Source organism: Syngnathus floridae, chromosome 5, assembly GCF_059516105.1.
Source record: "Syngnathus floridae isolate MCC-2025c chromosome 5, RoL_Sflo_1.0, whole genome shotgun sequence".
Taxonomy (NCBI): Eukaryota; Metazoa; Chordata; class Actinopteri; order Syngnathiformes; family Syngnathidae; genus Syngnathus; species Syngnathus floridae.
This window is the reverse complement of record NC_142417.1, coordinates 21,038,314-21,110,402: the sequence shown is the minus strand read 5'-3', so window position 1 is coordinate 21,110,402 and position 72,089 is coordinate 21,038,314. Positions and strand designations below refer to the sequence as shown.

At 46.8% G+C, this 72,089-nt stretch overlaps 2 protein-coding genes and 1 pseudogene across 9 annotated transcripts; all 3 read left to right on the top strand.

The window, feature by feature from the left end:
• The first annotated feature begins 7,538 nt into the window (after positions 1–7,538).
• On the top strand, positions 7,539–13,065 carry LOC148398526 (janus kinase and microtubule-interacting protein 3-like). 3 transcript variants are annotated; one of them, XM_088376407.1, is made up of 14 exons: positions 7,539–7,740; positions 7,999–8,192; positions 8,317–8,430; positions 8,662–9,778; positions 9,863–9,933; positions 10,070–10,174; positions 10,319–10,432; positions 10,588–10,630; positions 10,853–10,915; positions 11,002–11,100; positions 11,190–11,423; positions 11,834–11,893; positions 11,950–12,183; positions 12,263–13,065. In XM_088376407.1, exons 10-14 carry the CDS (start codon positions 11,011–11,013, stop codon positions 12,377–12,379), a joined length of 735 nt encoding a protein of 244 aa, XP_088232533.1. In that variant the 5' UTR covers positions 7,539–7,740; positions 7,999–8,192; positions 8,317–8,430; positions 8,662–9,778; positions 9,863–9,933; positions 10,070–10,174; positions 10,319–10,432; positions 10,588–10,630; positions 10,853–10,915; positions 11,002–11,010; the 3' UTR covers positions 12,380–13,065. The 3 variants fall into 3 exon arrangements, with proteins under 3 accessions (XP_088232533.1, XP_088232530.1, XP_088232532.1); XM_088376404.1 differs by having other exon boundaries at positions 10,319–10,630; XM_088376406.1 differs by having other exon boundaries at positions 8,317–9,778; positions 10,319–10,630.
• A 17,219-nt stretch (positions 13,066–30,284) lies between these two features.
• LOC148398525 (janus kinase and microtubule-interacting protein 3-like) lies at positions 30,285–35,809 on the top strand. Of its 6 annotated transcripts, none has more exons than XM_088377306.1 (16): positions 30,285–30,486; positions 30,745–30,938; positions 31,063–31,176; positions 31,408–31,563; positions 31,624–32,524; positions 32,609–32,679; positions 32,816–32,920; positions 33,065–33,376; positions 33,602–33,664; positions 33,751–33,849; positions 33,939–34,172; positions 34,293–34,358; positions 34,420–34,488; positions 34,565–34,642; positions 34,699–34,932; positions 35,012–35,809. In XM_088377306.1, the coding sequence occupies exons 8-16, from the start codon at positions 33,308–33,310 to the stop codon at positions 35,126–35,128; spliced, it is 1,029 nt and encodes a 342-aa protein (XP_088233432.1). In that variant the 5' UTR covers positions 30,285–30,486; positions 30,745–30,938; positions 31,063–31,176; positions 31,408–31,563; positions 31,624–32,524; positions 32,609–32,679; positions 32,816–32,920; positions 33,065–33,307; the 3' UTR covers positions 35,129–35,809. The 6 variants fall into 6 exon arrangements, with proteins under 6 accessions (XP_088233432.1, XP_088233434.1, XP_088233435.1 ...); XM_088377308.1 differs by having other exon boundaries at positions 31,408–31,760; positions 32,489–32,524; XM_088377309.1 differs by having other exon boundaries at positions 31,408–32,524; positions 33,065–33,178; positions 33,334–33,376.
• Positions 35,810–53,944: 18,135 nt separating this feature from the next.
• Positions 53,945–59,462, top strand: LOC148398524 (janus kinase and microtubule-interacting protein 3-like; annotated as a pseudogene).
• Positions 59,463–72,089: the final 12,627 nt, after the last annotated feature.

Below are 72,089 nucleotides of genomic sequence, written 5' to 3'. Positions count from 1 at the left end.
CTGTCTTGTAACCAGTCCTCTTCAAACAAGTAAAGTCTGCCCATTTTGTGCCGTAGATTTTGTGTCTATGCCTAGTATTTAAACAAAATCATAATTTAAACGACTTCTTTCCTTCATTCACTTTGGAAATTTGGAATTGCAGCAAATCGAATTTTGCCAGGGAACAAAAATAGATCAATTAAACTAAATAAGTCTTCTTCCCATTAAATAAATTAAAAAAGTCTGTCTTGTAACCAGTCCTTTTCAAACAAGTAAAGTCTGCCCATTTTGTGCCGTCGATTTTGTGTTAATGCCTAGTATTTATACAAAATCATAATTTAAAGGACTTCATTCCTTCATTCACTTTGGAAATTTGGAATTGCAGCACATCAAATTTTGCCTGGGAAGAAAAGTAGATTAAATAAATTTAATAAGTCTTACTACTTCCCATTAAATAAATTAAATACGTCTTACTTGTTCCCACTCCTTTACAAAAAAGTAGTTTAAAACGAGGTCCCTTCACTCAACCTTTAACCCTATTTATTCACCTTCTAGGCTAAGTGTTAAAGGCTAAGTGTTAAAGGCTAAGTGTTAAAGGCTAAGTGTTAGAGGCTAAGTGCCAGAGGCTAGGCGCCAGAGGCGAGTTTTTGTGGGCTGAAGTTTTAGTGGGGTTAGTGTGAATACAATCCAAAAGAATACAACAGAATACAATACAATAGAATATAATACATAGATTAAATTCAATAGCTCTTACTACTTCCCATTAAATAAATTAAATACGTCTTACTTGTTCCCAATCCTTTTCAAAAAAGTAGTTTAAAACGAGGGCCCTTCACTCAACCTTTAACCTCAACCCCGCACGTCACATTGTGTTGTATCTGTGAATGTTGGTTGTGGCCAAATGATAGTTTTCTTTCATTCGTTTAGGTTCCACGGTGTTTGTTGGCTATGTTTTCCACTGTCAGAAGGATGAAAATACAAAGTACAACGCTTGGACGTGGGCGAAGACGTCACCGGTGAGTCCTTCCTTCCTATTTATTTACCTTCTAGATGCTAGAGGCTAAGTGTTAGAGGCTAAGTGTTAGAGGCTAAGTGTTAAACACAATACGAACAACACAACGATACTGCACTGAACAACACGATACCGCACTGAGAAACACGATACCGCACTGAACAACACGATACCGCACTGAACAACACCATGCCGCACTGAACACCATGCCACACTGAACAACACCATCCCGCACTGAACAACACCATGCCGCACTAAACAACACCATGCCGCACTGAAATACACCATGCCTCACTGAACGACACCATGCCGCACTGAAAGACACCATGCCGCACTGAACGACACCATGCCGCACTGAAAGACACCATCCCGCACTGAACACCATGCCGCACTGAACAACACCATCCTGCACTGAACAACACCATCCCGCACTGAACAACACCATGCCGCACTGAACAACATTATGCCGCACTGAACATTATGCCGCACTGAACAACACCATGCCGCACTGAACAACACCATCCCGCACTGAACAACACCATGCCGCATTGAACAACACCATGCCGCACTGAACAACACCATGCCGCACTGAACAACACCATGCCGCACTGAACAACATTATGCCGCACTGAACAACACCATGCCGCACTGAACAACACCATCCCGCACTGAACAACACCATGCCGCATTGAACAACACCATGCCGCACTGAACAACACCATCCTGCACTGAACAACACCATCCCGCACTAAACAACACCATGCCGCACTGAACAACATTATGGCGCACTGGACAACATTATGCCGCACTGAACAACACCATGCCGCACTGAACAACACCATGCCGCACTGAACAACACCATGCCGCACTGAACAACACCATGCCGCACTGAACAACATTATGCCGCACTGAACAACACCATGCCGCACTGAACAACACCATGCCGCACTGAACAACACGATCCCGCATTGAACAACACCATCCTGCACTGAACAACACCATGCCGCACTGAACAACACCATGCCGCACTGAACAACACCATTCCGCACTGAACAACACCATGCCGCACTGAACGACACCATCCTGCACTGAACAACACCATCCCGCACTGAACAACACCATGCCGCATTAAACAACACCATGCCGCACTGAACAACACCATCCTGCACTGAACAACACCATGCCGCACTGAACAACACCATGCCGCACTGAACAACACCATGCCGCACTGAACAACATTATGCCGCACTGAACAACATTATGCCGCACTAAACAACATTATGTCGCACTGAACAACACCATGCCGCACTGAACAACACCATGCTGCACTGAACAACATTATGCCGCACTGAACAACACGATCCCGCATTGAACAACACCATCCCGCAGTGAACAACACCATGCCGCATTGAACAACACCATGCCGCACTGAACAACACCATGCTGCACTGAACAACATTATGCTGCACTGAACAACACGATCCTGCATTGAACAACACCATGCCGCACTGAACAACACCATCCTGCACTGAACAACACCTTTCCACACTGAACAACACCATGCCGCACTGAACAACATTATGCCGCACTGAACAACACCATGCCGCACTGAACAACACCATGCCGCACTGAACAACACCATGCCGCACTGAACAACACCATGCCGCAATGAACAACACCATCCCGCACTGAACAACACCATGCCGCATTGAACAACACCATGCCGCACTGAACAACACCATCCCGCACTGAACAACACCACCCCGCACTGAACAACACGATCCCGCATTGAACAACACCATCCCGGACTGAACAACACCATGCCGCACTGAACAACACCATTCCGCACTGAACAACACCATGCCGCACTGAACAACACCATGCCGCACTGAACAACACCATGCCGCACTGAACAACACCATGCCGCACTGAACAACATTATGCCGCACTGAACAACACCATGCCGCACTGAACAACACCATCCCGCACTGAACAACACCATGCCGCATTGAACAACACCATGCCGCACTGAACAACACCATCCTGCACTGAACAACACCATCCCGCACTGAACAACACCATGCCGCACTGAACAACATTATGGCGCACTGAACAACATTATGCCGCACTGAACAACACCATGCCGCACTGAACAACACCATGCCGCACTGAACAACACCATGCCGCACTGAACAACATTATGCCGCACTGAACAACATTATGCCGCACTGAACAACACCATGCCGCACTGAACAACACCATGCCGCACTGAACAACACCATGCCGCACTGAACAACACGACGTCGCACTGAACAACACGACGCCGCACAGAACAACACGACGCCGCACAGAATAACACAATACCGCACAGAACAACACAATACCGCACAAACAGTTTTAGATAATATTACGTCGCAGTCATGTGACGCGGACATGACGTCAATAGGCGGAACTCACGGCAAAATTATAATCCGTGGGCGTGGCTTGCAACAGGAAGTAGGAAAGCGGCAGTTCTGGCAAACAAGACACAGCTGTTAGTAACACGATGACTAACAAGGCAAATATTTTTGTTTTCAACTTGCAACTTGACCGTCTAGAGCGTACAAGGTAATTACAACTGTTTTTTTTTAGCCCTGAAAAGCGAGGGAGTGTGGCGTTTGGGAGGAATGTCGAACTCGGCGTCTGCTTCCAGCCACAGACGCCAAATTTCGACGATTATTTCGACTGGTCAACGGTTGTAAATTATTGCGTTGACTAAAAACTTTATTTAACTCTACTCTTAACTTTGCCGTTTCAGATATGCGGGTATTACACCGCGGAAATGACGTCAATAGGCTGAACTCTCGCCAAAATTCAAATCTGTGGGCGCAATGGCCTTGAGCGAGACACCGGATACAAACACGACGATTATCAACAGAAATATCTTTATTTTCCGCTTGCAAGTGGACCGTCTAGAGCGTACACGGTAAGTACAACTCATTGTGTTTAAAAAGATTTACGTTTGTGTAGTTTGCGTTGCGTTGTATCTGTGAATGTTGGTTGAGGCTAAATGTTAATGTTTAATTTCATTCCTTTAGGTTCCACGGTGTTTGTTGGCTGTATGTTTTCCACTGCAAGAAGAGGCTCGTATCATTGACCAGCAGGAGCTACAATGGTGAGTACCCCTTTCGTCTTCCATTTATGTTAAACACTTCCTATTTCATGTCTAACAGTACTCGATTTAACAAATAACCATAAATAAATACAGTGTGGGCAGTCACGTTAACATATGTGATTATCCTGCCTAATATGTTTATCACAAATATGTCACTAATCACTAATATGTTTATTTGTTTATCACAACACCTTTGGACCTTCAGCAATCGATTATTTACCTTCATCTACATAGAGACAGAACGATGGTGTCTTAAACATCTCATTCATTTCACCAAATAACTTCACGCAGGTGGATAACGGCCGTCTCGGTCACGCTATGTTGCGTGATGCAGTTTTGAAGAACCAAATGCATTTATTCAATGAATAAGTCAAGCTAGTTCTATGTTTATGATGTTGTAAGTTACGGTACCGATTGAAGTTGAGTTCGAAGCCAGTGGAAAACAGCGCTGCGTTTGTGCTCTCCAGGTACAAATGTTGTGATCTCTGACTGACGACCGGGCGAGACTCGAGGAAGAGATGTCCAAACGAGCTCCGGCAGGGCGGGCCAAGGCGGAGCGAACGGACGCCCTTCAGGCCGCCAATGACGAGCTGAGAACCAAACTGATGGACGTCCAGTTAGAACTTCAGCAGGAGAAGAACAAGGTGAAAACCTCAACAGACAGACACTGCCTGCCTCCCTGCCTGCCTCCCTGCCTGCCTCCCTGCCTGCCTCCCTCCCTCCCAGTTTTCCCGATGTAGATTAGACATGCGTGTGCCATGACTGTGTCAGCCTACATCAACAAATGCACCGAGGACGTCAGCACCACTAAGAATATCATCACCCGGGGCAACCAACGACCCTGGATGACTGAGGAGGTACGTCAAACGCTACGAGCGTGGAACTCTGCCTTCAAGTCTGGCGACAAGGAGACACTGAGGACAGCGAGAGCCAACTTGAACCGTGCCATCAGGATAGCGAAGCGAGACCGCAGTCGAAAATTTCAGGATCGTTTCCACGACGTCAAAAACATCAGGAGTATGTGGCAAGGCATACGGGCGATTACAGACTACAACTCACCCTCCCCCCCCCCGGTGGGTGTAGTTGATGCTGACTTTCTAAATGGTCTAAATAACTTCTTTGGGAGGTTCGAGGCACTAAACGGCACTCCAGCAGTTAAAACTGTCCCCCATCAGGAAGAGGAGGTACTCTGCCTTGACTCCGCCGATGTGTTGAAGACCCTGAGGAGAGTCAACCCCTGTAAGGCCCCTGGCCCCGACAACATTCCTGGGCGTGTGTTCAGGGAATGTGCAAGTCATCTGGCTGGGGTCATCACAGACATTTTTAACACCTCGCTGGGCCAAGCCACAGTGCCGGCGTGCTTTAAGACTGCCTCCATCATTCCGGTGCCGAAGAAACCTCAAATCACCTCATTTAATGATTACCGGCCTGTTGCACTGACTCCGGTTATGATGAAGTGCTTCGAAAGGCTGCTTAAAGGTCACATCGTTTCCAGACTCCCCCTATTATTTGACCCGTTCCAGTTTGCCGACCGGCAAAACCGCTCCACTCAGGACGCCATCTCCTCCGTTCTTCACCTGAGCCTGGCTCACCTGGAGGAGAAGAACACCCATGTGCGGAGGCTGTTCCTGGACTTCAGCTCAGCGTTTAACACCATCATCCCACAGCATCTGGTAGGAAAATTGGAACACCTGGGCTTCAACACCCCCCTTCGCAACTGGCTGCTAGACTTCCTCACCAACAGACCTCAGTCAGTCCGGGTCGGACAGAACACCTCTGATGTCATCACCCTCAGCACAGGCTCCCTTCAGGGCTGCGTCCTGAGCCCCCTGCTGTGCACCCTGATGACACACGACTGCGTCCTCAGGTTCACCACCAATCACATCGTGAAGTCAGCAGACGACACAACGGTGGTGGGGCTCATCAGAGACAACAACGACCTGGACTACAGAGAGGAGGTGGAGCAGCTGGTGGGCTGGTGCAGAGAAAACAGCCTGATCCTGAATGAGGAGAAGATGAAGGAGATCATCGTCGACTTCAGGAAAAAACAGCCTCACCACGCTCCACTGATCATCAACAGCTCAGCTGTGGAGGTGGTCAGCACCACCAAATTCCTGGGGGTCCACATCACAGAAGACCTCACCTGGACTATGAACACTACGGCACTGGTCAAGAGGGCACAGAAGCGCTTGTACTTCCTGCGGAGGATGAGGAGAGCCCACCTGCCCCCACCCATCATGAGGACGTTCTACAGGAGCACCATAGAGAGCATTCTGACAAGCTGTCTCTCTGTGTGGTGTGGAGGCTGCACCGCCTCCGATTGGAAGAACGTGAGGAGAGTGGTGAGGACAGCAGAGAGGATCATAGGGGCTCCTCTTCCCTCCATTCAGGACATTTCATCTCAGCGCTGCATGTCCCGTGCCCGTAACATCATCAATGACCCATCACACCCCCACCATGGACTGTTCTCCCTGCTGCCCTCTGGGAAGAGGTTTGCAGCATCCGCTGCAGGTCCACCAGGTTCTGCAACAGCTTTTTCCCTGCTGTCATCAGACTGTTGAACACTAGAACTGTTGAGCTCTAAACTGAACTCTGCATCACACATTCACAGAACTGTACTTTATGACACTACGGACCTCTATCTTGCACTATCTCGCACTACCAACTTTACTGAACTTGTATAAACCCTTTAAATAGAAGTTTAATACATGGTTTAGCATTCCTCTGCACACTCTTGAATACTGTTTTGCCTACTTGCACTATTGCATAATTATCACTGCTGCACTTTATACTTATTTTTAATATATATATATATATATATATATATATAGTATATATGTATATATATATATTTTCATAGGATATGTTACTTCTATTCAACTGCAATATCACTACTTTGTTGTAAGACGTATGCAACGGAATTTCGTTTTGTATGCACCATGTGCAGACAAGATGACAATAAAGTTTGTCTAAGTCTAAGTCATGTCAGGTCAGCTGTCTGGAGAGAGAGAGAAGTCAGGACCTGCGGGCGGAGCACCACCGTGCCACCGCCGCCATGACGGAACTCAAAAGCAAACTCCATGAGGAGAAGCAGAAAGAGTTAGCCATTACCAGGGAGACATTACTGCGGCAGCATGAAATGGAGCTGATGAGAGTGATCAAAATCAAAGATGGAGAGATCCAGCGACTGAATGCCTTGGTCCTCAGCCTGAGGGACGGCTCCATGGACAAGGTGATCCGCTCTATCCGTGTCTGACTATCGGCACGCCACGTCGGGCTTCGATGCGGCCGCTACCGTATTGTGTAGCTTGTCCCCAGTAAGCGTCGCGGCGCTCCGTTGCGGTCTCAACGGCCCGGTGTGGCGCAATGTCTGCTCAGGTGAGGAGGGGGGGCGCTTTGCTGGCGGAGGTGGAGGAGACGCGGCGGTGTCGGGAGACCGAGCGGTGTCGCCTCCACCAGGAGCGCGGAAGAAGCCCTGGCAGCGGCCCAGCAGGCCTGGCAGTCCCGAGCGGCCGAGCTCCGATCGGCTCATCACCAGCATCGGGAGGAGCTGAGCCGAACCAAGAGAGACTGCGAGAGGGAGATCCGCCGACTGGTAGGACTGATCAGATGCGCGGTGCGTGGCTATGTTCCCAATTTCGTTGTATACCTGCAGTGCAATGACACCTAAGGCATTCTATTCTATTCTATTTCACAAGAAGAAAATGTCCGGTTGCTCGCTTCGCTTTTGTCACAGCAAAGGTGTTCTAGTCGATTCAAGAAAAAAATTGGCCGGTTGCTCTCTTTGTTTTTGTCACAATTCTGGCAAATGAGTTTGCCCGCCTGCCTGAGCGCTCCCCGTTTGTACATCCAGACGGATGAGATCAAGCTGAAAGACAGAGCGGTTAGTGTTTTGGATGAAGCCCTGGGGCCGGCCACGTCCACCGCCTTCAGCTGCAGACTCAGGCTGCCGAGCAGCAGATCGCTGCCCTGAGGGATTCCCAAAGGGCGGGCCTAAACTACCCTGGAAGTGGGGTCAACGCCGCTACTAGCAATCCTCTTCATTGCGTAAGCCACCTCATCACACACTTGCAGTACGCATGACTTAGTTCGTTGCTGGAGGAAGGTAGCACAAAAACAGTTTTGAACTTTGAACGAGTGCTTGTGTGTGTGTGTTGCGGGGCGTTTTCAGTCTCAGGAGGATCGGGACACGCGACGGTTTCATCTGAAAATCGCTGAGCTCAGCGCAGTCATCAGGAAACTGGAGGATCGAAACGCCCTGCTTTCTGAAGAGCGCAATGAACTGGTAATTTATTGACGGCACGCTTGAAGGTTTGCGCTACGTTTGATGCGCGCCATCCAGCGAGGCACCCATTGCGCTTGCTTATTAGTTGAGCGGCGCGGCGAGTCGGTTGCCTGGTAGATGTCTTTTATTGGGAGCCAAAGCCACGATTCCGTTCAAACCGATGCAAAAGGAATGGATACGTTCTGGCCCGCGTGTTGTGCGTCTTTCACATCCCGCACTTCATGCTTGCAGCTAAAGCGACTGAGAGAAACAGAAAGCCAGTTTCTGCCACTCCTGTACAAAAACAAACGCCTGAGCAGGAAGAATGAAGAACTCTCGCTGGTGCTGTGTCGCCTTGAAAACAAAGTGCGCTTTGTCACCCAGGAGAACGAGGAGATGGCAAGCTTGGTAAGTCGACGCGGACAACGGCGGCGTGCCAACAGAGTCCACTGCATTTGTGTTCCACAGAGAAGGCCTAGTTCGCTCAATGACCTGGACCGCGGTTGCGGCCAGCAGGACGGTGAAATGGAGTTCCTTCAAGTTGTGGAGCAGCGGCACATCATCGACGACTTGTCCAAGGTATTCAGGCAGGCGACTCGGTGCACGTACGGCAGCGCCGCGCTCGCTCGCTGTCGCCAGGAAACCTTTTCCGTCCAAAGCTTGGCCGGCGGCCGCCATCCAAAAAATTGGCCCCTTAAATTCCGACCTTTCAAGCAGGAGCATTGTGCGCACGCGTTTGAACACGCTTTAGACTTGTTTTGCCGTTTTCAGCAGCTCAAAGCTCCCGTTTTGTCAGCGCCTTTGCCACTCGCTGTGCGCTGAAAACGACGGACTTGCCCGGCTGCTCAGCCCGTCAACCATGAGCCGCGAGCGCGACGTCATTGTCCGTAGGCAGCTAGTGGCAAAATGCACCCTGTTAGAGTTGCGCTCGCTCCAACTTATTTTGCAAGAACCACACGGGAGACAAGTAAGTTCTTTTGGACACCTGCAGGTGGAGAGTCCATCCGTTGTACGAATGAAGTCTGACTCTCGGCTCCTGCACGAGCATTTTAATTAAGAGAAACAGGGTGGGTGTAAGAGTGGATTGAATAGAGGAAGCCCTTGACCTCTAGTCAAAACATAGCAAGGGGTGTTTTACGACTTTGTGTAGGAAGGGATAAGCGATAGGGATAAATAAGGGATAAATAATATTATTTATTACAGGTCGCAGTCAAAGTCAAAGCAACACAATGATACGATAAAGATAATCTGGAAAACCCTGACACACCCTGTAGTTGTCACTTTTGGAAAAGACGAGCGTCCCTCCAATCATCGCCGGTGACGTGTTTTTCAGGCTCTGGAGACAGGAGCTCATGTCAGAAATGTCATTGTGAGTCGCGTTTGTTTCTGCGCCGGAGCCGTTCGTTCCCTTTGCATCCAAAGAATCTCAAAGGCGGATTATTTGTGTCGACAGGAGAGAGATTTGCTGCTACGATACCGACGTCGAGAATCTCTGAGGAGGAACAAAGCGTGAGGTCCTGCAAGGTGAGTCTGTTTGTTTGCGGCTGCTTGGTGTTGCGCAAGATGAAATGGCCTTTTTCTCGCTATCGTTCCTCTCGTCGATTCATCGTGAGGTGTCGCTTCAGTTTGTTCAGAGAGATGTTCGCTTCCGCGCCCGCAGGTCATCGAAACATTTTACGGCTACGACGAAGACGTGTTGGTGGACTCGGACGGATCGTCCTTGTCTTTTCACACCGACAGAACCCCCGACACGGAACCCGAAGAGGTAGCCCGCCATTTCTGCCAGCGTATTGGCACCAAACATTCCTCTTCAGCCTGGAATCGGACTCGTCTTTGCGTCGCGGGTGCTTTGTCGCCGGTCTGACTGATTCTGGTACTAGTGCTGTGTTGCATTGGTGTGTGCATGAAGAGGCGGAGCTTCGCTACCGCCAGCTGACGCAAGAATATCAAGCGCTGCAACGAGCCTACGCTCTGCTAGCCCAGACCAGCGAAAGGGGACTACGACGCCGAGAAGGAGATCAAGGTGGCGCCCCTTCCCGCAACCCCCGGCCGGGTCGCAGCCTCCCCGTTCTCACCCAGCCTCGGGTGTTCTCTGGTCTGAAAGGAGGAGGAGGAGCCTCCCTCCTCCTCCTTTCAGACCAGAGAAAAGCTGATGGTAGAAATGGGTCACTATCAAAGCAGAGTAGCAGATCTGGAGTCAGCGCTGAAGCAACAAGGACAGGTAAGCTCATCAATGAGCACACCTTTTTCTCAGACAAAATAGCTACATTCTTCAGTCACTCATCCGTCTGGCATTACTGGACCAACCCCCCCCCCCCCCCCCCCCCCGAACGTGGCTGGGAAAATGCGGAGAAAAGCAAATGTCATTTTCCAGTCAACCAAAGAATTTGTGGATGAAAATGACACAACATTCCAAAGCTGTCCACGCGTTTGTCTCTTCTAGAATGTCAAGTGGGTGGAGGAGAAGCAGCTGCTGCGTCAGAGCAATCAGCAGTTGGCCGAAAAGGTGACGGAAAGAAAGGCGCTGGGCGGAGTCGCTTGGCGTCACACCTGTCGGGAAGCCCCGCAGATGAGGTCTGACTGTCTTTTCAGGTCAGGCGGATGGAGGCGGAAGAAGCGCGTCTGAAAGAGCACATCCAGGATATCCGAGACCAAAACGAACTGCTTGAGTTCCGCATCCTGGAGCTGGAGGTGGGAAGACTCGCACAAGCGTGTTGAGGCCAGAGATGTGACGGACGGACGGACGGACGGACGGACGGATGCATGCCTCTGCCTTTCAGGAGAGGGAGTGGCGCTCCCCCGTCTTGAAGTTTCTGCAAGTCCGTTTCCCAGACGGCCTCAGCCCTTTGCAGATCTACTGCGAGGCCGAGGGCGTGAGCGTACGTAAGGCGTCCCTCGCAACCCTAACCTTAACCCGAGGTCCCAGAACACCTTACATTGCTCCTTGCGCCTTTCCCCCGGACATCGTCATCAGTGATCTGATGAAGAAGCTGGACATCCTGGGCTATAACGCCGTAAGTGTATGTCGAACTCCTTATGTTCGCACTCCACGAGACTCGGCGGCTCAAATGTGACTTTTGGAAGGCTTTGCGCTGAAAGAAGCTTGTTGACGCTGTGCCTTTGGGCTCTTGCAGAATCTCACCAACGAGGAGCAGGTGGTCGTGATTCACGCCAGGACCCTTCTCACCCTAGCCGAGAAGGTAACGCGCACGTCCACGCACGCTCTCGCATTCTGCTTATGTGACAGCAGCCTTTCCTCAGTGGTTAGAATACATCAAAGAGACCAAGTCAGCACTTCAACAGAAGATGTTGGACATTGAAAGTGAGAAGGTAGACAGACACGCGACATCAGCCAAGGGGAACTCCGGCAATGTGCCCCAACAATTCTGACCTTGAGCTGTGCTAGGATATGTTCTGCAAGCAGAAGGGCTACCTGGATGAAGAGTTGGACTTCAGGAAGTGTTCCATGGACCAGGCTCATAAGGTAAGCCGCCCTCAAATCTCCCGCCGGACCACTGATGGACGAGGATTGCGGCCCAGAGGATCCTGGAGCTGGAGGCCATGTTGTACGAGGCGCTACCGCAGCGGGACTGCCCCGCCACGGACGGCGAAAAAGCCAGCCACGCTGGCGTGAATGACGTGCTGACGGCGGATCAGAGAGAAGAGCTTAGGAGCGCCGTGGACCAATGGAAGCGAGCCCTGATGTGCGAGTTGAGGGAGCGCGACGCTTGCATCCTCCAAGAGAGAATGGATCTGCTGCACAGCGCGCAACAGGTAAGGGCCCAAAGCCAGCCCGGCACTTACTTGCACGCTTACTGGCTTTTGAATGCCACTTTCCATTTGTCCGTCCTAGAGGAACAAAGAGCTGAAAGAATTCATCGAAGCTCAGAAGAGACAAATCAAACAATTGGAGGAGAAGTTTCTCTTTCTCTTTCTATTCTTCTCCTTGGCCTTCATTCTGTGGCCCTAACACCAGCTGGTGAGTGAGCTCCAGCGGCACCGCACTCGACACCTCCGATACACTGCCAGCCGGTCTCAGACGTTGGCAGACGCTCCGATGCCAACGTATACCCCCCGCCACGGTGACAGAGGCACCGCGTCACACCGGCGCTCATCCAATCAGAAGGCAGGAAAAGCAAATTCACATGCAGGGCACTTTTGAACCAGAAGAGAGCGCCACAAAAAACCGTTGTTGCCCCAAACGCGCACTAAAAAGGGTCAGAATAACAAGAGTCCCACTGGCCAGCCGGGGCCACCCGTCCAGCTGTTTCTTCAGGGGGGAAAAAAATTGGAGTCACCGGTGAGTACATTTTGCATTTAGCTCTGCTTTTCTGCTTCTGTCTTCAAGTGTGTGGCATCCTGCGATCAAAGAGTCAGCCAACCCCAAAGCGGTTGACCTCAACGTCCCACCACCATGCCTACCAGAGCAGGTGACGTGATGCTTTGGACATCCTTCCGTCTCAGATGCCCAAAAGTACTCTTTGCCACATCTGCGGCAATACGGTGTCTTTTCAAAGGTGCAAATAAATCCAGCGTGGGCGGAACACGCACGTCTTCGGTTTTTCCCGCTTTGTTTGTGTGACAGCTGTTGTGAAAATTTTATACAAATAAAGTTGTATAGTACAGGTTTGGCCAAGCCGCAACTCCCGAACCGCATGCGGCTCTTTTATGTTCATATCAACATTTGTGTGTGTGTGTGTGTGTGTGGGGGGGGGGGGGGGGGTTGTGCGTGTTGGCTTCACTTGAGTTCAATTTGGTATTTTGGTCAAAAGCGCATGTGGTGAAATTCCACAAAGTAGGATGGGCAAACACATTTCTTTAAACTATGAGTGTCAATTGGGCTCTCGAAATGGCAGGGAAAAGATGCACAGCAAAACGAAAATACGTAGATGAACACAGGACGTTTTAATCAGAGTGGGAAAGTTTCTATTTTTTGTTGAACGTGATGGCAAACCATTCTGCCTGATATGTCAGACCTCAGCGCATTTCAAAGATTCAAATCTTCAGCGCCATGCACTTCAGCTCACTCCATGCTAACATTGATCAGGCGTCGAACCCGCATCATCATGCTTAAGAGGTGGCCATGCTAACCAGTGCGCCATTATGTCAACGCATAATAACTAAGTCTACTGGTCAAAACAGCGGTTACTATATGACGTCGCTACGTCGTGGTCACGTGACGCAGACAAGACGTCAATGGACGTGGGCAGAGTTAACTTGTTTAAAAGGGAGTAGGCAGAAGAAATATTTAATTTATTTAAATCTATTTTGAGTGCACACCATTATGTCAATGCATAACAACTGTAAATCTACTAAACAAAACAGCGGTTGCTATATGACATCTGCCACGTCGTGGTCACGTGACATACGTGACGTCGATGGGCGTAACTTTCGCCGGAATTCAAATCCGCGGGGAGAGTTAACTTGTTTAAAAGAGAGTGGGCAGAAGAATTATTTAATTTATTTAAATCTATTTGGTGTGTGCGCCATTATGTCAATGCATAACAACTGTAAGTCTACTAAACAAAACAGCGGTTGCTATTTGACGTCTGCCACGTCGTGGTCACGTGACGCGGACGTGACGTCGACGCCTACTTTACATCCCACCGATCACAGGACTCCTCGGCTGCATAATCGTGCCCCCTTCCCAACCAATCGGATTTGCTATACGCGAAAACGACGCCAATGGAAAGAGCTTCCGCCCAAATTTAAATCCGTGGGCGTGGCTCGCAGCAGGAAGTAGGAAAATGGCGGCGATGTTGACAAAGACACAGCGGATGGTAACATACGACTAACAAGAGAAATATTTTTATTTTCTGCTTGCAACTGGACCGTCCAGAGCGTACACGGTAAGTACAACTCATCGTTTTTAAAAAGAAGTACTTTTGTTGCCCTGAAAAGCGAGTGAGCGTGGCGTTTGTGGGGGACGTCGAATTTCGACGATTCTTTCTGGTCAACGGTTGTAAATGATTGTGTTGATTAAAAAAGAAAACTTGATGTAACTCTACTTTTAACTGCCGTTTCAGATAGATTTGGAATTGCATCACATCCAATTTTGCCTAGAGCGTACACGGTAAGTAACACTCGTTGTGTTTAAGGAGATTTACGTTTGTAATAGCAGAAGTGTAGCCGCGTTGCGTTGTACGTGTGAATGTTGGTCCGGGCGAAATGTTAATGTTTAATTTCATTCCTTTAGGTTCCACGGTGTTTGTTGGCTGCAAGTTTTCCACTGCAAGAAGAGGCTCATATCATTGACCAGGAGCGAGCTACAATGGTGAGTAGCCATAACATTTATGTTAAACACTTCCTATTTCATGTCTAACAGTACTTGATTTAACAAATAACCATAAATAAATACAGTGTGGGCACTGAAGTTAACATATGTGATTATACTGCCTAATCTGTCACCGAGTAGATTGTTGCAAAGTAATATAAGATCCAAAGTTGTAATTCAGAATAGTTTTCAAAAGAAGGCCATTAGAATTATATACAAGTCTGATTACCCCGAACAAGCTATTAATTAAATCACAAATTCTTCAATTCAAAGATTTGGTAGATTATCAGACAAATAATGTCTAACAGTAATTGATTTAACACATCACGATAAGTAGATTGAGTGTGGGCACTCTCAAGTTAACCTATGTGATTATACTGCCTAATCTGTTACAGAGTATGTTGTTGCCAAGTAATGTAGAATAGATCCAAAGTAGTAATCCAGAATAGTTTTGAAGAGGCCATTAGAATGATAAACAAATCTGATTACCTTGAACATAATAACAAGCTAAGTGTTTAATATGTCCTATGAAGTCAAAATTGGGCACCATCATGTGGTGAAATTTGGAATTGCATCACATCCAATTTTGCCTGGGAACAAACAGATTACATAAATCTTAGTTTTGAATAAGCCACTCCTTCTCAAACAAGTAAACTCTGCCCATTTTGCGCAGTAGATGTTCTGTTAATATCTAGTATTTATACAAAGTCATAATTTAAATTGCTTTCAACCTTCATTCATCGGTTCAACCAACATTACTCGCTCTTCTTACCAACTTGTATTGATTTAACTAAGCGTTTAATACTTCCTATCAGGTCTCAAATCGAGATTTGGCAAAATACAATTTCAGCAAATCCAATTTTGCCAGGGAACAAAAATAGATTAAATAAACTAAATAAGTCCTCTTCCCATTAAATAAATCAGAAAAGTCTGTCTTGTAACCAGTCCTCTTCAAACAAGTAAAGTCTGCCCATTTTGTGCCGTAGATTTTGTGACTATGCCTAGTATTTAAACAAAATCATAATTTAAACGACTTCTTTCCTTCATTCACTTTGGAAATTTGGAATTGCAGCAAATCGAATTTTGGCAGGGAACAAAAATAGATCAATTAAACTAAATAAGTCTTCTTCCCATTAAATAAATTAAAAAAGTCTGTCTTGTAACCAGTCCTTTTCAAACAAGTAAAGTCTGCCCATTTTGTGCCGTCGATTTTGTGTTAATGCCTAGTATTTATACAAAATCATAATTTAAAGGACTTCATTCCTTCATTCACTTTGGAAATTTGGAATTGCAGCACATCAAATTTTGCCTGGGAAGAAAAGTAGATTAAATAAATTTAATAAGTCTTACTACTTCCCATTAAATAAATTAAATACGTCTTACTTGTTCCCACTCCTTTTCAAAACAGTAGTTTAAAACGAGGGCCCTTCACTCAATCTTTAACCTCAACCCCGCACGTTGTGTTGTATCTGTGAATGTTGGTTGTGGCCAAATGATAGTTTTCTTTCATTCGTTTAGGTTCCAAGAAAACTTGATGTAACTCTACTTTTAACTGCCGTTTCAGATAAGCGGGTATTACGTCGCAGTCAAATGCCGCGGATATGACGTAATTGCCCGAACCTCCGCCAAAATTCAAATCTGTTGGCGCGATGGCCGTGAGCCACTGAGCAGCGACGATTATCAACAGAAATATCTTTATTTTCTGCTTGCAACTGGACCGTCTAGAGCGTACACGGTAAGTAACACTCATTGTGTTTAAGGAGATTTACGTTTGTAATAGCAGAAGTGTAGCCGCGTTGCGTTGTACGTGTGAAAATTGGTCGAGGCGAAATGTTAATGTTTAATTTCATTCCTTTAGGTTCCACGGTGTTTGTTGGCTGCAAGTTTTCCACTGCAAGAAGAGGCTCGTATCATTGACCAGGAGCGAGCTACAATGGTGAGTAGCCATAACATTTATGTTAAACACTTCCTATTTCATGTCTAACAGTACTTGATTTAACAAATAACCATAAATAAATACAGTGTGGGCACTGAAGTTAACATATGTGATTATACTGCCTAATCTGTCACGGAGTAGATTGTTGCAAAGTAATATAAGATCCAAAGTTGTAATTCAGAATAGTTTTCAAAAGAAGGCCATTAGAATTATATACAAGTCTGATTACCCTGAGCAAGCTATTAATTAAATCACAAATTCTTCAATTCAAAGATTTGGTAGATTATCAGACAAATAATGTCTAACAGTAATTGATTTAACACATCACGATAAGTAGATTGAGTGTGGGCACTCTCAAGTTAACATATGTGATTATACTGCCTAATCTGTTACAGAGTATGTTGTTGCCAAGTAATGTAGAATAGATCCAAAGTAGTAATCCAGAATAGTTTTGAAGAGGCCATTAGAATGATAAACAAATCTGATTACCTTGAACATAATAACAAGCTAAGTGTTTAATATGTCCTATGAAGTCAAAATTGGGCACCATCATGTGGTGAAATTTGGAATTGCATCACATCCAATTTTGCCTGGGAACAAACAGATTACATAAATCTTAGTTTTGAATAAGCCACTCCTTCTCAAACAAGTAAACTCTGCCCATTTTGCGCAGTAGATGTTCTGTTAATATCTAGTATTTATACAAAGTCATAATTTAAATTGCTTTCAACCTTCATTCATCGGTTCAACCAACATTACTCGCTCTTATTACCAACTTGTATTGATTTAACTAAGCGTTTAATACTTCCTATCAGGTCTCAAATCGAGATTTGGCAAAATACAATTTCAGCAAATCCAATTTTGCCAGGGAACAAAAATAGATTAAATAAACTAAATAAGTCCTCTTCCCATTAAATAAATCAGAAAAGTCTGTCTTGTAACCAGTCCTCTTCAAACAAGTAAAGTCTGCCCATTTTGTGCCGTAGATTTTGTGTCTATGCCTAGTATTTAAACAAAATCATAATTTAAACGACTTCTTTCCTTCATTCACTTTGGAAATTTGGAATTGCAGCAAATCGAATTTTGGCAGGGAACAAAAATAGATCAATTAAACTAAATAAGTCTTCTTCCCATTAAATAAATTAAAAAAGTCTGTCTTGTAACCAGTCCTTTTCAAACAAGTAAAGTCTGCCCATTTTGTGCCGTCGATTTTGTGTTAATGCCTAGTATTTATACAAAATCATAATTTAAAGGACTTCATTCCTTCATTCACTTTGGAAATTTGGAATTGCAGCACATCAAATTTTGCCTGGGAAGAAAAGTAGATTAAATAAATGTAATAAGTCTTACTACTTCCCATTAAATAAATTAAATACGTCTTACTTGTTCCCACTCCTTTTCAAAACAGTAGTTTAAAACGAGGGCCCTTCACTCAATCTTTAACCCCAACCCCGCACGTTGTGTTGTATCTGTGAATGTTGGTTGTGGCCAAATGATAGTTTTCTTTCATTCGTTTAGGTTCCAAGAAAACTTGATGTAACTCTACTTTTAACTGCCGTTTCAGATAAGCGGGTATTACGTCGCAGTCATGTGCCGTGGATATGACGTAATTGCCCGAACCTCCGCCAAAATTCAAATCTGTTGGCGCGATGGCCGTGAGCCACTGAGCAGCGACGATTATCAACAGAAATATCTTTATTTTCTGCTTGCAACTGGACCGTCTAGAGCGTACACGGTAAGTAACACTCATTGTGTTTAAGGAGATTTACGTTTGTAATAGCAGAAGTGTAGCCGCGTTGCGTTGTACGTGTGAAAATTGGTCGAGGCGAAATGTTAATGTTTAATTTCATTCCTTTAGGTTCCACGGTGTTTGTTGGCTGCAAGTTTTCCACTGCAAGAAGAGGCTCGTATCATTGACCAGGAGCGAGCTACAATGGTGAGTAGCCATAACATTTATGTTAAACACTTCCTATTTCATGTCTAACAGTACTTGATTTAACAAATAACCATAAATAAATACAGTGTGGGCACTGAAGTTAACATATGTGATTATACTGCCTAATCTGTCACCGAGTAGATTGTTGCAAAGTAATATAAGATCCAAAGTTGTAATTCAGAATAGTTTTCAAAAGAAGGCCATTAGAATTATATACAAGTCTGATTACCCCGAACAAGCTATTAATTAAATCACAAATTCTTCAATTCAAAGATTTGGTAGATTATCAGACAAATAATGTCTAACAGTAATTGATTTAACACATCACGATAAGTAGATTGAGTGTGGGCACTCTCAAGTTAACATATGTGATTATACTGCCTAATCTGTTACAGAGTATGTTGTTGCCAAGTAATGTAGAATAGATCCAAAGTAGTAATCCAGAATAGTTTTGAAGAGGCCATTAGAATGATAAACAAATCTGATTACCTTGAACATAATAACAAGCTAAGTGTTTAATATGTCCTATGAAGTCAAAATTGGGCACCATCATGTGGTGAAATTTGGAATTGCATCACATCCAATTTTGCCTGGGAACAAACAGATTACATAAATCTTAGTTTTGAATAAGCCACTCCTTCTCAAACAAGTAAACTCTGCCCATTTTGCGCAGTAGATGTTCTGTTAATATCTAGTATTTATACAAAGTCATAATTTAAATTGCTTTCAACCTTCATTCATCGGTTCAACCAACATTACTCGCTCTTCTTACCAACTTGTATTGATTTAACTAAGCGTTTAATACTTCCTATCAGGTCTCAAATCGAGATTTGGCAAAATACAATTTCAGCAAATCCAATTTTGCCAGGGAACAAAAATAGATTAAATAAACTAAATAAGTCCTCTTCCCATTAAATAAATCAGAAAAGTCTGTCTTGTAACCAGTCCTCTTCAAACAAGTAAAGTCTGCCCATTTTGTGCCGTAGATTTTGTGTCTATGCCTAGTATTTAAACAAAATCATAATTTAAACGACTTCTTTCCTTCATTCACTTTGGAAATTTGGAATTGCAGCAAATCGAATTTTGCCAGGGAACAAAAATAGATCAATTAAACTAAATAAGTCTTCTTCCCATTAAATAAATTAAAAAAGTCTGTCTTGTAACCAGTCCTTTTCAAACAAGTAAAGTCTGCCCATTTTGTGCCGTCGATTTTGTGTTAATGCCTAGTATTTATACAAAATCATAATTTAAAGGACTTCATTCCTTCATTCACTTTGGAAATTTGGAATTGCAGCACATCAAATTTTGCCTGGGAAGAAAAGTAGATTAAATAAATTTAATAAGTCTTACTACTTCCCATTAAATAAATTAAATACGTCTTACTTGTTCCCACTCCTTTACAAAAAAGTAGTTTAAAACGAGGTCCCTTCACTCAACCTTTAACCCTATTTATTCACCTTCTAGGCTAAGTGTTAAAGGCTAAGTGTTAAAGGCTAAGTGTTAAAGGCTAAGTGTTAGAGGCTAAGTGCCAGAGGCTAGGCGCCAGAGGCGAGTTTTTGTGGGCTGAAGTTTTAGTGGGGTTAGTGTGAATACAATCCAAAAGAATACAACAGAATACAATACAATAGAATATAATACATAGATTAAATTCAATAGCTCTTACTACTTCCCATTAAATAAATTAAATACGTCTTACTTGTTCCCAATCCTTTTCAAAAAAGTAGTTTAAAACGAGGGCCCTTCACTCAACCTTTAACCTCAACCCCGCACGTCACATTGTGTTGTATCTGTGAATGTTGGTTGTGGCCAAATGATAGTTTTCTTTCATTCGTTTAGGTTCCACGGTGTTTGTTGGCTATGTTTTCCACTGTCAGAAGGATGAAAATACAAAGTACAACGCTTGGACGTGGGCGAAGACGTCACCGGTGAGTCCTTCCTTCCTATTTATTTACCTTCTAGATGCTAGAGGCTAAGTGTTAGAGGCTAAGTGTTAGAGGCTAAGTGTTAAACACAATACGAACAACACAACGATACTGCACTGAACAACACGATACCGCACTGAGAAACACGATACCGCACTGAACAACACGATACCGCACTGAACAACACCATGCCGCACTGAACACCATGCCACACTGAACAACACCATCCCGCACTGAACAACACCATGCCGCACTAAACAACACCATGCCGCACTGAAATACACCATGCCTCACTGAACGACACCATGCCGCACTGAAAGACACCATGCCGCACTGAACGACACCATGCCGCACTGAAAGACACCATCCCGCACTGAACACCATGCCGCACTGAACAACACCATCCTGCACTGAACAACACCATCCCGCACTGAACAACACCATGCCGCACTGAACAACATTATGCCGCACTGAACATTATGCCGCACTGAACAACACCATGCCGCACTGAACAACACCATGCCGCACTGAACAACATTATGCCGCACTGAACAACACCATGCCGCACTGAACAACACCATGCCGCACTGAACAACACCATGCCGCACTGAACAACATTATGCCGCACTGAACAACACCATGCCGCACTGAACAACACCATCCTGCACTGAACAACACCATTCCGCATTGAACACCATGCCGCACTGAACAACACCATCCCGCACTGAACAACACCATCCCGCACTGAACAACACCATGCCGCACTGAACAACATTATGCCGCACTGAACAACATTATGCCGCACTGAACAACAACATGCCGCACTGAACAACACCATGCCGCACTGAACAACACCATGCCGCACTGAACAACATTATAACGCACTGAACAACACCATCCCGCACTGAACAACACCATGCCGCACTAAACAACATTATGCCGCACTGAACAACATTATGCCGAAATGAACAACACCATGCCGCACTGAACAACACCATGCCGCACTGAACAACACCATCCTGCACTGAACAACACCATCCCGCACTGAACAACACCATGCCGCACTGAACAACACCATGCCGCACTGAACAACACCATGCCGCAATGAACAACACCATCCCGCACTGAACAACATTATGCCGCACTGAACAACATTATGCCGCACTGAACAACACCATGCCGCACTGAACAACACCATGCCGCACTGAACAACACCATCCCGCACTGAACAACACCATCCCGCACTGAACAACACCATGCCGCACTGAACAACATTATGGCGCACTGAACAACATTATGCCGCACTGAACAACACCATGCCGCACTGAACAACACCATGCCGCACTGAACAACACCATGCCGCAATGAACAACACCATCCCGCACTGAACAACACCATGCCGCACTGAGCAACACCATGCCGCACTGAACAACACCATCCTGCACTGAACAACACCATGCCGCACTGAACAACACCATTCCGCACTGAACAACACCATGCCGCACTGAACAACATTACGCTGCACTGAACAACACCATGCCGCACTGAACAACACCATGCCGCACTGAACAACACCATGCCGCACCGAACAACACCATGCCGCATTGAACAACACCATGCCGCACTGAACAACACCATCCTGCACTGAACAACACCATGCCGCATTGAACAACACCATGCCGCACTGAACAACACCATCCTGCACTGAACAACACCATCCCGCACTGAACAACACCATCCCGCATTGAACAACACCATCCTGCACTGAACAACACCATGCCGCACTGAACAACACCATGCCGCACTGAACAACACCATTCCGCACTGAACAACACCATGCCGCACTGCACAACACCATCCTGCACTGAACAACACCATCCCGCACTGAACAACACCATGCCGCATTGAACAACACCATCCTGCACTGAACAACACCATCCTGCACTGAACAACACCATGCCGCACTGAACAACACCATGCCGCACTGAACAACACCATGCCGCACTGAACAACACCATGCCGCACTGAACAACATTATGCCGCACTGAACAACATTATGTCGCACTGAACAACACCATGCCGCACTGAACAACACCATGCCGCACTGAACAACATTATGCCGCACTGAAAAACACCATGCCGCACTGAACAACACCATCCCGCACTGAACAACACCATGCCGCATTGAACAACACCATGCCGCACTGAACAACACCATGCCGCACTGAACAACATTATGCTGCACTGAACAACACGATCCTGCATTGAACAACACCATGCCGCACTGAACAACACCATCCTGCACTGAACAACACCATCCTGCACTGAACAACACCACCCCGCACTGAACAACACGATCCCGCATTGAACACCATCCCGCACTGAACAACACCATGCCGCACTGAACAACACCATTCCGCACTGAACAACACCATGCCGCACTGAACAACACCATGCCGCACTGAACAACACCATGCCGCACTGAACAACACCATGCCGCACTGAACAACACCATGCCGCACTGAACAACACCATGCCGCACTGAACAACACCATCCCGCACTGAACAACACCATGCCGCATTGAACAACACCATGCCGCACTGAACAACACCATCCTGCACTGAACAACACCATCCCGCACTGAACAACACCATGCCGCACTAAACAACACCATGCCGCACTGGACAACATTATGCCGCACTGAACAACACCATGCCGCACTGAACAACACCATGCCGCACTGAACAACACCATGCCGCACTGAACAACACCATGCCGCACTGAACAACACCATGCCGCACTGAACAACACCATGCCGCACTGAACAACACCATGCCGCACTGAACAACACGATCCCGCATTGAACAACACCATCCTGCACTGAACAACACCATGCCGCACTGAACAACACCATGCCGCACTGAACAACACCATTCCGCACTGAACAACACCATGCCGCACTGAACGACACCATCCTGCACTGAACGACACCATCCCGCACTGAACAACACCATGCCGCATTAAACAACACCATGCCGCACTGAACAACACCATCCTGCACTGAACAACACCATGCCGCACTGAACAACACCATGCCGCACTGAACAACACCATGCCGCACTGAACAACATTATGCCGCACTGAACAACATTATGCCGCACTGAACAACATTATGTGGCACTGAACAACACCATGCCGCACTGAACAACACCATGCTGCACTGAACAACATTATGCCGCACTGAACAACACGATCCCGCATTGAACAACACCATCCCGCAGTGAACAACACCATGCCGCATTGAACAACACCATGCCGCACTGAACAACACCATGCTGCACTGAACAACATTATGCTGCACTGAACAACACGATCCTGCATTGAACAACACCATGCCGCACTGAACAACACCATCCTGCACTGAACAACACCATGCCGCACTGAACAACACCATGCCGCACTGAACAACATTATGCCGCACTGAAAAACACCATGCCGCACTGAACAACACCATCCCGCACTGAACAACACCATGCCGCATTGAACAACACCATGCCGCACTGAACAACACCATGCTGCACTGAACAACATTATGCTGCACTGAACAACACGATCCTGCATTGAACAACACCATGCCGCACTGAACAACACCATCCTGCACTGAACAACACCATCCTGCACTGAACAACACCACCCCGCACTGAACAACACGATCCCGCATTGAACAACACCATCCCGCACTGAACAACACCATGCCGCACTGAACAACACCATTCCGCACTGAACAACACCATGCCGCACTGAACAACACCATGCTGCACTGAACAACACCATGCCGCACTGAACAACACCATGCCGCACTGAACAACATTATGCCGCACTGAACAACACCATGCCGCACTGAACAACACCATCCCGCACTGAACAACACCATGCCGCATTGAACAACACCATGCCGCACTGAACAACACCATCCTGCACTGAACAACACCATCCCGCACTAAACAACACCATGCCGCACTGAACAACATTATGGCGCACTGGACAACAATATGCCGCACTGAACAACACCATGCCGCACTGAACAACACCATGCCGCACTGAACAACACCATGCCGCACTGAACAACACCATGCCGCACTGAACAACATTATGGCGCACTGAACAACACCATGCCGCACTGAACAACACCATGCCGCACTGAACAACACGATCCCGCATTGAACAACACCATCCTGCACTGAACAACACCATGCCGCACTGAACAACACCATGCCGCACTGAACAACACCATTCCGCACTGAACAACACCATGCCGCACTGAACAACACCATCCTGCACTGAACAACACCATCCCGCACTGAACAACACCATGCCGCATTGAACAACACCATGCCGCACTGAACAACACCATCCTGCACTGAACAACACCATGCCGCACTGAACAACACCATGCCGCACTGAACAACACCATGCCGCACTGAACAACATTATGCCGCACTGAACAACATTATGCCGCACTAAACAACATTATGTCGCACTGAACAACACCATGCCGCACTGAACAACACCATGCTGCACTGAACAACATTATGCCGCACTGAACAACACGATCCCGCATTGAACAACACCATCCCGCAGTGAACAACACCATGCCGCATTGAACAACACCATGCCGCACTGAACAACACCATGCTGCACTGAACAACATTATGCTGCACTGAACAACACGATCCTGCATTGAACAACACCATGCCGCACTGAACAACACCATCCTGCACTGAACAACACCTTTCCACACTGAACAACACCATGCCGCACTGAACAACATTATGCCGCACTGAACAACACCATGCCGCACTGAACAACACCATGCCGCACTGAACAACACCATGCCGCACTGAACAACACCATGCCGCAATGAACAACACCATCCCGCACTGAACAACACCATGCCGCATTGAACAACACCATGCCGCACTGAACAACACCATCCCGCACTGAACAACACCACCCCGCACTGAACAACACGATCCCGCATTGAACAACACCATCCCGGACTGAACAACACCATGCCGCACTGAACAACACCATTCCGCACTGAACAACACCATGCCGCACTGAACAACACCATGCCGCACTGAACAACACCATGCCGCACTGAACAACACCATGCCGCACTGAACAACATTATGCCGCACTGAACAACACCATGCCGCACTGAACAACACCATCCCGCACTGAACAACACCATGCCGCATTGAACAACACCGTGCCGCACTGAACAACACCATCCCGCACTGAACAACACCATCCCGCACTGAACAACACCATGCCGCACTGAACAACATTATGGCGCACTGAACAACACTATGCCGCACTGAACAACACCATGCCGCACTGAACAACACCATGCCGCACTGAACAACACCATGCCGCACTGAACAACATTATGCCGCACTGAACAACATTATGCCGCACTGAACAACACCATGCCGCACTGAACAACACCATGCCGCACTGAACAACACCATGCCGCACTGAACAACACGACGTCGCACTGAACAACACGACGCCGCACAGAACAACACGACGCCGCACAGAATAACACAATACCGCACAGAACAACACAATACCGCACAAACAGTTTTAGATAATATTACGTCGCAGTCATGTGACGCGGACATGACGTCAATAGGCGGAACTCACGGCAAAATTATAATCCGTGGGCGTGGCTTGCAACAGGAAGTAGGAAAGCGGCAGTTCTGGCAAACAAGACACAGCTGTTAGTAACACGATGACTAACAAGGCAAATATTTTTGTTTTCAGCTTGCAACTTGACCGTCTAGAGCGTACAAGGTAATTACAACTGTTTTTTTTTTAGCCCTGAAAAGCGAGGGAGTGTGGCGTTTGGGAGGAATGTCGAACTCGGCGTCTGCTTCCAGCCACAGACGCCAAATTTCGACGATTATTTCGACTGGTCAACGGTTGTAAATTATTGCGTTGACTAAAAACTTTATTTAACTCTACTCTTAACTTTGCCGTTTCAGATATGCGGGTATTACACCGCGGAAATGACGTCAATAGGCTGAACTCTCGCCAAAATTCAAATCTGTGGGCGCAATGGCCTTGAGCGAGACACCGGATACAAACACGACGATTATCAACAGAAATATCTTTATTTTCCGCTTGCAAGTGGACCGTCTAGAGCATACACGGTAAGTACAACTCATTGTGTTTAAAAAGATTTACGTTTGTGTAGTTTGCGTTGCGTTGTATCTGTGAATGTTGGTTGAGGCTAAATGTTAATGTTTAATTTCATTCCTTTAGGTTCCACGGTGTTTGTTGGCTGTATGTTTTCCACTGCAAGAAGAGGCTCGTATCATTGACCAGCAGGAGCTACAATGGTGAGTACCCCTTTCGTCTTCCATTTATGTTAAACACTTCCTATTTCATGTCTAACAGTACTCGATTTAACAAATAACCATAAATAAATACAGTGTGGGCAGTCACGTTAACATATGTGATTATCCTGCCTAATATGTTTATCACAAATATGTCACTAATCACTAATATGTTTATTTGTTTATCACAACACCTTTGGACCTTCAGCAATCGATTATTTACCTTCATCTACATAGAGACAGAACGATGGTGTCTTAAACATCTCATTCATTTCACCAAATAACTTCACGCAGGTGGATAACGGCCGTCTCGGTCACGCTATGTTGCGTGATGCAGTTTTGAAGAACCAAATGCATTTATTCAATGAATAAGTCAAGCTAGTTCTATGTTTATGATGTTGTAAGTTACGGTACCGATTGAAGTTGAGTTCGAAGCCAGTGGAAAACAGCGCTGCGTTTGTGCTCTCCAGGTACAAATGTTGTGATCTCTGACTGACGACCGGGCGAGACTCGAGTAAGAGATGTCCAAACGAGCTCCGGCAGGGCGGGCCAAGGCGGAGCGAACGGACGCCCTTCAGGCCGCCAATGACGAGCTGAGAACCAAACTGATGGACGTCCAGTTAGAACTTCAGCAGGAGAAGAACAAGGTGAAAACCTCAACAGACAGACACTGCCTGCCTCCCTGCCTGCCTCCCTGCCTGCCTCCCTGCCTGCCTCCCTCCCTCCCAGTTTTCCCGATGTAGATTAGACATGCGTGTGCCATGACTGTGTCAGCCTACATCAACAAATGCACCGAGGACGTCAGCACCACTAAGAATATCATCACCCGGGGCAACCAACGACCCTGGATGACTGAGGAGGTACGTCAAACGCTACGAGCGCGGAATTCTGCCTTCAAGTCTGGCGACAAGGAGACACTGAGGACAGCGAGAGCCAACTTGAACCGTGCCATCAGGATAGCGAAGCGAGACCGCAGTCGAAAATTTCAGGATCGTTTCCACGACGTCAAAAACATCAGGAGTATGTGGCAAGGCATACGGGCGATTACAGACTACAACTCACCCTCCCCCCCCCCGGTGGGTGTAGTTGATGCTGACTTTCTAAATGGTCTAAATAACTTCTTTGGGAGGTTCGAGGCACTAAACGGCACTCCAGCAGTTAAAACTGTCCCCCATCAGGAAGAGGAGGTACTCTGCCTTGACTCCGCCGATGTGTTGAAGACCCTGAGGAGAGTCAACCCCTGTAAGGCCCCTGGCCCCGACAACATTCCTGGGCGTGTGTTCAGGGAATGTGCAAGTCATCTGGCTGGGGTCATCACAGACATTTTTAACACCTCGCTGGGCCAAGCCACAGTGCCGGCGTGCTTTAAGACTGCCTCCATCATTCCGGTGCCGAAGAAACCTCAAATCACCTCATTTAATGATTACCGGCCTGTTGCACTGACTCCGGTTATGATGAAGTGCTTCGAAAGGCTGCTTAAAGGTCACATCGTTTCCAGACTCCCCCTATTATTTGACCCGTTCCAGTTTGCCGACCGGCAAAACCGCTCCACTCAGGACGCCATCTCCTCCGTTCTTCACCTGAGCCTGGCTCACCTGGAGGAGAAGAACACCCATGTGCGGAGGCTGTTCCTGGACTTCAGCTCAGCGTTTAACACCATCATCCCACAGCATCTGGTAGGAAAATTGGAACACCTGGGCTTCAACACCCCCCTTCGCAACTGGCTGCTAGACTTCCTCACCAACAGACCTCAGTCAGTCCGGGTCGGACAGAACACCTCTGATGTCATCACCCTCAGCACAGGCTCCCTTCAGGGCTGCGTCCTGAGCCCCCTGCTGTGCACCCTGATGACACACGACTGCGTCCTCAGGTTCACCACCAATCACATCGTGAAGTCAGCAGACGACACAACGGTGGTGGGGCTCATCAGAGACAACAACGACCTGGACTACAGAGAGGAGGTGGAGCAGCTGGTGGGCTGGTGCAGAGAAAACAGCCTGATCCTGAATGAGGAGAAGATGAAGGAGATCATCGTCGACTTCAGGAAAAAACAGCCTCACCACGCTCCACTGATCATCAACAGCTCAGCTGTGGAGGTGGTCAGCACCACCAAATTCCTGGGGGTCCACATCACAGAAGACCTCACCTGGACTATGAACACTACGGCACTGGTCAAGAGGGCACAGAAGCGCTTGTACTTCCTGCGGAGGATGAGGAGAGCCCACCTGCCCCCACCCATCATGAGGACGTTCTACAGGAGCACCATAGAGAGCATTCTGACAAGCTGTCTCTCTGTGTGGTGTGGAGGCTGCACCGCCTCCGATTGGAAGAACGTGAGGAGAGTGGTGAGGACAGCAGAGAGGATCATAGGGGCTCCTCTTCCCTCCATTCAGGACATTTCATCTCAGCGCTGCATGTCCCGTGCCCGTAACATCATCAATGACCCATCACACCCCCACCATGGACTGTTCTCCCTGCTGCCCTCTGGGAAGAGGTTTGCAGCATCCGCTGCAGGTCCACCAGGTTCTGCAACAGCTTTTTCCCTGCTGTCATCAGACTGTTGAACACTAGAACTGTTGAGCTCTAAACTGAACTCTGCATCACACATTCACAGAACTGTACTTTATGACACTACGGACCTCTATCTTGCACTATCTCGCACTACCAACTTTACTGAACTTGTATAAACCCTTTAAATAGAAGTTTAATACATGGTTTAGCATTCCTCTGCACACTCTTGAATACTGTTTTGCCTGCTTGCACTATTGCATAATTATCACTGCTGCACTTTATACTTATTTTTAATATATATATATATATATATATATACATATATATAGTATATATGTATATATATATATTTTCATAGGATATGTTACTTCTATTCAACTGCAATATCACTACTTTGTTGTAAGACGTATGCAACGGAATTTCGTTTTGTATGCACCATGTGCAGACAAGATGACAATAAAGTTTGTCTAAGTCTAAGTCATGTCAGGTCAGCTGTCTGGAGAGAGAGAGAAGTCAGGACCTGCGGGCGGAGCACCACCGTGCCACCGCCGCCATGACGGAACTCAAAAGCAAACTCCATGAGGAGAAGCAGAAAGAGTTAGCCATTACCAGGGAGACATTACTGCGGCAGCATGAAATGGAGCTGATGAGAGTGATCAAAATCAAAGATGGAGAGATCCAGCGACTGAATGCCTTGGTCCTCAGCCTGAGGGACGGCTCCATGGACAAGGTGATCCGCTCTATCCGTGTCTGACTATCCGCACGCCACGTCGGGCTTCGATGCGGCCGCTACCGTATTGTGTAGCTTGTCCCCAGTAAGCGTCGCGGCGCTCCGTTGCGGTCTCAACGGCCCGGTGTGGCGCAATGTCTGCTCAGGTGAGGAGGGGGGGCGCTTTGCTGGCGGAGGTGGAGGAGACGCGGCGGTGTCGGGAGACCGAGCGGTGTCGCCTCCACCAGGAGCGCGGAAGAAGCCCTGGCAGCGGCCCAGCAGGCCTGGCAGTCCCGAGCGGCCGAGCTCCGATCGGCTCATCACCAGCATCGGGAGGAGCTGAGCCGAACCAAGAGAGACTGCGAGAGGGAGATCCGCCGACTGGTAGGACTGATCAGATGCGCGGTGCGTGGCTATGTTCCCAATTTCGTTGTATACCTGCAGTGCAATGACACCTAAGGCATTCTATTCTATTCTATTTCACAAGAAGAAAATGTCCGGTTGCTCGCTTCGCTTTTGTCACAGCAAAGGTGTTCTAGTCGATTCAAGAAAAAAATTGGCCGGTTGCTCTCTTTGTTTTTGTCACAATTCTGGCAAATGAGTTTGCCCGCCTGCCTGAGCGCTCCCCGTTTGTACATCCAGACGGATGAGATCAAGCTGAAAGACAGAGCGGTTAGTGTTTTGGATGAAGCCCTGGGGCCGGCCACGTCCACCGCCTTCAGCTGCAGACTCAGGCTGCCGAGCAGCAGATCGCTGCCCTGAGGGATTCCCAAAGGGCGGGCCTAAACTACCCTGGAAGTGGGGTCAACGCCGCTACTAGCAATCCTCTTCATTGCGTAAGCCACCTCATCACACACTTGCAGTACGCATGACTTAGTTCGTTGCTGGAGGAAGGTAGCACAAAAACAGTTTTGAACTTTGAACGAGTGCTTGTGTGTGTGTGTTGCGGGGCGTTTTCAGTCTCAGGAGGATCGGGACACGCGACGGTTTCATCTGAAAATCGCTGAGCTCAGCGCAGTCATCAGGAAACTGGAGGATCGAAACGCCCTGCTTTCTGAAGAGCGCAATGAACTGGTAATTTATTGACGGCACGCTTGAAGGTTTGCGCTACGTTTGATGCGCGCCATCCAGCGAGGCACCCATTGCGCTTGCTTATTAGTTGAGCGGCGCGGCGAGTCGGTTGCCTGGTAGATGTCTTTTATTGGGAGCCAAAGCCACGATTCCGTTCAAACCGATGCAAAAGGAATGGATACGTTCTGGCCCGCGTGTTGTGCGTCTTTCACATCCCGCACTTCATGCTTGCAGCTAAAGCGACTGAGAGAAACAGAAAGCCAGTTTCTGCCACTCCTGTACAAAAACAAACGCCTGAGCAGGAAGAATGAAGAACTCTCGCTGGTGCTGTGTCGCCTTGAAAACAAAGTGCGCTTTGTCACCCAGGAGAACGAGGAGATGGCAAGCTTGGTAAGTCGACGCGGACAACGGCGGCGTGCCAACAGAGTCCACTGCATTTGTGTTCCACAGAGAAGGCCTAGTTCGCTCAATGACCTGGACCGCGGTTGCGGCCAGCAGGACGGTGAAATGGAGTTCCTTCAAGTTGTGGAGCAGCGGCACATCATCGACGACTTGTCCAAGGTCTTCAGGCAGGCGACTCGGTGCACGTACGGCAGCGCCGCGCTCGCTCGCTGTCGCCAGGAAACCTTTTCCGTCCAAAGCTTGGCCGGCGGCCGCCATCCAAAAAATTGGCCCCTTAAATTCCGACCTTTCAAGCAGGAGCATTGTGCGCACGCGTTTGAACACGCTTTAGACTTGTTTTGCCGTTTTCAGCAGCTCAAAGCTCCCGTTTTGTCAGCGCCTTTGCCACTCGCTGTGCGCTGAAAACGACGGACTTGCCCGGCTGCTCAGCCCGTCAACCATGAGCCGCGAGCGCGACGTCATTGTCCGTAGGCAGCTAGTGGCAAAATGCACCCTGTTAGAGTTGCGCTCGCTCCAACTTATTTTGCAAGAACCACACGGGAGACAAGTAAGTTCTTTTGGACACCTGCAGGTGGAGAGTCCATCCGTTGTACGAATGAAGTCTGACTCTCGGCTCCTGCACGAGCATTTTAATTAAGAGAAACAGGGTGGGTGTAAGAGTGGATTGAATAGAGGAAGCCCTTGACCTCTAGTCAAAACATAGCAAGGGGTGTTTTACGACTTTGTGTAGGAAGGGATAAGCGATAGGGATAAATAAGGGATAAATAATATTATTTATTACAGGTCGCAGTCAAAGTCAAAGCAACACAATGATACGATAAAGATAATCTGGAAAACCCTGACACACCCTGTAGTTGTCACTTTTGGAAAAGACGAGCGTCCCTCCAATCATCGCCGGTGACGTGTTTTTCAGGCTCTGGAGACAGGAGCTCATGTCAGAAATGTCATTGTGAGTCGCGTTTGTTTCTGCGCCGGAGCCGTTCGTTCCCTTTGCATCCAAAGAATCTCAAAGGCGGATTATTTGTGTCGACAGGAGAGAGATTTGCTGCTACGATACCGACGTCGAGAATCTCTGAGGAGGAACAAAGCGTGAGGTCCTGCAAGGTGAGTCTGTTTGTTTGCGGCTGCTTGGTGTTGCGCAAGATGAAATGGCCTTTTTCTCGCTATCGTTCCTCTCGTCGATTCATCGTGAGGTGTCGCTTCAGTTTGTTCAGAGAGATGTTCGCTTCCGCGCCCGCAGGTCATCGAAACATTTTACGGCTACGACGAAGACGTGTTGGTGGACTCGGACGGATCGTCCTTGTCTTTTCACACCGACAGAACCCCCGACACGGAACCCGAAGAGGTAGCCCGCCATTTCTGCCAGCGTATTGGCACCAAACATTCCTCTTCAGCCTGGAATCGGACTCGTCTTTGCGTCGCGGGTGCTTTGTCGCCGGTCTGACTGATTCTGGTACTAGTGCTGTGTTGCATTGGTGTGTGCATGAAGAGGCGGAGCTTCGCTACCGCCAGCTGACGCAAGAATATCAAGCGCTGCAACGAGCCTACGCTCTGCTAGCCCAGACCAGCGAAAGGGGACTACGACGCCGAGAAGGAGATCAAGGTGGCGCCCCTTCCCGCAACCCCCGGCCGGGTCGCAGCCTCCCCGTTCTCACCCAGCCTCGGGTGTTCTCTGGTCTGAAAGGAGGAGGAGGAGCCTCCCTCCTCCTCCTTTCAGACCAGAGAAAAGCTGATGGTAGAAATGGGTCACTATCAAAGCAGAGTAGCAGATCTGGAGTCAGCGCTGAAGCAACAAGGACAGGTAAGCTCATCAATGAGCACACCTTTTTCTCAGACAAAATAGCTACATTCTTCAGTCACTCATCCGTCTGGCATTACTGGACCAACCCCCCCCGCCCCCCCCCCCCCCCCGAACGTGGCTGGGAAAATGCGGAGAAAAGCAAATGTCATTTTCCAGTCAACCAAAGAATTTGTGGATGAAAATGACACAACATTCCAAAGCTGTCCACGCGTTTGTCTCTTCTAGAATGTCAAGTGGGTGGAGGAGAAGCAGCTGCTGCGTCAGAGCAATCAGCAGTTGGCCGAAAAGGTGACGGAAAGAAAGGCGCTGGGCGGAGTCGCTTGGCGTCACACCTGTCGGGAAGCCCCGCAGATGAGGTCTGACTGTCTTTTCAGGTCAGGCGGATGGAGGCGGAAGAAGCGCGTCTGAAAGAGCACATCCAGGATATCCGAGACCAAAACGAACTGCTTGAGTTCCGCATCCTGGAGCTGGAGGTGGGAAGACTCGCACAAGCGTGTTGAGGCCAGAGATGTGACGGACGGACGGACGGACGGACGGACGGATGCATGCCTCTGCCTTTCAGGAGAGGGAGTGGCGCTCCCCCGTCTTGAAGTTTCTGCAAGTCCGTTTCCCAGACGGCCTCAGCCCTTTGCAGATCTACTGCGAGGCCGAGGGCGTGAGCGTACGTAAGGCGTCCCTCGCAACCCTAACCTTAACCCGAGGTCCCAGAACACCTTACATTGCTCCTTGCGCCTTTCCCCCGGACATCGTCATCAGTGATCTGATGAAGAAGCTGGACATCCTGGGCTATAACGCCGTAAGTGTATGTCGAACTCCTTATGTTCGCACTCCACGAGACTCGGCGGCTCAAATGTGACTTTTGGAAGGCTTTGCGCTGAAAGAAGCTTGTTGACGCTGTGCCTTTGGGCTCTTGCAGAATCTCACCAACGAGGAGCAGGTGGTCGTGATTCACGCCAGGACCCTTCTCACCCTAGCCGAGAAGGTAACGCGCACGTCCACGCACGCTCTCGCATTCTGCTTATGTGACAGCAGCCTTTCCTCAGTGGTTAGAATACATCAAAGTGACCAAGTCAGCACTTCAACAGAAGATGTTGGACATTGAAAGTGAGAAGGTAGACAGACACGCGACATCAGCCAAGGGGAACTCCGGCAATGTGCCCCAACAATTCTGACCTTGAGCTGTGCTAGGATATGTTCTGCAAGCAGAAGGGCTACCTGGATGAAGAGTTGGACTTCAGGAAGTGTTCCATGGACCAGGCTCATAAGGTAAGCCGCCCTCAAATCTCCCGCCGGACCACTGATGGACGAGGATTGCGGCCCAGAGGATCCTGGAGCTGGAGGCCATGTTGTACGAGGCGCTACCGCAGCGGGACTGCCCCGCCACGGACGGCGAAAAAGCCAGCCACGCTGGCGTGAATGACGTGCTGACGGCGGATCAGAGAGAAGAGCTTAGGAGCGCCGTGGACCAATGGAAGCGAGCCCTGATGTGCGAGTTGAGGGAGCGCGACGCTTGCATCCTCCAAGAGAGAATGGATCTGCTGCACAGCGCGCAACAGGTAAGGGCCCAAAGCCAGCCCGGCACTTACTTGCACGCTTACTGGCTTTTGAATGCCACTTTCCATTTGTCCGTCCTAGAGGAACAAAGAGCTGAAAGAATTCATCGAAGCTCAGAAGAGACAAATCAAACAATTGGAGGAGAAGTTTCTGTTTCTCTTTCTATTCTTCTCCTTGGCCTTCATTCTGTGGCCCTAACACCAGCTGGTGAGTGAGCTCCAGCGGCACCGCACTCGACACCTCCGATACACTGCCAGCCGGTCTCAGACGTTGGCAGACGCTCCGATGCCAACGTATACCCCCCGCCACGGTGACAGAGGCACCGCGTCACACCGGCGCTCATCCAATCAGAAGGCAGGAAAAGCAAATTCACATGCAGGGCACTTTTGAACCAGAAGAGAGCGCCACAAAAAACGGTTGTTGCCCCAAACGCGCACTAAAAAGGGTCAGAATAACAAGAGTCCCACTGGCCAGCCGGGGCCACCCGTCCAGCTGTTTCTTCAGGGGGGAAAAAAATTGGAGTCACCGGTGAGTACATTTTGCATTTAGCTCTGCTTTTCTGCTTCTGTCTTCAAGTGTGTGGCATCCTGCGATCAAAGAGTCAGCCAACCCCAAAGCGGTTGACCTCAACGTCCCACCACCATGCCTACCAGAGCAGGTGACGTGATGCTTTGGACATCCTTCCGTCTCAGATGCCCAAAAGTACTCTTTGCCACATCTGCGGCAATACGGTGTCTTTTCAAAGGTGCAAATAAATCCAGCGTGGGCGGAACACGCACGTCTTCGGTTTTTCCCGCTTTGTTTGTGTGACAGCTGTTGTGAAAATTTTATACAAATAAAGTTGTATAGTACAGGTTTGGCCAAGCCGCAACTCCCGAACCGCATGCGGCTCTTTTATGTTCATATCAACATTTGTGTGTGTGGGGGGGGGGGGGGGGGGGGGTTGTGCGTGTTGGCTTCACTTGAGTTCAATTTGGTATTTTGGTCAAAAGCGCATGTGGTGAAATTCCACAAAGTAGGATGGGCAAACACATTTCTTTAAACTATGAGTGTCAATTGGGCTCTCGAAATGGCAGGGAAAAGATGCACAGCAAAACGAAAATACGTAGATGAACACAGGACGTTTTAATCAGAGTGGGAAAGTTTCTATTTTTTGTTGAACGTGATGGCAAACCATTCTGCCTGATATGTCAGACCTCAGCGCATTTCAAAGATTCAAATCTTCAGCGCCATGCACTTCAGCTCACTCCATGCTAACATTGATCAGGCGTCGAACCCGCATCATCATGCTTAAGAGGTGGCCATGCTAACCAGTGCGCCATTATGTCAACGCATAATAACTAAGTCTACTGGTCAAAACAGCGGTTACTATATGACGTCGCTACGTCGTGGTCACGTGACGCAGACAAGACGTCAATGGACGTGGGCAGAGTTAACTTGTTTAAAAGGGAGTAGGCAGAAGAAATATTTAATTTATTTAAATCTATTTTGAGTGCACACCATTATGCCAATGCATAACAACTGTAAATCTACTAAACAAAACAGCGGTTGCTATATGACATCTGCCACGTCGTGGTCACGTGACATACGTGACGTCGATGGGCGTAACTTTCGCCGGAATTCAAATCCGCGGGGAGAGTTAACTTGTTTAAAAGAGAGTGGGCAGAAGAATTATTTAATTTATTTAAATCTATTTGGTGTGTGCGCCATTATGTCAATGCATAACAACTGTAAGTCTACTAAACAAAACAGCGGTTGCTATTTGACGTCTGCCACGTCGTGGTCACGTGACGCGGACGTGACGTCGACGCCTACTTTACATCCCACCGATCACAGGACTCCTCGGCTGCATAACCGTGCCCCCTTCCCAACCAATCGGATTTGCTATACGCGAAAACGACGCCAATGGAAAGAGCTTCCGCCCAAATTTAAATCCGTGGGCGTGGCTCGCAGCAGGAAGTAGGAAAATGGCGGCGATGTTGACAAAGACACAGCGGATGGTAACATACGACTAACAAGAGAAATATTTTTATTTTCTGCTTGCAACTGGACCGTCCAGAGCGTACACGGTAAGTACAACTCATCGTTTTTAAAAAGAAGTACTTTTGTTGCCCTGAAAAGCGAGTGAGCGTGGCGTTTGTGGGGGACGTCGAATTTCGACGATTCTTTCTGGTCAACGGTTGTAAATGATTGTGTTGATTAAAAAAGAAAACTTGATGTAACTCTACTTTTAACTGCCGTTTCAGATAGATTTGGAATTGCATCACATCCAATTTTGCCTAGAGCGTACACGGTAAGTAACACTCGTTGTGTTTAAGGAGATTTACGTTTGTAATAGCAGAAGTGTAGCCGCGTTGCGTTGTACGTGTGAATGTTGGTCCGGGCGAAATGTTAATGTTTAATTTCATTCCTTTAGGTTCCACGGTGTTTGTTGGCTGCAAGTTTTCCACTGCAAGAAGAGGCTCATATCATTGACCAGGAGCGAGCTACAATGGTGAGTAGCCATAACATTTATGTTAAACACTTCCTATTTCATGTCTAACAGTACTTGATTTAACAAATAACCATAAATAAATACAGTGTGGGCACTGAAGTTAACATATGTGATTATACTGCCTAATCTGTCACCGAGTAGATTGTTGCAAAGTAATATAAGATCCAAAGTTGTAATTCAGAATAGTTTTCAAAAGAAGGCCATTAGAATTATATACAAGTCTGATTACCCCGAACAAGCTATTAATTAAATCACAAATTCTTCAATTCAAAGATTTGGTAGATTATCAGACAAATAATGTCTAACAGTAATTGATTTAACACATCACGATAAGTAGATTGAGTGTGGGCACTCTCAAGTTAACAGATGTGATTATACTGCCTAATCTGTTACAGAGTATGTTGTTGCCAAGTAATGTAGAATAGATCCAAAGTAGTAATCCAGAATAGTTTTGAAGAGGCCATTAGAATGATAAACAAATCTGATTACCTTGAACATAATAACAAGCTAAGTGTTTAATATGTCCTATGAAGTCAAAATTGGGCACCATCATGTGGTGAAATTTGGAATTGCATCACATCCAATTTTGCCTGGGAACAAACAGATTACATAAATCTTAGTTTTGAATAAGCCACTCCTTCTCAAACAAGTAAACTCTGCCCATTTTGCGCAGTAGATGTTCTGTTAATATCTAGTATTTATACAAAGTCATAATTTAAATTGCTTTCAACCTTCATTCATCGGTTCAACCAACATTACTCGCTCTTCTTACCAACTTGTATTGATTTAACTAAGCGTTTAATACTTCCTATCAGGTCTCAAATCGAGATTTGGCAAAATACAATTTCAGCAAATCCAATTTTGCCAGGGAACAAAAATAGATTAAATAAACTAAATAAGTCCTCTTCCCATTAAATAAATCAGAAAAGTCTGTCTTGTAACCAGTCCTCTTCAAACAAGTAAAGTCTGCCCATTTTGTGCCGTAGATTTTGTGACTATGCCTAGTATTTAAACAAAATCATAATTTAAACGACTTCTTTCCTTCATTCACTTTGGAAATTTGGAATTGCAGCAAATCGAATTTTGGCAGGGAACAAAAATAGATCAATTAAACTAAATAAGTCTTCTTCCCATTAAATAAATTAAAAAAGTCTGTCTTGTAACCAGTCCTTTTCAAACAAGTAAAGTCTGCCCATTTTGTGCCGTCGATTTTGTGTTAATGCCTAGTATTTATACAAAATCATAATTTAAAGGACTTCATTCCTTCATTCACTTTGGAAATTTGGAATTGCAGCACATCAAATTTTGCCTGGGAAGAAAAGTAGATTAAATAAATTTAATAAGTCTTACTACTTCCCATTAAATAAATTAAATACGTCTTACTTGTTCCCACTCCTTTTCAAAACAGTAGTTTAAAACGAGGGCCCTTCACTCAATCTTTAACCTCAACCCCGCACGTTGTGTTGCATCTGTGAATGTTGGTTGTGGCCAAATGATAGTTTTCTTTCATTCGTTTAGGTTCCAAGAAAACTTGATGTAACTCTACTTTTAACTGCCGTTTCAGATAAGCGGGTATTACGTCGCAGTCAAATGCCGCGGATATGACGTAATTGCCCGAACCTCCGCCAAAATTCAAATCTGTTGGCGCGATGGCCGTGAGCCACTGAGCAGCGACGATTATCAACAGAAATATCTTTATTTTCTGCTTGCAACTGGACCGTCTAGAGCGTACACGGTAAGTAACACTCATTGTGTTTAAGGAGATTTACGTTTGTAATAGCAGAAGTGTAGCCGCGTTGCGTTGTACGTGTGAAAGTTGGTCGAGGCGAAATGTTAATGTTTAATTTCATTCCTTTAGGTTCCACGGTGTTTGTTGGCTGCAAGTTTTCCACTGCAAGAAGAGGCTCGTATCATTGACCAGGAGCGAGCTACAATGGTGAGTAGCCATAACATTTATGTTAAACACTTCCTATTTCATGTCTAACAGTACTTGATTTAACAAATAACCATAAATAAATACAGTGTGGGCACTGAAGTTAACATATGTGATTATACTGCCTAATCTGTCACGGAGTAGATTGTTGCAAAGTAATATAAGATCCAAAGTTGTAATTCAGAATAGTTTTCAAAAGAAGGCCATTAGAATTATATACAAGTCTGATTACCCTGAACAAGCTATTAATTAAATCACAAATTCTTCAATTCAAAGATTTGGTAGATTATCAGACAAATAATGTCTAACAGTAATTGATTTAACACATCACGATAAGTAGATTGAGTGTGGGCACTCTCAAGTTAACATATGTGATTATACTGCCTAATCTGTTACAGAGTATGTTGTTGCCAAGTAATGTAGAATAGATCCAAAGTAGTAATCCAGAATAGTTTTGAAGAGGCCATTAGAATGATAAACAAATCTGATTACCTTGAACATAATAACAAGCTAAGTGTTTAATATGTCCTATGAAGTCAAAATTGGGCACCATCATGTGGTGAAATTTGGAATTGCATCACATCCAATTTTGCCTGGGAACAAACAGATTACATAAATCTTAGTTTTGAATAAGCCACTCCTTCTCAAACAAGTAAACTCTGCCCATTTTGCGCAGTAGATGTTCTGTTAATATCTAGTATTTATACAAAGTCATAATTTAAATTGCTTTCAACCTTCATTCATCGGTTCAACCAACATTACTCGCTCTTATTACCAACTTGTATTGATTTAACTAAGCGTTTAATACTTCCTATCAGGTCTCAAATCGAGATTTGGCAAAATACAATTTCAGCAAATCCAATTTTGCCAGGGAACAAAAATAGATTAAATAAACTAAATAAGTCCTCTTCCCATTAAATAAATCAGAAAAGTCTGTCTTGTAACCAGTCCTCTTCAAACAAGTAAAGTCTGCCCATTTTGTGCCGTAGATTTTGTGTCTATGCCTAGTATTTAAACAAAATCATAATTTAAACGACTTCTTTCCTTCATTCACTTTGGAAATTTGGAATTGCAGCAAATCGAATTTTGGCAGGGAACAAAAATAGATCAATTAAACTAAATAAGTCTTCTTCCCATTAAATAAATTAAAAAAGTCTGTCTTGTAACCAGTCCTTTTCAAACAAGTAAAGTCTGCCCATTTTGTGCCGTCGATTTTGTGTTAATGCCTAGTATTTATACAAAATCATAATTTAAAGGACTTCATTCCTTCATTCACTTTGGAAATTTGGAATTGCAGCACATCAAATTTTGCCTGGGAAGAAAAGTAGATTAAATAAATGTAATAAGTCTTACTACTTCCCATTAAATAAATTAAATACGTCTTACTTGTTCCCACTCCTTTTCAAAACAGTAGTTTAAAACGAGGGCCCTTCACTCAATCTTTAACCCCAACCCCGCACGTTGTGTTGTATCTGTGAATGTTGGTTGTGGCCAAATGATAGTTTTCTTTCATTCGTTTAGGTTCCAAGAAAACTTGATGTAACTCTACTTTTAACTGCCGTTTCAGATAAGCGGGTATTACGTCGCAGTCATGTGCCGTGGATATGACGTAATTGCCCGAACCTCCGCCAAAATTCAAATCTGTTGGCGCGATGGCCGTGAGCCACTGAGCAGCGACGATTATCAACAGAAATATCTTTATTTTCTGCTTGCAACTGGACCGTCTAGAGCGTACACGGTAAGTAACACTCATTGTGTTTAAGGAGATTTACGTTTGTAATAGCAGAAGTGTAGCCGCGTTGCGTTGTACGTGTGAAAATTGGTCGAGGCGAAATGTTAATGTTTAATTTCATTCCTTTAGGTTCCACGGTGTTTGTTGGCTGCAAGTTTTCCACTGCAAGAAGAGGCTCGTATCATTGACCAGGAGCGAGCTACAATGGTGAGTAGCCATAACATTTATGTTAAACACTTCCTATTTCATGTCTAACAGTACTTGATTTAACAAATAACCATAAATAAATACAGTGTGGGCACTGAAGTTAACATATGTGATTATACTGCCTAATCTGTCACGGAGTAGATTGTTGCAAAGTAATATAAGATCCAAAGTTGTAATTCAGAATAGTTTTCAAAAGAAGGCCATTAGAATTATATACAAGTCTGATTACCCTTAACATAACAACAAGCTATTAATTAAATCACAAATTCTTCAATTCAAAGATTTGGTAGATTATCAGACAAATAATGTCTAACAGTAATTGATTTAACACATCACGATAAGTAGATTGAGTGTGGGCACTCTCAAGTTAACATATGTGATTATACTGCCTAATCTGTTACAGAGTATGTTGTTGCCAAGTAATGTAGAATAGATCCAAAGTAGTAATCCAGAATAGTTTTGAAGAGGCCATTAGAATGATAAACAAATCTGATTACCTTGAACATAATAACAAGCTAAGTGTTTAATATGTCCTATGAAGTCAAAATTGGGCACCATCATGTGGTGAAATTTGGAATTGCATCACATCCAATTTTGCCTGGGAACAAACAGATTACATAAATCTTAGTTTTGAATAAGCCACTCCTTCTCAAACAAGTAAACTCTGCCCATTTTGCGCAGTAGATGTTCTGTTAATATCTAGTATTTATACAAAGTCATAATTTAAATTGCTTTCAACCTTCATTCATCGGTTCAACCAACATTACTCGCTCTTCTTACCAACTTGTATTGATTTAACTAAGCGTTTAATACTTCCTATCAGGTCTCAAATCGAGATTTGGCAAAATACAATTTCAGCAAATCCAATTTTGCCAGGGAACAAAAATAGATTAAATAAACTAAATAAGTCCTCTTCCCATTAAATAAATCAGAAAAGTCTGTCTTGTAACCAGTCCTCTTCAAACAAGTAAAGTCTGCCCATTTTGTGCCGTAGATTTTGTGTCTATGCCTAGTATTTAAACAAAATCATAATTTAAACGACTTCTTTCCTTCATTCACTTTGGAAATTTGGAATTGCAGCAAATCGAATTTTGGCAGGGAACAAAAATAGATCAATTAAACTAAATAAGTCTTCTTCCCATTAAATAAATTAAAAAAGTCTGTCTTGTAACCAGTCCTTTTCAAACAAGTAAAGTCTGCCCATTTTGTGCCGTCGATTTTGTGTTAATGCCTAGTATTTATACAAAATCATAATTTAAAGGACTTCATTCCTTCATTCACTTTGGAAATTTGGAATTGCAGCACATCAAATTTTGCCTGGGAAGAAAAGTAGATTAAATAAATTTAATAAGTCTTACTACTTCCCATTAAATAAATTAAATACGTCTTACTTGTTCCCACTCCTTTACAAAAAAGTAGTTTAAAACGAGGTCCCTTCACTCAACCTTTAACCCTATTTATTCACCTTCTAGGCTAAGTGTTAAAGGCTAAGTGTTAAAGGCTAAGTGTTAAAGGCTAAGTGTTAGAGGCTAAGTGCCAGAGGCTAGGCGCCAGAGGCGAGTTTTTGTGGGCTGAAGTTTTAGTGGGGTTAGTGTGAATACAATCCAAAAGAATACAACAGAATACAATACAATAGAATATAATACATAGATTAAATTCAATAGCTCTTACTACTTCCCATTAAATAAATTAAATACGTCTTACTTGTTCCCAATCCTTTTCAAAAAAGTAGTTTAAAACGAGGGCCCTTCACTCAACCTTTAACCTCAACCCCGCACGTCACATTGTGTTGTATCTGTGAATGTTGGTTGTGGCCAAATGATAGTTTTCTTTCATTCGTTTAGGTTCCACGGTGTTTGTTGGCTATGTTTTCCACTGTCAGAAGGATGAAAATACAAAGTACAACGCTTGGACGTGGGCGAAGACGTCACCGGTGAGTCCTTCCTTCCTATTTATTTACCTTCTAGATGCTAGAGGCTAAGTGTTAGAGGCTAAGTGTTAGAGGCTAAGTGTTAAACACAATACGAACAACACAACGATACTGCACTGAACAACACGATACCGCACTGAGAAACACGATACCGCACTGAACAACACGATACCGCACTGAACAACACCATGCCGCACTGAACACCATGCCACACTGAACAACACCATCCCGCACTGAACAACACCATGCCGCACTAAACAACACCATGCCGCACTGAAATACACCATGCCTCACTGAACGACACCATGCCGCACTGAAAGACACCATGCCGCACTGAACGACACCATGCCGCACTGAAAGACACCATCCCGCACTGAACACCATGCCGCACTGAACAACACCATCCTGCACTGAACAACACCATCCCGCACTGAACAACACCATGCCGCACTGAACAACATTATGCCGCACTGAACATTATGCCGCACTGAACAACACCATGCCGCACTGAACAACACCATGCCGCACTGAACAACATTATGCCGCACTGAACAACACCATGCCGCACTGAACAACACCATGCCGCACTGAACAACACCATGCCGCACTGAACAACATTATGCCGCACTGAACAACACCATGCCGCACTGAACAACACCATCCTGCACTGAACAACACCATTCCGCATTGAACACCATGCCGCACTGAACAACACCATCCCGCACTGAACAACACCATCCCGCACTGAACAACACCATGCCGCACTGAACAACATTATGCCGCACTGAACAACATTATGCCGCACTGAACAACAACATGCCGCACTGAACAACACCATGCCGCACTGAACAACACCATGCCGCACTGAACAACATTATAACGCACTGAACAACACCATCCCGCACTGAACAACACCATGCCGCACTAAACAACATTATGCCGCACTGAACAACATTATGCCGAAATGAACAACACCATGCCGCACTGAACAACACCATGCCGCACTGAACAACACCATCCTGCACTGAACAACACCATCCCGCACTGAACAACACCATGCCGCACTGAACAACACCATGCCGCACTGAACAACACCATGCCGCAATGAACAACACCATCCCGCACTGAACAACATTATGCCGCACTGAACAACATTATGCCGCACTGAACAACACCATGCCGCACTGAACAACACCATGCCGCACTGAACAACACCATCCTGCACTGAACAACACCATCCCGCACTGAACAACACCATGCCGCACTGAAAGACACCATGCCGCACTGAACGACACCATGCCGCACTGAAAGACACCATCCCGCACTGAACACCATGCCGCACTGAACAACACCATCCTGCACTGAACAACACCATCCCGCACTGAACAACACCATGCCGCACTGAACAACATTATGCCGCACTGAACATTATGCCGCACTGAACAACACCATGCCGCACTGAACAACACCATGCCGCACTGAACAACATTATGCCGCACTGAACAACACCATGCCGCACTGAACAACACCATGCCGCACTGAACAACACCATGCCGCACTGAACAACATTATGCCGCACTGAACAACACCATGCCGCACTGAACAACACCATCCTGCACTGAACAACACCATTCCGCATTGAACACCATGCCGCACTGAACAACACCATCCCGCACTGAACAACACCATCCCGCACTGAACAACACCATGCCGCACTGAACAACATTATGCCGCACTGAACAACATTATGCCGCACTGAACAACAACATGCCGCACTGAACAACACCATGCCGCACTGAACAACACCATGCCGCACTGAACAACATTATAACGCACTGAACAACACCATCCCGCACTGAACAACACCATGCCGCACTAAACAACATTATGCCGCACTGAACAACATTATGCCGAAATGAACAACACCATGCCGCACTGAACAACACCATGCCGCACTGAACAACACCATCCTGCACTGAACAACACCATCCCGCACTGAACAACACCATGCCGCACTGAACAACACCATGCCGCACTGAACAACACCATGCCGCAATGAACAACACCATCCCGCACTGAACAACATTATGCCGCACTGAACAACATTATGCCGCACTGAACAACACCATGCCGCACTGAACAACACCATGCCGCACTGAACAACACCATCCTGCACTGAACAACACCATCCCGCACTGAACAACACCATGCCGCACTGAAAGACACCATGCCGCACTGAACGACACCATGCCGCACTGAAAGACACCATCCCGCACTGAACACCATGCCGCACTGAACAACACCATCCTGCACTGAACAACACCATCCCGCACTGAACAACACCATGCCGCACTGAACAACATTATGCCGCACTGAACATTATGCCGCACTGAACAACACCATGCCGCACTGAACAACACCATGCCGCACTGAACAACATTATGCCGCACTGAACAACACCATGCCGCACTGAACAACACCATGCCGCACTGAACAACACCATGCCGCACTGAACAACATTATGCCGCACTGAACAACACCATGCCGCACTGAACAACACCATCCTGCACTGAACAACACCATTCCGCATTGAACACCATGCCGCACTGAACAACACCATCCCGCACTGAACAACACCATCCCGCACTGAACAACACCATGCCGCACTGAACAACATTATGCCGCACTGAACAACATTATGCCGCACTGAACAACAACATGCCGCACTGAACAACACCATGCCGCACTGAACAACACCATTCCGCACTGAACAACACCATGCCGCACTGCACAACACCATCCTGCACTGAACAACACCATCCCGCACTGAACAACACCATGCCGCATTGAACAACACCATCCTGCACTGAACAACACCATCCTGCACTGAACAACACCATGCCGCACTGAACAACACCATGCCGCACTGAACAACACCATGCCGCACTGAACAACACCATGCCGCACTGAACAACATTATGCCGCACTGAACAACATTATGTCGCACTGAACAACACCATGCCGCACTGAACAACACCATGCCGCACTGAACAACATTATGCCGCACTGAAAAACACCATGCCGCACTGAACAACACCATCCCGCACTGAACAACACCATGCCGCATTGAACAACACCATGCCGCACTGAACAACACCATGCTGCACTGAACAACATTATGCTGCACTGAACAACACGATCCTGCATTGAACAACACCATGCCGCACTGAACAACACCATCCTGCACTGAACAACACCATCCTGCACTGAACAACACCACCCCGCACTGAACAACACGATCCCGCATTGAACACCATCCCGCACTGAACAACACCATGCCGCACTGAACAACACCATTCCGCACTGAACAACACCATGCCGCACTGAACAACACCATGCCGCACTGAACAACACCATGCCGCACTGAACAACACCATGCCGCACTGAACAACATTATGCCGCACTGAACAACACCATGCCGCACTGAACAACACCATCCCGCACTGAACAACACCATGCCGCATTGAACAACACCATGCCGCACTGAACGCACTGAACAACACCATCCCGCACTAAACAACACCATGCCGCACTGGACAACATTATGCCGCACTGAACAACACCATGCCGCACTGAACAACACCATGCCGCACTGAACAACACCATGCCGCACTGAACAACACCATGCCGCACTGAACAACATTATGCCGCACTGAACAACACCATGCCGCACTGAACAACACCATGCCGCACTGAACAACACGATCCCGCATTGAACAACACCATCCTGCACTGAACAACACCATGCCGCACTGAACAACACCATGCCGCACTGAACAACACCATTCCGCACTGAACAACACCATGCCGCACTGAACGACACCATCCTGCACTGAACGACACCATCCCGCACTGAACAACACCATGCCGCATTAAACAACACCATGCCGCACTGAACAACACCATCCTGCACTGAACAACACCATGCCGCACTGAACAACACCATGCCGCACTGAACAACACCATGCCGCACTGAACAACATTATGCCGCACTGAACAACATTATGCCGCACTGAACAACATTATGTCGCACTGAACAACACCATGCCGCACTGAACAACACCATGCTGCACTGAACAACATTATGCCGCACTGAACAACACGATCCCGCATTGAACAACACCATCCCGCAGTGAACAACACCATGCCGCATTGAACAACACCATGCCGCACTGAACAACACCATGCTGCACTGAACAACATTATGCTGCACTGAACAACACGATCCTGCATTGAACAACACCATGCCGCACTGAACAACACCATCCTGCACTGAACAACACCATGCCGCACTGAACAACACCATGCCGCACTGAACAACATTATGCCGCACTGAAAAACACCATGCCGCACTGAACAACACCATCCCGCACTGAACAACACCATGCCGCATTGAACAACACCATGCCGCACTGAACAACACCATGCTGCACTGAACAACATTATGCTGCACTGAACAACACGATCCTGCATTGAACAACACCATGCCGCACTGAACAACACCATCCTGCACTGAACAACACCATCCTGCACTGAACAACACCACCCCGCACTGAACAACACGATCCCGCATTGAACAACACCATCCCGCACTGAACAACACCATGCCGCACTGAACAACACCATTCCGCACTGAACAACACCATGCCGCACTGAACAACACCATGCTGCACTGAACAACACCATGCCGCACTGAACAACACCATGCCGCACTGAACAACATTATGCCGCACTGAACAACACCATGCCGCACTGAACAACACCATCCCGCACTGAACAACACCATGCCGCATTGAACAACACCATGCCGCACTGAACAACACCATCCTGCACTGAACAACACCATCCCGCACTAAACAACACCATGCCGCACTGAACAACATTATGGCGCACTGGACAACAATATGCCGCACTGAACAACACCATGCCGCACTGAACAACACCATGCCGCACTGAACAACACCATGCCGCACTGAACAACACCATGCCGCACTGAACAACATTATGGCGCACTGAACAACACCATGCCGCACTGAACAACACCATGCCGCACTGAACAACACGATCCCGCATTGAACAACACCATCCTGCACTGAACAACACCATGCCGCACTGAACAACACCATGCCGCACTGAACAACACCATTCCGCACTGAACAACACCATGCCGCACTGAACAACACCATCCTGCACTGAACAACACCATCCCGCACTGAACAACACCATGCCGCATTGAACAACACCATGCCGCACTGAACAACACCATCCTGCACTGAACAACACCATGCCGCACTGAACAACACCATGCCGCACTGAACAACACCATGCCGCACTGAACAACATTATGCCGCACTGAACAACATTATGCCGCACTAAACAACATTATGTCGCACTGAACAACACCATGCCGCACTGAACAACACCATGCTGCACTGAACAACATTATGCCGCACTGAACAACACGATCCCGCATTGAACAACACCATCCCGCAGTGAACAACACCATGCCGCATTGAACAACACCATGCCGCACTGAACAACACCATGCTGCACTGAACAACATTATGCTGCACTGAACAACACGATCCTGCATTGAACAACACCATGCCGCACTGAACAACACCATCCTGCACTGAACAACACCTTTCCACACTGAACAACACCATGCCGCACTGAACAACATTATGCCGCACTGAACAACACCATGCCGCACTGAACAACACCATGCCGCACTGAACAACACCATGCCGCACTGAACAACACCATGCCGCAATGAACAACACCATCCCGCACTGAACAACACCATGCCGCATTGAACAACACCATGCCGCACTGAACAACACCATCCCGCACTGAACAACACCACCCCGCACTGAACAACACGATCCCGCATTGAACAACACCATCCCGGACTGAACAACACCATGCCGCACTGAACAACACCATTCCGCACTGAACAACACCATGCCGCACTGAACAACACCATGCCGCACTGAACAACACCATGCCGCACTGAACAACACCATGCCGCACTGAACAACATTATGCCGCACTGAACAACACCATGCCGCACTGAACAACACCATCCCGCACTGAACAACACCATGCCGCATTGAACAACACCGTGCCGCACTGAACAACACCATCCCGCACTGAACAACACCATCCCGCACTGAACAACACCATGCCGCACTGAACAACATTATGGCGCACTGAACAACACTATGCCGCACTGAACAACACCATGCCGCACTGAACAACACCATGCCGCACTGAACAACACCATGCCGCACTGAACAACATTATGCCGCACTGAACAACATTATGCCGCACTGAACAACACCATGCCGCACTGAACAACACCATGCCGCACTGAACAACACCATGCCGCACTGAACAACACGACGTCGCACTGAACAACACGACGCCGCACAGAACAACACGACGCCGCACAGAATAACACAATACCGCACAGAACAACACAATACCGCACAAACAGTTTTAGATAATATTACGTCGCAGTCATGTGACGCGGACATGACGTCAATAGGCGGAACTCACGGCAAAATTATAATCCGTGGGCGTGGCTTGCAACAGGAAGTAGGAAAGCGGCAGTTCTGGCAAACAAGACACAGCTGTTAGTAACACGATGACTAACAAGGCAAATATTTTTGTTTTCAGCTTGCAACTTGACCGTCTAGAGCGTACAAGGTAATTACAACTGTTTTTTTTTAGCCCTGAAAAGCGAGGGAGTGTGGCGTTTGGGAGGAATGTCGAACTCGGCGTCTGCTTCCAGCCACAGACGCCAAATTTCGACGATTATTTCGACTGGTCAACGGTTGTAAATTATTGCGTTGACTAAAAACTTTATTTAACTCTACTCTTAACTTTGCCGTTTCAGATATGCGGGTATTACACCGCGGAAATGACGTCAATAGGCTGAACTCTCGCCAAAATTCAAATCTGTGGGCGCAATGGCCTTGAGCGAGACACCGGATACAAACACGACGATTATCAACAGAAATATCTTTATTTTCCGCTTGCAAGTGGACCGTCTAGAGCATACACGGTAAGTACAACTCATTGTGTTTAAAAAGATTTACGTTTGTGTAGTTTGCGTTGCGTTGTATCTGTGAATGTTGGTTGAGGCTAAATGTTAATGTTTAATTTCATTCCTTTAGGTTCCACGGTGTTTGTTGGCTGTATGTTTTCCACTGCAAGAAGAGGCTCGTATCATTGACCAGCAGGAGCTACAATGGTGAGTACCCCTTTCGTCTTCCATTTATGTTAAACACTTCCTATTTCATGTCTAACAGTACTCGATTTAACAAATAACCATAAATAAATACAGTGTGGGCAGTCACGTTAACATATGTGATTATCCTGCCTAATATGTTTATCACAAATATGTCACTAATCACTAATATGTTTATTTGTTTATCACAACACCTTTGGACCTTCAGCAATCGATTATTTACCTTCATCTACATAGAGACAGAACGATGGTGTCTTAAACATCTCATTCATTTCACCAAATAACTTCACGCAGGTGGATAACGGCCGTCTCGGTCACGCTATGTTGCGTGATGCAGTTTTGAAGAACCAAATGCATTTATTCAATGAATAAGTCAAGCTAGTTCTATGTTTATGATGTTGTAAGTTACGGTACCGATTGAAGTTGAGTTCGAAGCCAGTGGAAAACAGCGCTGCGTTTGTGCTCTCCAGGTACAAATGTTGTGATCTCTGACTGACGACCGGGCGAGACTCGAGTAAGAGATGTCCAAACGAGCTCCGGCAGGGCGGGCCAAGGCGGAGCGAACGGACGCCCTTCAGGCCGCCAATGACGAGCTGAGAACCAAACTGATGGACGTCCAGTTAGAACTTCAGCAGGAGAAGAACAAGGTGAAAACCTCAACAGACAGACACTGCCTGCCTCCCTGCCTGCCTCCCTGCCTGCCTCCCTGCCTGCCTCCCTCCCTCCCAGTTTTCCCGATGTAGATTAGACATGCGTGTGCCATGACTGTGTCAGCCTACATCAACAAATGCACCGAGGACGTCAGCACCACTAAGAATATCATCACCCGGGGCAACCAACGACCCTGGATGACTGAGGAGGTACGTCAAACGCTACGAGCGCGGAATTCTGCCTTCAAGTCTGGCGACAAGGAGACACTGAGGACAGCGAGAGCCAACTTGAACCGTGCCATCAGGATAGCGAAGCGAGACCGCAGTCGAAAATTTCAGGATCGTTTCCACGACGTCAAAAACATCAGGAGTATGTGGCAAGGCATACGGGCGATTACAGACTACAACTCACCCTCCCCCCCCCCGGTGGGTGTAGTTGATGCTGACTTTCTAAATGGTCTAAATAACTTCTTTGGGAGGTTCGAGGCACTAAACGGCACTCCAGCAGTTAAAACTGTCCCCCATCAGGAAGAGGAGGTACTCTGCCTTGACTCCGCCGATGTGTTGAAGACCCTGAGGAGAGTCAACCCCTGTAAGGCCCCTGGCCCCGACAACATTCCTGGGCGTGTGTTCAGGGAATGTGCAAGTCATCTGGCTGGGGTCATCACAGACATTTTTAACACCTCGCTGGGCCAAGCCACAGTGCCGGCGTGCTTTAAGACTGCCTCCATCATTCCGGTGCCGAAGAAACCTCAAATCACCTCATTTAATGATTACCGGCCTGTTGCACTGACTCCGGTTATGATGAAGTGCTTCGAAAGGCTGCTTAAAGGTCACATCGTTTCCAGACTCCCCCTATTATTTGACCCGTTCCAGTTTGCCGACCGGCAAAACCGCTCCACTCAGGACGCCATCTCCTCCGTTCTTCACCTGAGCCTGGCTCACCTGGAGGAGAAGAACACCCATGTGCGGAGGCTGTTCCTGGACTTCAGCTCAGCGTTTAACACCATCATCCCACAGCATCTGGTAGGAAAATTGGAACACCTGGGCTTCAACACCCCCCTTCGCAACTGGCTGCTAGACTTCCTCACCAACAGACCTCAGTCAGTCCGGGTCGGACAGAACACCTCTGATGTCATCACCCTCAGCACAGGCTCCCTTCAGGGCTGCGTCCTGAGCCCCCTGCTGTGCACCCTGATGACACACGACTGCGTCCTCAGGTTCACCACCAATCACATCGTGAAGTCAGCAGACGACACAACGGTGGTGGGGCTCATCAGAGACAACAACGACCTGGACTACAGAGAGGAGGTGGAGCAGCTGGTGGGCTGGTGCAGAGAAAACAGCCTGATCCTGAATGAGGAGAAGATGAAGGAGATCATCGTCGACTTCAGGAAAAAACAGCCTCACCACGCTCCACTGATCATCAACAGCTCAGCTGTGGAGGTGGTCAGCACCACCAAATTCCTGGGGGTCCACATCACAGAAGACCTCACCTGGACTATGAACACTACGGCACTGGTCAAGAGGGCACAGAAGCGCTTGTACTTCCTGCGGAGGATGAGGAGAGCCCACCTGCCCCCACCCATCATGAGGACGTTCTACAGGAGCACCATAGAGAGCATTCTGACAAGCTGTCTCTCTGTGTGGTGTGGAGGCTGCACCGCCTCCGATTGGAAGAACGTGAGGAGAGTGGTGAGGACAGCAGAGAGGATCATAGGGGCTCCTCTTCCCTCCATTCAGGACATTTCATCTCAGCGCTGCATGTCCCGTGCCCGTAACATCATCAATGACCCATCACACCCCCACCATGGACTGTTCTCCCTGCTGCCCTCTGGGAAGAGGTTTGCAGCATCCGCTGCAGGTCCACCAGGTTCTGCAACAGCTTTTTCCCTGCTGTCATCAGACTGTTGAACACTAGAACTGTTGAGCTCTAAACTGAACTCTGCATCACACATTCACAGAACTGTACTTTATGACACTACGGACCTCTATCTTGCACTATCTCGCACTACCAACTTTACTGAACTTGTATAAACCCTTTAAATAGAAGTTTAATACATGGTTTAGCATTCCTCTGCACACTCTTGAATACTGTTTTGCCTACTTGCACTATTGCATAATTATCACTGCTGCACTTTATACTTATTTTTAATATATATATATATATATATATATATATATATATATATATAGTATATATGTATATATATATATTTTCATAGGATATGTTACTTCTATTCAACTGCAATATCACTACTTTGTTGTAAGACGTATGCAACGGAATTTCGTTTTGTATGCACCATGTGCAGACAAGATGACAATAAAGTTTGTCTAAGTCTAAGTCATGTCAGGTCAGCTGTCTGGAGAGAGAGAGAAGTCAGGACCTGCGGGCGGAGCACCACCGTGCCACCGCCGCCATGACGGAACTCAAAAGCAAACTCCATGAGGAGAAGCAGAAAGAGTTAGCCATTACCAGGGAGACATTACTGCGGCAGCATGAAATGGAGCTGATGAGAGTGATCAAAATCAAAGATGGAGAGATCCAGCGACTGAATGCCTTGGTCCTCAGCCTGAGGGACGGCTCCATGGACAAGGTGATCCGCTCTATCCGTGTCTGACTATCCGCACGCCACGTCGGGCTTCGATGCGGCCGCTACCGTATTGTGTAGCTTGTCCCCAGTAAGCGTCGCGGCGCTCCGTTGCGGTCTCAACGGCCCGGTGTGGCGCAATGTCTGCTCAGGTGAGGAGGGGGGGCGCTTTGCTGGCGGAGGTGGAGGAGACGCGGCGGTGTCGGGAGACCGAGCGGTGTCGCCTCCACCAGGAGCGCGGAAGAAGCCCTGGCAGCGGCCCAGCAGGCCTGGCAGTCCCGAGCGGCCGAGCTCCGATCGGCTCATCACCAGCATCGGGAGGAGCTGAGCCGAACCAAGAGAGACTGCGAGAGGGAGATCCGCCGACTGGTAGGACTGATCAGATGCGCGGTGCGTGGCTATGTTCCCAATTTCGTTGTATACCTGCAGTGCAATGACACCTAAGGCATTCTATTCTATTCTATTTCACAAGAAGAAAATGTCCGGTTGCTCGCTTCGCTTTTGTCACAGCAAAGGTGTTCTAGTCGATTCAAGAAAAAAATTGGCCGGTTGCTCTCTTTGTTTTTGTCACAATTCTGGCAAATGAGTTTGCCCGCCTGCCTGAGCGCTCCCCGTTTGTACATCCAGACGGATGAGATCAAGCTGAAAGACAGAGCGGTTAGTGTTTTGGATGAAGCCCTGGGGCCGGCCACGTCCACCGCCTTCAGCTGCAGACTCAGGCTGCCGAGCAGCAGATCGCTGCCCTGAGGGATTCCCAAAGGGCGGGCCTAAACTACCCTGGAAGTGGGGTCAACGCCGCTACTAGCAATCCTCTTCATTGCGTAAGCCACCTCATCACACACTTGCAGTACGCATGACTTAGTTCGTTGCTGGAGGAAGGTAGCACAAAAACAGTTTTGAACTTTGAACGAGTGCTTGTGTGTGTGTGTTGCGGGGCGTTTTCAGTCTCAGGAGGATCGGGACACGCGACGGTTTCATCTGAAAATCGCTGAGCTCAGCGCAGTCATCAGGAAACTGGAGGATCGAAACGCCCTGCTTTCTGAAGAGCGCAATGAACTGGTAATTTATTGACGGCACGCTTGAAGGTTTGCGCTACGTTTGATGCGCGCCATCCAGCGAGGCACCCATTGCGCTTGCTTATTAGTTGAGCGGCGCGGCGAGTCGGTTGCCTGGTAGATGTCTTTTATTGGGAGCCAAAGCCACGATTCCGTTCAAACCGATGCAAAAGGAATGGATACGTTCTGGCCCGCGTGTTGTGCGTCTTTCACATCCCGCACTTCATGCTTGCAGCTAAAGCGACTGAGAGAAACAGAAAGCCAGTTTCTGCCACTCCTGTACAAAAACAAACGCCTGAGCAGGAAGAATGAAGAACTCTCGCTGGTGCTGTGTCGCCTTGAAAACAAAGTGCGCTTTGTCACCCAGGAGAACGAGGAGATGGCAAGCTTGGTAAGTCGACGCGGACAACGGCGGCGTGCCAACAGAGTCCACTGCATTTGTGTTCCACAGAGAAGGCCTAGTTCGCTCAATGACCTGGACCGCGGTTGCGGCCAGCAGGACGGTGAAATGGAGTTCCTTCAAGTTGTGGAGCAGCGGCACATCATCGACGACTTGTCCAAGGTCTTCAGGCAGGCGACTCGGTGCACGTACGGCAGCGCCGCGCTCGCTCGCTGTCGCCAGGAAACCTTTTCCGTCCAAAGCTTGGCCGGCGGCCGCCATCCAAAAAATTGGCCCCTTAAATTCCGACCTTTCAAGCAGGAGCATTGTGCGCACGCGTTTGAACACGCTTTAGACTTGTTTTGCCGTTTTCAGCAGCTCAAAGCTCCCGTTTTGTCAGCGCCTTTGCCACTCGCTGTGCGCTGAAAACGACGGACTTGCCCGGCTGCTCAGCCCGTCAACCATGAGCCGCGAGCGCGACGTCATTGTCCGTAGGCAGCTAGTGGCAAAATGCACCCTGTTAGAGTTGCGCTCGCTCCAACTTATTTTGCAAGAACCACACGGGAGACAAGTAAGTTCTTTTGGACACCTGCAGGTGGAGAGTCCATCCGTTGTACGAATGAAGTCTGACTCTCGGCTCCTGCACGAGCATTTTAATTAAGAGAAACAGGGTGGGTGTAAGAGTGGATTGAATAGAGGAAGCCCTTGACCTCTAGTCAAAACATAGCAAGGGGTGTTTTACGACTTTGTGTAGGAAGGGATAAGCGATAGGGATAAATAAGGGATAAATAATATTATTTATTACAGGTCGCAGTCAAAGTCAAAGCAACACAATGATACGATAAAGATAATCTGGAAAACCCTGACACACCCTGTAGTTGTCACTTTTGGAAAAGACGAGCGTCCCTCCAATCATCGCCGGTGACGTGTTTTTCAGGCTCTGGAGACAGGAGCTCATGTCAGAAATGTCATTGTGAGTCGCGTTTGTTTCTGCGCCGGAGCCGTTCGTTCCCTTTGCATCCAAAGAATCTCAAAGGCGGATTATTTGTGTCGACAGGAGAGAGATTTGCTGCTACGATACCGACGTCGAGAATCTCTGAGGAGGAACAAAGCGTGAGGTCCTGCAAGGTGAGTCTGTTTGTTTGCGGCTGCTTGGTGTTGCGCAAGATGAAATGGCCTTTTTCTCGCTATCGTTCCTCTCGTCGATTCATCGTGAGGTGTCGCTTCAGTTTGTTCAGAGAGATGTTCGCTTCCGCGCCCGCAGGTCATCGAAACATTTTACGGCTACGACGAAGACGTGTTGGTGGACTCGGACGGATCGTCCTTGTCTTTTCACACCGACAGAACCCCCGACACGGAACCCGAAGAGGTAGCCCGCCATTTCTGCCAGCGTATTGGCACCAAACATTCCTCTTCAGCCTGGAATCGGACTCGTCTTTGCGTCGCGGGTGCTTTGTCGCCGGTCTGACTGATTCTGGTACTAGTGCTGTGTTGCATTGGTGTGTGCATGAAGAGGCGGAGCTTCGCTACCGCCAGCTGACGCAAGAATATCAAGCGCTGCAACGAGCCTACGCTCTGCTAGCCCAGACCAGCGAAAGGGGACTACGACGCCGAGAAGGAGATCAAGGTGGCGCCCCTTCCCGCAACCCCCGGCCGGGTCGCAGCCTCCCCGTTCTCACCCAGCCTCGGGTGTTCTCTGGTCTGAAAGGAGGAGGAGGAGCCTCCCTCCTCCTCCTTTCAGACCAGAGAAAAGCTGATGGTAGAAATGGGTCACTATCAAAGCAGAGTAGCAGATCTGGAGTCAGCGCTGAAGCAACAAGGACAGGTAAGCTCATCAATGAGCACACCTTTTTCTCAGACAAAATAGCTACATTCTTCAGTCACTCATCCGTCTGGCATTACTGGACCAACCCCCCCCGCCCCCCCCCCCCCCCCCGAACGTGGCTGGGAAAATGCGGAGAAAAGCAAATGTCATTTTCCAGTCAACCAAAGAATTTGTGGATGAAAATGACACAACATTCCAAAGCTGTCCACGCGTTTGTCTCTTCTAGAATGTCAAGTGGGTGGAGGAGAAGCAGCTGCTGCGTCAGAGCAATCAGCAGTTGGCCGAAAAGGTGACGGAAAGAAAGGCGCTGGGCGGAGTCGCTTGGCGTCACACCTGTCGGGAAGCCCCGCAGATGAGGTCTGACTGTCTTTTCAGGTCAGGCGGATGGAGGCGGAAGAAGCGCGTCTGAAAGAGCACATCCAGGATATCCGAGACCAAAACGAACTGCTTGAGTTCCGCATCCTGGAGCTGGAGGTGGGAAGACTCGCACAAGCGTGTTGAGGCCAGAGATGTGACGGACGGACGGACGGATGCATGCCTCTGCCTTTCAGGAGAGGGAGTGGCGCTCCCCCGTCTTGAAGTTTCTGCAAGTCCGTTTCCCAGACGGCCTCAGCCCTTTGCAGATCTACTGCGAGGCGAGGGCGTGAGCGTACGTAAGGCGTCCCTCGCAACCCTAACCTTAACCCGAGGTCCCAGAACACCTTACATTGCTCCTTGCGCCTTTCCCCCGGACATCGTCATCAGTGATCTGATGAAGAAGCTGGACATCCTGGGCTATAACGCCGTAAGTGTATGTCGAACTCCTTATGTTCGCACTCCACGAGACTCGGCGGCTCAAATGTGACTTTTGGAAGGCTTTGCGCTGAAAGAAGCTTGTTGACGCTGTGCCTTTGGGCTCTTGCAGAATCTCACCAACGAGGAGCAGGTGGTCGTGATTCACGCCAGGACCCTTCTCACCCTAGCCGAGAAGGTAACGCGCACGTCCACGCACGCTCTCGCATTCTGCTTATGTGACAGCAGCCTTTCCTCAGTGGTTAGAATACATCAAAGTGACCAAGTCAGCACTTCAACAGAAGATGTTGGACATTGAAAGTGAGAAGGTAGACAGACACGCGACATCAGCCAAGGGGAACTCCGGCAATGTGCCCCAACAATTCTGACCTTGAGCTGTGCTAGGATATGTTCTGCAAGCAGAAGGGCTACCTGGATGAAGAGTTGGACTTCAGGAAGTGTTCCATGGACCAGGCTCATAAGGTAAGCCGCCCTCAAATCTCCCGCCGGACCACTGATGGACGAGGATTGCGGCCCAGAGGATCCTGGAGCTGGAGGCCATGTTGTACGAGGCGCTACCGCAGCGGGACTGCCCCGCCACGGACGGCGAAAAAGCCAGCCACGCTGGCGTGAATGACGTGCTGACGGCGGATCAGAGAGAAGAGCTTAGGAGCGCCGTGGACCAATGGAAGCGAGCCCTGATGTGCGAGTTGAGGGAGCGCGACGCTTGCATCCTCCAAGAGAGAATGGATCTGCTGCACAGCGCGCAACAGGTAAGGGCCCAAAGCCAGCCCGGCACTTACTTGCACGCTTACTGGCTTTTGAATGCCACTTTCCATTTGTCCGTCCTAGAGGAACAAAGAGCTGAAAGAATTCATCGAAGCTCAGAAGAGACAAATCAAACAATTGGAGGAGAAGTTTCTGTTTCTCTTTCTATTCTTCTCCTTGGCCTTCATTCTGTGGCCCTAACACCAGCTGGTGAGTGAGCTCCAGCGGCACCGCACTCGACACCTCCGATACACTGCCAGCCGGTCTCAGACGTTGGCAGACGCTCCGATGCCAACGTATACCCCCCGCCACGGTGACAGAGGCACCGCGTCACACCGGCGCTCATCCAATCAGAAGGCAGGAAAAGCAAATTCACATGCAGGGCACTTTTGAACCAGAAGAGAGCGCCACAAAAAACGGTTGTTGCCCCAAACGCGCACTAAAAAGGGTCAGAATAACAAGAGTCCCACTGGCCAGCCGGGGCCACCCGTCCAGCTGTTTCTTCAGGGGGGAAAAAAATTGGAGTCACCGGTGAGTACATTTTGCATTTAGCTCTGCTTTTCTGCTTCTGTCTTCAAGTGTGTGGCATCCTGCGATCAAAGAGTCAGCCAACCCCAAAGCGGTTGACCTCAACGTCCCACCACCATGCCTACCAGAGCAGGTGACGTGATGCTTTGGACATCCTTCCGTCTCAGATGCCCAAAAGTACTCTTTGCCACATCTGCGGCAATACGGTGTCTTTTCAAAGGTGCAAATAAATCCAGCGTGGGCGGAACACGCACGTCTTCGGTTTTTCCCGCTTTGTTTGTGTGACAGCTGTTGTGAAAATTTTATACAAATAAAGTTGTATAGTACAGGTTTGGCCAAGCCGCAACTCCCGAACCGCATGCGGCTCTTTTATGTTCATATCAACATTTGTGTGTGTGTGTGTGTGTGTGTGGGGGGGGGGGGGTTGTGCGTGTTGGCTTCACTTGAGTTCAATTTGGTATTTTGGTCAAAAGCGCATGTGGTGAAATTCCACAAAGTAGGATGGGCAAACACATTTCTTTAAACTATGAGTGTCAATTGGGCTCTCGAAATGGCAGGGAAAAGATGCACAGCAAAACGAAAATACGTAGATGAACACAGGACGTTTTAATCAGAGTGGGAAAGTTTCTATTTTTTGTTGAACGTGATGGCAAACCATTCTGCCTGATATGTCAGACCTCAGCGCATTTCAAAGATTCAAATCTTCAGCGCCATGCACTTCAGCTCACTCCATGCTAACATTGATCAGGCGTCGAACCCGCATCATCATGCTTAAGAGGTGGCCATGCTAACCAGTGCGCCATTATGTCAACGCATAATAACTAAGTCTACTGGTCAAAACAGCGGTTACTATATGACGTCGCTACGTCGTGGTCACGTGACGCAGACAAGACGTCAATGGACGTGGGCAGAGTTAACTTGTTTAAAAGGGAGTAGGCAGAAGAAATATTTAATTTATTTAAATCTATTTTGAGTGCACACCATTATGCCAATGCATAACAACTGTAAATCTACTAAACAAAACAGCGGTTGCTATATGACATCTGCCACGTCGTGGTCACGTGACATACGTGACGTCGATGGGCGTAACTTTCGCCGGAATTCAAATCCGCGGGGAGAGTTAACTTGTTTAAAAGAGAGTGGGCAGAAGAATTATTTAATTTATTTAAATCTATTTGGTGTGTGCGCCATTATGTCAATGCATAACAACTGTAAGTCTACTAAACAAAACAGCGGTTGCTATTTGACGTCTGCCACGTCGTGGTCACGTGACGCGGACGTGACGTCGACGCCTACTTTACATCCCACCGATCACAGGACTCCTCGGCTGCATAACCGTGCCCCCTTCCCAACCAATCGGATTTGCTATACGCGAAAACGACGCCAATGGAAAGAGCTTCCGCCCAAATTTAAATCCGTGGGCGTGGCTCGCAGCAGGAAGTAGGAAAATGGCGGCGATGTTGACAAAGACACAGCGGATGGTAACATACGACTAACAAGAGAAATATTTTTATTTTCTGCTTGCAACTGGACCGTCCAGAGCGTACACGGTAAGTACAACTCATCGTTTTTAAAAAGAAGTACTTTTGTTGCCCTGAAAAGCGAGTGAGCGTGGCGTTTGTGGGGGACGTCGAATTTCGACGATTCTTTCTGGTCAACGGTTGTAAATGATTGTGTTGATTAAAAAAGAAAACTTGATGTAACTCTACTTTTAACTGCCGTTTCAGATAGATTTGGAATTGCATCACATCCAATTTTGCCTAGAGCGTACACGGTAAGTAACACTCGTTGTGTTTAAGGAGATTTACGTTTGTAATAGCAGAAGTGTAGCCGCGTTGCGTTGTACGTGTGAATGTTGGTCCGGGCGAAATGTTAATGTTTAATTTCATTCCTTTAGGTTCCACGGTGTTTGTTGGCTGCAAGTTTTCCACTGCAAGAAGAGGCTCATATCATTGACCAGGAGCGAGCTACAATGGTGAGTAGCCATAACATTTATGTTAAACACTTCCTATTTCATGTCTAACAGTACTTGATTTAACAAATAACCATAAATAAATACAGTGTGGGCACTGAAGTTAACATATGTGATTATACTGCCTAATCTGTCACCGAGTAGATTGTTGCAAAGTAATATAAGATCCAAAGTTGTAATTCAGAATAGTTTTCAAAAGAAGGCCATTAGAATTATATACAAGTCTGATTACCCCGAACAAGCTATTAATTAAATCACAAATTCTTCAATTCAAAGATTTGGTAGATTATCAGACAAATAATGTCTAACAGTAATTGATTTAACACATCACGATAAGTAGATTGAGTGTGGGCACTCTCAAGTTAACAGATGTGATTATACTGCCTAATCTGTTACAGAGTATGTTGTTGCCAAGTAATGTAGAATAGATCCAAAGTAGTAATCCAGAATAGTTTTGAAGAGGCCATTAGAATGATAAACAAATCTGATTACCTTGAACATAATAACAAGCTAAGTGTTTAATATGTCCTATGAAGTCAAAATTGGGCACCATCATGTGGTGAAATTTGGAATTGCATCACATCCAATTTTGCCTGGGAACAAACAATTACATAAATCTTAGTTTTGAATAAGCCACTCCTTCTCAAACAAGTAAACTCTGCCCATTTTGCGCAGTAGATGTTCTGTTAATATCTAGTATTTATACAAAGTCATAATTTAAATTGCTTTCAACCTTCATTCATCGGTTCAACCAACATTACTCGCTCTTCTTACCAACTTGTATTGATTTAACTAAGCGTTTAATACTTCCTATCAGGTCTCAAATCGAGATTTGGCAAAATACAATTTCAGCAAATCCAATTTTGCCAGGGAACAAAAATAGATTAAATAAACTAAATAAGTCCTCTTCCCATTAAATAAATCAGAAAAGTCTGTCTTGTAACCAGTCCTCTTCAAACAAGTAAAGTCTGCCCATTTTGTGCCGTAGATTTTGTGTCTATGCCTAGTATTTAAACAAAATCATAATTTAAACGACTTCTTTCCTTCATTCACTTTGGAAATTTGGAATTGCAGCAAATCGAATTTTGGCAGGGAACAAAAATAGATCAATTAAACTAAATAAGTCTTCTTCCCATTAAATAAATTAAAAAAGTCTGTCTTGTAACCAGTCCTTTTCAAACAAGTAAAGTCTGCCCATTTTGTGCCGTCGATTTTGTGTTAATGCCTAGTATTTATACAAAATCATAATTTAAAGGACTTCATTCCTTCATTCACTTTGGAAATTTGGAATTGCAGCACATCAAATTTTGCCTGGGAAGAAAAGTAGATTAAATAAATTTAATAAGTCTTACTACTTCCCATTAAATAAATTAAATACGTCTTACTTGTTCCCACTCCTTTTCAAAACAGTAGTTTAAAACGAGGGCCCTTCACTCAATCTTTAACCTCAACCCCGCACGTTGTGTTGTATCTGTGAATGTTGGTTGTGGCCAAATGATAGTTTTCTTTCATTCGTTTAGGTTCCAAGAAAACTTGATGTAACTCTACTTTTAACTGCCGTTTCAGATAAGCGGGTATTACGTCGCAGTCAAATGCCGCGGATATGACGTAATTGCCCGAACCTCCGCCAAAATTCAAATCTGTTGGCGCGATGGCCGTGAGCCACTGAGCAGCGACGATTATCAACAGAAATATCTTTATTTTCTGCTTGCAACTGGACCGTCTAGAGCGTACACGGTAAGTAACACTCATTGTGTTTAAGGAGATTTACGTTTGTAATAGCAGAAGTGTAGCCGCGTTGCGTTGTACGTGTGAAAATTGGTCGAGGCGAAATGTTAATGTTTAATTTCATTCCTTTAGGTTCCACGGTGTTTGTTGGCTGCAAGTTTTCCACTGCAAGAAGAGGCTCGTATCATTGACCAGGAGCGAGCTACAATGGTGAGTAGCCATAACATTTATGTTAAACACTTCCTATTTCATGTCTAACAGTACTTGATTTAACAAATAACCATAAATAAATACAGTGTGGGCACTGAAGTTAACATATGTGATTATACTGCCTAATCTGTCACGGAGTAGATTGTTGCAAAGTAATATAAGATCCAAAGTTGTAATTCAGAATAGTTTTCAAAAGAAGGCCATTAGAATTATATACAAGTCTGATTACCCTGAACAAGCTATTAATTAAATCACAAATTCTTCAATTCAAAGATTTGGTAGATTATCAGACAAATAATGTCTAACAGTAATTGATTTAACACATCACGATAAGTAGATTGAGTGTGGGCACTCTCAAGTTAACATATGTGATTATACTGCCTAATCTGTTACAGAGTATGTTGTTGCCAAGTAATGTAGAATAGATCCAAAGTAGTAATCCAGAATAGTTTTGAAGAGGCCATTAGAATGATAAACAAATCTGATTACCTTGAACATAATAACAAGCTAAGTGTTTAATATGTCCTATGAAGTCAAAATTGGGCACCATCATGTGGTGAAATTTGGAATTGCATCACATCCAATTTTGCCTGGGAACAAACAGATTACATAAATCTTAGTTTTGAATAAGCCACTCCTTCTCAAACAAGTAAACTCTGCCCATTTTGCGCAGTAGATGTTCTGTTAATATCTAGTATTTATACAAAGTCATAATTTAAATTGCTTTCAACCTTCATTCATCGGTTCAACCAACATTACTCGCTCTTATTACCAACTTGTATTGATTTAACTAAGCGTTTAATACTTCCTATCAGGTCTCAAATCGAGATTTGGCAAAATACAATTTCAGCAAATCCAATTTTGCCAGGGAACAAAAATAGATTAAATAAACTAAATAAGTCCTCTTCCCATTAAATAAATCAGAAAAGTCTGTCTTGTAACCAGTCCTCTTCAAACAAGTAAAGTCTGCCCATTTTGTGCCGTAGATTTTGTGTCTATGCCTAGTATTTAAACAAAATCATAATTTAAACGACTTCTTTCCTTCATTCACTTTGGAAATTTGGAATTGCAGCAAATCGAATTTTGGCAGGGAACAAAAATAGATCAATTAAACTAAATAAGTCTTCTTCCCATTAAATAAATTAAAAAAGTCTGTCTTGTAACCAGTCCTTTTCAAACAAGTAAAGTCTGCCCATTTTGTGCCGTCGATTTTGTGTTAATGCCTAGTATTTATACAAAATCATAATTTAAAGGACTTCATTCCTTCATTCACTTTGGAAATTTGGAATTGCAGCACATCAAATTTTGCCTGGGAAGAAAAGTAGATTAAATAAATGTAATAAGTCTTACTACTTCCCATTAAATAAATTAAATACGTCTTACTTGTTCCCACTCCTTTTCAAAACAGTAGTTTAAAACGAGGGCCCTTCACTCAATCTTTAACCCCAACCCCGCACGTTGTGTTGTATCTGTGAATGTTGGTTGTGGCCAAATGATAGTTTTCTTTCATTCGTTTAGGTTCCAAGAAAACTTGATGTAACTCTACTTTTAACTGCCGTTTCAGATAAGCGGGTATTACGTCGCAGTCATGTGCCGTGGATATGACGTAATTGCCCGAACCTCCGCCAAAATTCAAATCTGTTGGCGCGATGGCCGTGAGCCACTGAGCAGCGACGATTATCAACAGAAATATCTTTATTTTCTGCTTGCAACTGGACCGTCTAGAGCGTACACGGTAAGTAACACTCATTGTGTTTAAGGAGATTTACGTTTGTAATAGCAGAAGTGTAGCCGCGTTGCGTTGTACGTGTGAAAATTGGTCGAGGCGAAATGTTAATGTTTAATTTCATTCCTTTAGGTTCCACGGTGTTTGTTGGCTGCAAGTTTTCCACTGCAAGAAGAGGCTCGTATCATTGACCAGGAGCGAGCTACAATGGTGAGTAGCCATAACATTTATGTTAAACACTTCCTATTTCATGTCTAACAGTACTTGATTTAACAAATAACCATAAATAAATACAGTGTGGGCACTGAAGTTAACATATGTGATTATACTGCCTAATCTGTCACGGAGTAGATTGTTGCAAAGTAATATAAGATCCAAAGTTGTAATTCAGAATAGTTTTCAAAAGAAGGCCATTAGAATTATATACAAGTCTGATTACCCTTAACATAACAACAAGCTATTAATTAAATCACAAATTCTTCAATTCAAAGATTTGGTAGATTATCAGACAAATAATGTCTAACAGTAATTGATTTAACACATCACGATAAGTAGATTGAGTGTGGGCACTCTCAAGTTAACAGATATGATTATACTGCCTAATCTGTTACAGAGTATGTTGTTGCCAAGTAATGTAGAATAGATCCAAAGTAGTAATCCAGAATAGTTTTGAAGAGGCCATTAGAATAATAAACAAATCTGATTACCTTGAACATAATAACAAGCTAAGTGTTTAATATGTCCTATGAAGTCAAAATTGGGCACCATCATGTGGTGAAATTTGGAATTGCATCACATCCAATTTTGCCTGGGAACAAACAGATTAAATAAATCTTAGTTTTGAATAAGCCACTCCTTCTCAAACAAGTAAACTCTGCCCATTTCGCGCAGTAGATGTTCTGTTAATATCTAGTATTTATACAAAGTCATAATTTAAATTGCTTTCAACCTTCATTCATCGGTTCAACCAACATTACTCGCTCTTATTACCAACTTGTATTGATTTAACTAAGCGTTTAATACTTCCTATCAGGTCTCAAGGCAAGATTTGGCAAAATACAATTTCAGCAAATCCAATTTTGCCAGGGAACAAAAATAGATTAAATAAACTAAATAAGTCTTCTTCCCATTAAATAAATCAGAAAAGTCTGTCTTGTAACCAGTCCTCTTCAAACAAGTAAAGTCTGCCCATTTTGTGCCGTAGATTTTGTGTCTATGCCTAGTATTTAAACAAAATCATAATTTAAACGACTTCTTTCCTTCATTCACTTTGGAAATTTGGAATTGCAGCAAATCGAATTTTGGCAGGGAACAAAAATAGATCAATTAAACTAAATAAGTCTTCTTCCCATTAAATAAATTAAAAAAGTCTGTCTTGTAACCAGTCCTTTTCAAACAAGTAAAGTCTGCCCATTTTGTGCCGTCGATTTTGTGTTAATGCCTAGTATTTATACAAAATCATAATTTAAAGGACTTCATTCCTTCATTCACTTTGGAAATTTGGAATTGCAGCACATCAAATTTTGCCTGGGAAGAAAAGTAGATTAAATAAATTTAATAAGTCTTACTACTTCCCATTAAATAAATTAAATACGTCTTACTTGTTCCCACTCCTTTACAAAAAAGTAGTTTAAAACGAGGTCCCTTCACTCAACCTTTAACCCTATTTATTCACCTTCTAGGCTAAGTGTTAAAGGCTAAGTGTTAAAGGCTAAGTGTTAAAGGCTAAGTGTTAGAGGCTAAGTGCCAGAGGCTAGGCGCCAGAGGCGAGTTTTTGTGGGCTGAAGTTTTAGTGGGGTTAGTGTGAATACAATCCAAAAGAATACAACAGAATACAATACAATAGAATATAATACATAGATTAAATTCAATAGCTCTTACTACTTCCCATTAAATAAATTAAATACGTCTTACTTGTTCCCAATCCTTTTCAAAAAAGTAGTTTAAAACGAGGGCCCTTCACTCAACCTTTAACCTCAACCCCGCACGTCACATTGTGTTGTATCTGTGAATGTTGGTTGTGGCCAAATGATAGTTTTCTTTCATTCGTTTAGGTTCCACGGTGTTTGTTGGCTATGTTTTCCACTGTCAGAAGGATGAAAATACAAAGTACAACGCTTGGACGTGGGCGAAGACGTCACCGGTGAGTCCTTCCTTCCTATTTATTTACCTTCTAGATGCTAGAGGCTAAGTGTTAGAGGCTAAGTGTTAGAGGCTAAGTGTTAAACACAATACGAACAACACAACGATACTGCACTGAACAACACGATACCGCACTGAGAAACACGATACCGCACTGAACACCACGATACCGCACTGAACAACACCATGCCGCACTGAACACCATGCCACACTGAACAACACCATCCCGCACTGAACAACACCATGCCGCACTAAACAACACCATGCCGCACTGAACAACACCATGCCTCACTGAACGACACCATGCCGCACTGAAAGACACCATGCCGCACTGAACGACACCATGCCGCACTGAAAGACACCATCCCGCACTGAACACCATGCCGCACTGAACAACACCATCCTGCACTGAACAACACCATCCCGCACTGAACAACACCATGCCGCACTGAACAACACCATGCCGCACTGAACAACATTATGCCGCACTGAACAACACCATGCCGCACTGAACAACACCATGCCGCACTGAACAACATTATGCCGCACTGAACAACACCATGCCGCACTGAACAACACCATGCCGCACTGAACAACACCATGCCGCACTGAACAACATTATGCCGCACTGAACAACACCATGCCGCACTGAACAACACCATCCTGCACTGAACAACACCATTCCGCATTGAACACCATGCCGCACTGAACAACACCATCCCGCACTGAACAACACCATCCCGCACTGAACAACACCATGCCGCACTGAACAACATTATGCCGCACTGAACAACATTATGCCGCACTGAACAACACCATGCCGCACTGAACAACACCATGCCGCACTGAACAACACCATGCCGCACTGAACAACATTATAACGCACTGAACAACACCATCCCGCACTGAACAACACCATGCCGCACTAAACAACATTATGCCGCACTGAACAACATTATGCCGAAATGAACAACACCATGCCGCACTGAACAACACCATGCCGCACTGAACAACACCATCCTGCACTGAACAAAACCATCCCGCACTGAACAACACCATGCCGCACTGAACAACACCATGCCGCACTGAACAACACCATGCCGCAATGAACAACACCATCCCGCACTGAACAACATTATGCCGCACTGAACAACATTATGCCGCACTGAACAACATTATGCCGCACTGAACAACATTATGCCGCACTGAACAACACCATGCCGCACTGAACAACACCATGCCGCACTGAACAACACCATGCCGCACTGAACAACACCATGCCGCACTGAACAACACGATCCCGCATTGAACAACACCATGCCGCACTGAACAACACCATCCTGCACTGAACAACACCATCCCGCACTGAACAACACCATGCCGCACTGAACAACATTATGGCGCACTGAACAACATTATGCCGCACTGAACAACACCATGCCGCACTGAACAACACCATGCCGCACTGAACAACACCATGCCGCAATGAACAACACCATGCTGCACTGAACAACACCATGCCGCATTGAACAACACCATGCCGCACTGAACAACACCATCCTGCACTGAACAACACCATGCTGCACTGAACAACATTATGCCGCACTGAACAACACGATCCCGCACTGAACAACACCATGCCGCACTGAACAACATTACGCTGCACTGAACAACACCATGCCGCACTGAACAACACCATGCCGCACTGAACAACACCATGCCGCATTGAACAACACCATGCCGCATTGAACAACACCATGCCGCACTGAACAACACCATCCTGCACTGAACAACACCATGCCGCATTGAACAACACCATGCCGCACTGAACAACACCATCCTGCACTGAACAACACCATCCCGCACTGAACAACACCATCCCGCATTGAACAACACCATCCTGCACTGAACAACACCATGCCGCACTGAACAACACCATGCCGCACTGAACAACACCATTCCGCACTGAACAACACCATGCCGCACTGAACAACACCATCCTGCACTGAACAACACCATGCCGCACTGAAAAACACCATGCCGCATTGAACAACACCATCCTGCACTGAACAACACCATCCTGCACTGAACAACACCATGCCGCACTGAACAACACCATGCCGCACTGAACAACACCATGCCGCACTGAACAACACCATGCCGCACTGAACAACATTATGCCGCACTGAACAACATTATGTCGCACTGAACAACACCATGCCGCACTGAACAACACCATGCCGCACTGAACATTATGCCGCACTGAAAAACACCATGCCGCACTGAACAACACCATCCCGCACTGAACAACACCATGCCGCATTGAACAACACCATGCCGCACTGAACAACACCATGCTGCACTGAACAACATTATGCTGCACTGAACAACACGATCCTGCATTGAACAACACCATGCCGCACTGAACAACACCATCCTGCACTGAACAACACCATCCTGCACTGAACAACACCACCCCGCACTGAACAACACGATCCCGCATTGAACACCATCCCGCACTGAACAACACCATGCCGCACTGAACAACACCATTCCGCACTGAACAACACCATGCCGCACTGAACAACACCATGCCGCACTGAACAACACCATGCCGCACTGAACAACACCATGCCGCACTGAACAACATTATGCCGCACTGAACAACACCATGCCGCACTGAACAACACCATCCCGCACTGAACAACACCATGCCGCATTGAACAACACCATGCCGCACTGAACAACACCATCCTGCACTGAAATACACCATCCCGCACTAAACAACACCATGCCGCACTGGACAACATTATGCCGCACTGAACAACACCATGCCGCACTGAACAACACCATGCCGCACTGAACAACACCATGCCTCACTGAACAACACCATGCCGCACTGAACAACATTATGCCGCACTGAACAACACCATGCCGCACTGAACAACACCATGCCGCACTGAACAACACGATCCCGCATTGAACAACACCATCCTGCACTGAACAACACCATGCCGCACTGAACAACACCATGCCGCACTGAACAACACCATTCCGCACTGAACAACACCATGCCGCACTGAACAACACCATCCTGCACTGAACAACACCATCCCGCACTGAACAACACCATGCCGCATTAAACAACACCATGCCGCACTGAACAACACCATCCTGCACTGAACAACACCATGCCGCACTGAACAACACCATGCCGCACTGAACAACACCATGCCGCACTGAACAACATTATGCCGCACTGAACAACATTATGCCGCACTAAACAACATTATGTCGCACTGAACAACACCATGCCGCACTGAACAACACCATGCTGCACTGAACAACATTATGCCGCACTGAACAACACGATCCCGCATTGAACAACACCATCCCGCAGTGAACAACACCATGCCGCATTGAACAACACCATGCCGCACTGAACAACATTATGCTGCACTGAACAACACGATCCTGCATTGAACAACACCATGCCGCACTGAACAACACCATCCTGCACTGAACAACACCATGCCGCACTGAACAACACCATGCCGCACTGAACAACATTATGCCGCACTGAAAAACACCATGCCGCACTGAACAACACCATCCCGCACTGAACAACACCATGCCGCATTGAACAACACCATGCCGCACTGAACAACACCATGCTGCACTGAACAACACCATCCTGCACTGAACAACACCACCCCGCACTGAACAACATGATCCCGCATTGAACAACACCATCCCGCACTGAACAACACCATGCCGCACTGAACAACACCATTCCGCACTGAACAACACCATGCCGCACTGAACAACAACATGCCGCACTGAACAACACCATGCCGCACTGAACAACACCATGCCGCACTGAACAACATTATGCCGCACTGAACAACACCATGCCGCACTGAACAACACCATCCCGCACTGAACAACACCATGCCGCATTGAACAACACCATGCCGCACTGAACAACACCATCCTGCACTGAACAACACCATCCCGCACTAAACAACACCATGCCGCACTGAACAACATTATGGCGCACTGGACAACATTATGCCGCACTGAACAACACCATGCTGCACTGAACAACATTATGCTGCACTGAACAACACGATCCTGCATTGAACAACACCATGCCGCACTGAACAACACCATCCTGCACTGAACAACACCATGCCGCACTGAACAACACCATGCCGCACTGAACAACATTATGCCGCACTGAAAAACACCATGCCGCACTGAACAACACCATCCCGCACTGAACAACACCATGCCGCATTGAACAACACCATGCCGCACTGAACAACACCATGCTGCACTGAACAACATTATGCTGCACTGAACAACACGATCCTGCATTGAACAACACCATGCCGCACTGAACAACACCATCCTGCACTGAACAACACCATCCTGCACTGAACAACACCACCCCGCACTGAACAACATGATCCCGCATTGAACAACACCATCCCGCACTGAACAACACCATGCCGCACTGAACAACACCATTCCGCACTGAACAACACCATGCCGCACTGAACAACACCATGCCGCACTGAACAACACCATGCCGCACTGAACAACATTATGCCGCACTGAACAACACCATGCCGCACTGAACAACACCATCCCGCACTGAACAACACCATGCCGCATTGAACAACACCATGCCGCACTGAACAACACCATGCCGCACTGAACAACATTATGCCGCACTGAACAACACCATGCCGCACTGAACAACACCATCCCGCACTGAACAACACCATGCCGCATTGAACAACACCATGCCGCACTGAACAACACCATCCTGCACTGAACAACACCATCCCGCACTGAACAACACCATGCCGCACTGAACAACATTATGGCGCACTGAACAACATTATGCCGCACTGAACAACACCATGCCGCACTGAACAACACCATGCCGCACTGAACAACACCATGCCGCACTGAACAACATTATGCCGCACTGAACAACATTATGCCGCACTGAACAACACCATGCCGCACTGAACAACACCATGCCGCACTGAACAACACCATGCCGCACTGAACAACACGACGTCGCACTGAACAACACGACGCCGCACAGAACAACACGACGCCGCACAGAATAACACAATACCGCACAGAACAACACAATACCGCACAAACAGTTTTAGATAATATTACG

Excerpts from the sequence above, each read along its gene's own strand:
- LOC148398526 (XM_088376404.1), top strand. The coding sequence starts at position 10,562 with ATGGTAGAAATGGGTCACTATCAAAGCAGAGTAGCAGATCTGGAGTCA. Across the intron at positions 10,916-11,001 it reads ATCAGCAGTTGGCCGAAAAG|GTCAGGCGGATGGAGGCGGA; the intron begins GTGACGGAAAGA and ends CTGTCTTTTCAG. Across the intron at positions 11,424-11,833 it reads ACATCCTGGGCTATAACGCC|AAGGGCTACCTGGATGAAGA; the intron begins GTAAGTGTATGT and ends TTCTGCAAGCAG.
- LOC148398525 (XM_088377306.1), top strand. The coding sequence starts at position 33,308 with ATGGTAGAAATGGGTCACTATCAAAGCAGAGTAGCAGATCTGGAGTCA. Across the intron at positions 33,377-33,601 it reads CGCTGAAGCAACAAGGACAG|AATGTCAAGTGGGTGGAGGA; the intron begins GTAAGCTCATCA and ends TGTCTCTTCTAG. Across the intron at positions 34,489-34,564 it reads TGGACATTGAAAGTGAGAAG|GATATGTTCTGCAAGCAGAA; the intron begins GTAGACAGACAC and ends GAGCTGTGCTAG.